General features: G+C 48.6%; 1 protein-coding gene across 1 annotated transcript; it reads right to left on the bottom strand.

The window, feature by feature from the left end:
• Positions 1-6,129: 6,129 nt before the first annotated feature.
• On the bottom strand, positions 6,130-53,175 carry GLB1L2 (galactosidase beta 1 like 2). Its single transcript, XM_081122803.1, has 19 exons — positions 53,001-53,175; positions 40,180-40,377; positions 38,552-38,620; positions 37,809-37,904; positions 35,290-35,398; positions 25,143-25,235; positions 22,323-22,404; positions 17,275-17,345; positions 14,178-14,262; positions 12,794-12,931; positions 12,168-12,248; positions 11,679-11,785; positions 10,986-11,126; positions 10,679-10,750; positions 10,323-10,401; positions 8,406-8,493; positions 7,999-8,110; positions 7,434-7,550; positions 6,130-7,141 (listed from the first exon to the last, which is right to left on the bottom strand). Exons 1-19 carry the CDS (start codon positions 53,084-53,086, stop codon positions 7,055-7,057), a joined length of 1,911 nt encoding a protein of 636 aa, XP_080978929.1. The 5' UTR covers positions 53,087-53,175; the 3' UTR covers positions 6,130-7,054.
• Between the last annotated feature and the right edge of the window lie 7,332 nt (positions 53,176-60,507).

Below are 60,507 nucleotides of genomic sequence, written 5' to 3'. Positions count from 1 at the left end.
CCGACCCCTACACTGGGTGGTCAGAAAGGCCCCCCGTGAAGTGCCATCTGGGCAGAATAGCTGCATGCAGACATGCCATTATATGGGCCAGAGAATTCTGGAGAAGAGAACTCTCTCCCTGGTAGGAGAGTGCTTAGCATGTTTAAAAAACAGCAAAAAAGCCAGTGGCTGAAACTGGGAAAGGTGGGAGGGGTCAGTGTGGGAGATGGGATGGACATGGGAGGAGGGGGAGGCACAGAATATGTTGGTTGGTCCTAGAAACCAGGGTAAAGTTTTTGGCTTCTATGTGAGTGAAAAGGGAACCCTTTGGAGGGTTAGGAGCAGAGCACAGGCACGGTCTAACTGGTCTTTTAGGAGAATCCTTCCACTTCCTGCGCTGAATGGTAAGCAGAGGTGAGGGCAGGCTCCTGGAGGCGATCTGGCAATAGGCCAGGCACAAGATGATGGTGAGGTGGAGGAAAGTGCAAGCTTTGGGGCACAGAGAAGTGGTTGGGTTCTGGATGTATTTAAGAGGGACAGCCAATTCGGGGAGAGAGCTAGAGGGACAGCTGCCAAGGTCCCTGGGCTGAGTCCCTCTCCCACATTCCCACAGACACCGTCTTTCCTGAGTCAAGCACTCCCCTCCACAGGCATCAACCCAGGCCAGTGAACTAGCCCCACCCTCCCCACTCCCAGGGGCTGCATCGTCGAACTCCTGCCCTGTGGAAGCCTGCTAGCTGTGGCCAGCCTGGGCTCATGGTGCACTTTCTTGGAAGGCTCTCAAGGAGGCCCAGAAACAGTGGCAGAGACAACAGGGAGACACTAAGTTGTGTAGCTCTAGGATGGGGTTCATTTTCCCCTTGCATGCCTCACCAGTGCAGAACCCTCCCTCCACATGGCCAAATGGTCATCTGTTTTAGCCCAATGAACTCTGTAGGCTTCACCCTGATGACTCTCTGAGACCTCATCCCATCACAAAGGTCCACAGGCCCCCAGCGAGTGGTGATGGCCTTTGTGAGCCCTGAGAATTTTGCTGAGTGGCCTCAGACCCAGCACTGGTGCTGTGTTTGACTCTGTTATCAACTTGATAAACACTTCCTGCCCCTACCGAGAACCTACCTCACACAACTCACGTACCACCAAAGGTTCTTTCAGTGTCTGAGCCTAACAGGCAACTGGCAGGTGGAGGCATTTTGATGACCTAATCCCAGGCTTGGTGCTTGTGGAATTTGGCGCTGGTACACAGTTTGGACCCTCCCATGCACACCCTGGCCCAGCAAAGGCAACCAAAACTGTGGATTGCTTTGTAGCTTTAAACACGTAGCCCAGGACCAGTCACAGGCAGTGTCTGACTGACTGCACTTGAGGCCCCAGAACCAACACACCTGGTGGCAGGCTTCAGACCACATCAGAGCAGAACCAAATGACCTCCATAAGCAGAACACCCAAAGGGAGATCTCAGCAGGCACCAGATCCTGCTGGGGTGAATTCTGCTCCATGTGGTCGGCACCAGCACAGCAGCTCATACACTGTAGTTGGGGTCAATCCTCACAGCCAGCCCCATTCATGGCTAGGCTAACAGAAATCAAAACAAAACAACAACAGGAGGCTCACCTAATCCACACAAGGGACATTCTTGGAGTACTCGCTCAGGTGATCAGGGAGACTGTGCCACTGAGCCCCACAAGACACCTACTACATAAGGCCACCCTACCAAGACTGGTAGATACAGCAGATCTACCTGATACACAGAAACAGAGAGAGGCAGCTAAAATAGAGAGACAAAGAAACATGCCCCAGATGAAAGAACAGGAGAAATCCCCAGAAAAAGAACAAAATAAAATGGAGGCAAACAATCTACTAGATACAGAGTTCAAAACGTGGTTATAAAGGATGCTCAAGGAACTCGGGAAGAATGGATGAACTCAGTGAGAACTTACACAAAGGGATAGTACGCATAAAAGGGGACATAGAAACCATAAATAAAAACCAGTCAAAAAGAAGAACAGAATATCTGAAATGAAGATTACACTACAAGGAATCAACAGCAGGTTAGATGAAGCAGAGGACCAAGTCAGCAGTTTGGAAGACAAGGCAGCAAAAATACACAATCAGAGCAGCAACAAGAAAAAAAGAATTTTTTGAAATGAGAAAAGTTTAAGGGACCTTCGGGACAACATCAAACATAACAGCATCCTCATCACAGAAGTACAAGAAGGAGAAGAGGGAAAGCAAAGAATTGAGAACCTATTTGAAGAAATAATGACTGAAAATTTCCCTAACCTGGTGATGAAAAAAGACACACAAGTCTGAAAAGCACAGAGTCCCAAAAAAAGATGAACCCAAAGAGGCCCACACCAAGATACATCATAATTAAAATACCAAAGGTTAAAGACAAACAGAATCTTAAAAGTAGCACAAGAAAGTTACCTACAAGGAAGCTCCTATAAGACTTCCAGCTGATTTCTCAACAGAAGCGTTTCAGGCCAGAAGGAATTGGCAGGGATTATTCAAAGTGATGAAAAAGCAAGGACCTACAACCAAGATTACTCTACCCAGCAATGCTATCCTTTAAAATGGAAGGAGCAATAAATACTCTCTCAAATAAGAAAAATCTAAAGAAATTCATTGCCACCAAACTAGTATTATAAGAAATGTTAAAGGGTCTTCTTTAAGAAGAAGTGAGGAACATAATTATAAAGAATAAAATGTCACCCGGCGAGACGTGGCTCAGTGGTTGAGCATCGACTTAGGATCCAGGTGATTGAGGTTCGATTCCTGGTCACGGCACATGCCCGGGTTGTGGGCTTGATCAATGACTCTTTCATCATTGATGTTTCTATCTCTCTCTCTCCCTCTCCTTTTCTCTCTCTGAAGTCAATAAAGATATATTTTTAAAAAAAGAAAAAGAAAATGTCAATAAATACAAACCTACCAATAATCACTTTAAATGTAAATGGATTAAATTCTCCAATCAAAAGATATAGGGTAGCTGAATGGATAAGAAAGCAAGACCCATACTGTCTATAAGAGGCCCACCTCAGATGAAAGGCACATACAGACTAAAAGTAAAGGAATAGAAAAAAGTATTTCATGGAAGTGGAAATGAAAGAGAGGCTGGGGTAGCAATACTAACATCAAACAAAATAGACTTTAAAGCAAAGGGTATAGTAAGAGACAAAGAAGGACACTTCATTATGATAAAGGGATCCATCCAACAAGAGGGTGTAACCCGTGTAAACATAGGAGCACCCAACATAGGGGCACCTGAATATATAAAGCAAATCTTGATGGATGTAAAGGGAGACGCCAACAGTAATACAGTCACAGTAGGAGATTTTAACACCCCATTGACATCAATGATAGATCTTCCAGACAGAAAATCAACAAGGAACAGCGGCCTTAAATGACACACTAGACCAGATAGATTTCATTGATAATTTTCAGAGAATTTCACCCCAAAGAAGCAGAATATACATTCTTTTCAAGAGCATATGGAACATTTTCCCAGATAGACCACACATTAGGCCACAAAACAAGTCTCAAAAAATTGAAGAAGATTGAAATCATAAAAAGCATCTTCTCTGACCACAATGGTATGAAACTAGAAATCAATTATAAGAAAAAACTGAAAAACACACAAACACATGGAAGATAAATAACATGTTACTAAACAATGAGATCAAGGAAGAAATTAAAAGATACCTTGAGGCAAACAGAAATGAAAACACAACACAAAATCTACAGGATGCAGTGAAAGCACTCCTAAACGGGAAATACATAGCATTACAGCCCTACCTCAAGAAACAAGAAAATCCCAAATAAACAATCTAACCCTATACCTAAACAAACTAGAAAAAGAACAAAAAAGCCCAAAGTGAGTAGAAGGAGGGAAATAATAAAGATGAGAGCGGAAATAAACAAAATAGAGCCCAAACAATACAAAAGAGCAATGAAACCAAGAGCTGATTCTTTGAAAAGACTGGTAAACCTTTGACTAGACTTGCCAAGAAAAAAAGAGAAAGGACCCAAATAAAAGCAGAAATGAAAGAGGATATTGGGAGGAACACTCTGTAAAAGTATATGGTTGTCTCACCACTATGCTATACACCTGAAACTAATACAAAATAATATTAAATGTAAACTGTAACTGAAAATTTAAAAAGAGAAGTAACAACTGACACCACAGAAATACAAAGGATTATAAGAAAATATGGCAAAAAACTTTATGCCAACAAATTGCACAATATGGAAGAAATGGATAAATTCCTAGGAACATACAATCTCCCAAAACTGAACCAAGAAGAAATGAAAAATCTGAACAGACTGATTACGTCTAATGAAATAGAAGCAGGAATAAAAAACTCCCAACAAACAAGTCCTGGGCTATATGGCTTCACAGGTGAATTGTACCGAACATTCAAAGAACTAACAGCGATCCTTCTCAAACTATTCAAAAAAATCCAAGAGGGAAGACTCCCAATCTCATTTTATGAGACCAGCATTACCCCAATTCTAACAAAGAAAGAAAATTACAGAACAATATCCCTGATGTACATAGATGCAAAAATCCCCAATAAAATATTAGCAAATTGGATCCAGCAATACATTAAAAAGATCATACACCATGACCAAGGGATGAAAGCTTGGTACAATATCCACAAATCAATTAACATGATACACCACAGTAACAAAGTGAAGGGGAAGAGGGAGCCAAGAGAAGTTTCTGATGAGTTGGATATGGGATATGAAAGAGGAGCTAGAAGCCATCTGAGACACACAATAGAGTTGCCATTTCCCAACATGGGGCAGAGGGAAGGGGGCTGACATGGGAGTAATTGGAGTTTGAGGTCACACACCTCAGGTGCAGGAGAGAAGGTGAGTGGATGGTGGCCAGTGCACCTGGAGCTCAGGTGAAGATGAACACTGGAGCATGTGTCAGGCTGTCTACAAGCCCCGGTGCATGGAGCCACCACAGTGAGTGTGGACGGAGGGAGGAGCCCAGGGAGTGGGGCTGGAGCCCGCCAGCATTTAGAGGTTGGGGCTATGAGGAGTCTTCAAGAGACTGAGGCCATCCATTCGGGAAGATCTGGACAAACTGTGAGCAAGCTCTGGAGGATGATCTCTGACAAGAGGCTTTGACGGAGAAGCTGCAGGGCTGATTGGCAGGTCAGGAACAGTAAGCTGGTGCAGGAGGCCTCACCCTAAGAGAGGGCCAGTGTACCCCTGTGCAGATTTGCTTGAGAGAGTAATTTGTGGGGATTCTTCACTTCATGAAAGGATTCACTGAAAGGTTCCTTTAAATTCTAGTTTCCTTTTACATTTTCCAGCAGAAGCCAACTTACATGCAGCTCTGCAGAAGCAGGCGCTGGTGTGAGGAGAGGGTGGGGATGCTGCTCCCCAGCACTGGCCGTGCCCAAGCAGTCTCAGTCTCAGTCTCAATCACAACTTAGCTCCGTGCTCTCTCTTCCAAAGAGCTCAGGACAGCTGGTGAGTTTGGCCAAAACTGGGACTTTGTCCCTTCTGACTGCCCAGCCATTGTCCATGCTTTTCACATTAATAAGTCCCATTTCTCTGCTCCCAGCGGGACCCTGGGGCCAGCCCTGTGACTGTCTGCCCTTGACCTGGCTCAGCTTTCGTGCCAGGGGCTGCGTATCACAGCTGCCCCAGCACAGGACTCGAGCCTGTGAGGCCAAGGGAGCCTCAGCAGGATTCCCCACCTATCTGTATGGGCTCCTGGTATGGGCCCTGTCCTGGGGAGGTGTTTGCTACTTGACTTGACTATTATTGAAGATAGTTTGTGCAGTAAAATCCAGGTGTCGCTTGTGAAAAAAACTCACCCACTGTAGCTCACATGTGGAACTCTCCACTGTACAGCCGACTCTCGCCCTCTGCCACCTGCACCAGAAGGGATCCGTATTGGACGTGGCTCCAAGGGCCCTTCCAGTCCACACTGACATTCAGGGGATGGCGACTGGGAGAGACATGGTGAGGAGTCAGCCAGAGACAGAGGCTGGGAGGGGTGTGGTGAGGAGTCAGCATCTGGATCCTGATCGCCAGCCGGGCTAAATGTGTGCCTGACCTCACACTGCTGCTGCCTCCGGCCAACGGCAGCACAGGCGTTATCAGAGAAACGCCACCGGAGGGTTTGATTCAACTCTATTGCTTTATTGCAACTCAGGACAGCGAACTTGAGCCAAACCCTCGGCCCAGTCCCAGAACAAGTGCTTCAGTTCTGGACAGACAACTGCAAAGGAAGCTGCCTCTCCCTGAAGCTAGTTACAGGAGCCGAAGGAGGGGGCTGTGCTGGCAGCCAGGTCTGCACTGGGCCTGCAGGACCGTGGCACCCAACACTCCAGAGGCGGCCCCTCCATGCCACTGCAGCTGGGCCTCCTGCCCTCTCCCTCCTGACCCTCCCAGAGGCTGTGGTTCCTGCTGGGACCCACATCTCCTCCTCTTCTCACTGAGTAAAATGGGAAATGCTCCCTAATTCAGGAAAAGGAGGGGCTGGGTACGTCCGTTTCTTGTAAGCTAGGCTTGCCATCCTCTAGGATGCATTTGGATGGGAATGAAAAATAGTCTCTCACTGTCTCTCACATGGAGTTTCCTCCAGAATCCCAGAGAAGGCTCAGGGAGGGCAGCAAAGAAACTGGGGTGAGAGCCTCCCTTCACTATCCTCTACAAACGGCGATAAAGCCACTGTTTCAGAAACATTAAAGGGCCCCGAGGGATCGGCCAGGCCAGGTGAGGACATTCGTAGGAGCACACCTGTGTGCAGCAGCCATGCCCAGCTAGTCAGGACTTCTCCTGAGACCCATGTGTCACCACACAGACATCTGACTAGACAGCCCAGACAGACGTCCCTCTGTCCTCTCCCAGGGGAGCGGAGAGGAGGAAAGGTGCCATCAACAGATCCCAGTCAAGAACCCACTCAGGTGAGAAGGGGTCTCTCCCTCACCAGCCCCTAGGCTGCTCCTAAAGGGAGCTCTCCCGATAGGCGTGTGCAAGGGCCTCCCGTCAGCAGTGAGGGGCACTTCTGCTCCTGCCACCAGAAGGCCCGGGAGGGCGGCGCTGCTCAGTTCAGGTACTGGTTCCTTCCGAGACGGGGTATCTCGGTGAACTGTATCACCGGCCCTGCCATCTTCTCCTCGAAGACAATGACCTGGAGAGAGAAGCCTGGGGTATGACACAGTCCAGGTTCATCTTGAAGCCAGAGAGGGAGCCTTAGGGAAGGGGCTGGGAACTGGGCTACAAGGGACAAAGACCCACAACGCACCAGCACCGAGGACCCTGGAAGGGAAGGTCAGAGCTTCCGCCCCTTTCCTGCCCTAACCAGCCATAACAGACTGTGACAAGGGCCTCCCTCCTGCCCACCGGGGAGCATCATGATACCAGGGAGGGAAGGAATGAGACGGGGTCCTGGGAAGAAGGGAAGGGGCAGCAAGTGCTCCCACCTGGTTGATGCCTTGGTCCAACCAGACACCTGGGAGGTAGAGCGTCTTCTGGGGTCCAATGTTCCAGTAGCGTCCAAGATTTTGGCCGTTGATGAATACAACCCCCTTCTCCCAGCCCTTTAAGCAGAGCAGGGTAATTGAGTCGCCATGAGAGCCAGCAAATGTGAAGTCCCCCATGAAGCAGAGATGGGCACAAGCTCAGAGTTCTTCTCTCAGCTTCCAAAAGACCAGTGTGAATGAGCATTTGACAGCAATGAGATACCAACTGGAGTGTTCTGTCTCTTTCCCAAAAGCTCTAACTTCCCAGGCAGGGTACCCAAGGTCACACTGGACGTAGGAACCTAGACCCTGAGAAGCACCACTAGATGGTCCTTCTGCTTTGAGCCCACTTGCTCCAAGCCAGGGAGGTGCCAGGAACCCTTGCAGAGAGCAACACAAAGACAGGGACCGTCTAGGCACAGGTGATGGAGGGCTCCAGCAAGGCTTAGGAGAGCCTCATGGGGAGCAGCCCCTCCTCAGGGCATTTGAGGATGGACAAGAACCTAGGCAGGGAGGGGCTACGAACCTCCAGTTTCATAAAAGTGTCCAAAGGGGGGAGGTCAACAGGCAAGGCACCCAAGAAAAAAGCAGGGAACGTAGGTGCTTCAGGAACAAGGTTCCATGCGCTGGAGTTGAACCTACAGACAGAATAGAAGCAAGGAAGGGAAGAGGGCACTTTCTCAGACCTGGACACCGCCTAGCAGTCCATCATCTAGTTGCAAAGGCACCTGTCAGCAGGGCCTAGGAATGGCAGCATGGGGGTGCCATGGAAAACCCCTAGTCTCCAGTGCCGACCCCATCACCACTTGGGCAAGTCGCTGTGGGCCCTGGTCTGTTCACACAAGTGAGGGGGGCAAGGACGGAGCAGCTCTCGGGGCCTGCCTGCTCTCTCTGCACCCAGGAGTGCACACACTGCCCTCGGTAGGAACCCACCTCTGAAAGAAGCTCTTTCTCATATCCAGGCTGTAGATTCTAAAGTTTTTCAGGGGAGAATTATTCAGATAGATATTTCCAATTATACCTGTGGGAAGGAAGCAAGGAAACATGAACAAGGCTAAAGGCAGGGGTCCCCTGACCTGGCTGCTGCCAGGCACATCCTTGGACAGTGCATACTTCCTATGGGGCTCATCCCATGGCCTCAAAGCTTCCCCATAAATCCTAAGGGGGTAGAATGAGTGTGCACCAGGCCCCAGGATCTGCATGGAAGAACACATCAGACAATGACAGAGCTGAGAATGGCAAGGGTGAGAACAGTCTATGGCCTCTCTGAGGGGAAGCTCCCTTTTAGGGTCTGAGAATCCCTGTACAGTAAGATAGGGCCTAACGGGCATAGGACTGAGAGGTCACAGCAGTTCCAGCCTAGCTTCAAGGTCAGTTTTGGTGGAGTCCCAGATTAAACAGGCCTAAAAACTCAGCCAGAAATCTTCTACATGAACTAGGATTAAAGATACACGTTTTAAGTATTTAAATTATGAACAGATGGCACTATGACTCTGGTGTCTAAGTCTGGGAAACTGCACACACTTGCACTGCGATTAAGTGTTGCCTGGGGGAAGGGGTCAGCTCTGTGGGTCCCAGTGCTGACCCCTGGTCCTCTTGACCATGCAGCTGCTGAGTTGCTGGAGTGGGAATTTAGATTGGCTGGGGAATGAGAACAGCCTTCAGGGACTGCAGACTCTCTAGAACTGAAGGTCCAGGTGTGTGTGTGCGGGGGGGGGGGGGCATACATTTCTGGAGCAGAGGTCTGTGAGTTATAAACACTGAACTGCTCCAGAGAATGGGAATTCCACAGGGAGAGTTCAGGGCACACCTGGTTCGGGGCCTGAGAGACAAAGACCGGGAAAGGGTCAGGCTGGCAGTCCCATCCCGCAAAGGAAGTGAAGACCAGCCTGGAGAGGGATCTCCTTGGGAAGAAGCTGAGAGCCAGGGAAGAATGCTGGGGAAAAGGGGAGGTGAGCCTGGACAGTGACAGAAGCTACTCTGAGGCCCTTCTGGAGAGGGCTGATCCCCAGGATCAGGAAGCCGCTGGTGCTGGACCACATGGCTTCCCTGGCAGAAAGGGATATGAAAGTTTCCTCATTATAAAGGCAAACTCCTATGAGAGAGTTGGGAGGTCACCAATGTCCCTCCCCACAAGATATGTATTGTCCGAGTTCTTATTTCATAACTTACATGAAAACCAACATTTTAATACAGATAAGAAGGAAGAGGCAAATTTAAGCAGACAAGGCTTAGAAAACCAGGAAAAACTAAATGAATTGGCAGAGTGTTCCTCGAGGGGCCTGCCATCAAGAGGATTGTTCACTGTGTATCCTGTGTTCTCCCACCACAAACGAGATCAGTGACTTTCCAACGTATATCAAGAAAAGAAATGCAATGTGGACACCCAAGAAGGTAGGAGTCTTTATGCCTTTTTTTGGATTTCTGGGTATCGCCTTGCTTGCCCCTCACACCACCCCCACCTACTAAGTAGACAGTGGCCTGCTAAAGCACCCTGAAGCCCAGGTAGATCTGGAGAAGCCAGCTCAATGTTCACTGTGCATTCACCATGGGCGTGTAGACAACACATATAGAGAATGCTATCAGAGAAGAGGTCAGAACCCAAGTGGGCCTTTCAGACCCACTTCCACCTCCCTTCAATGGGCCTCCATGACCCACCTCACTGCAATGGGCCTCCATGTCCCACCTCCCTTCAATGGGCCTCCATGACCCACCTCACTGCAATGGGCCTCCATGTCCCACCTCACTGCAATCAGCCTCATGGCCTGCTGATGAGCTTGGATGGAGAAAGGATAGCCAGGCATATGCTGAGTGTCAGCAGCTCTTCTCTCAGCATGTGCTGTGACCCACCTTTGCGCTGGTCATCAATATTATCCCCGTAGTTGACTCGCCCGCAATTCTCCACCAAGATCCTCAGCATGGTGTAACCCTGCCAGGAACACAGTAGTCGGTGATGGCTGCCTGACCACCCAGCCGTAAGTTCACAGCTCTACCCTGGAGTTTCCCTGTAGAACTGCAATTCTTCCCTAAGCTCCGGGGATGGGTGTAAAAGCACCTCTGCTGATCAGAAAACAATGCTCTGCCCTCCTCTCCACGTATAGTGCTGGTTAAGGAGCCTCCTGTGTTCTAGGTCTTCTTCGATTCCCACCAAACCTGTTCAGGAAGTGACTGGCACTACCCACCACCCAGCTCCCCAGGAAACCAACCTGGATCAAGGGGATAACAATCTTCTTCCTTTTATAGTCCAAGAAGCCAAAAAATACTGTGTTCACAAATACCTGCCGGATGAACAGACAGAAAGCATCCATGGGTTGACAGGAGGGGGAGTAAGCGGACTCTGCTAAGCAAAGGAAGAGGTCACACTGTGTGCGTGTGCACTGAAAAGGACTGCACGCTGATGGTGATGGCCTGTGTCTACACACTGTAACAGCTGGGTATGTGAGCGCTACGGGGAGGTACACTCTGCGGCTTGATCACTAGAAGGTCATAGGAATTAAGAGGAGACACTCCTACCTGACCCCGGTCACGCACAAGACCACTGAGGACACCAGGTGAGTCAATGGTTGTCTCATACAGAGTGTACCCAAAGGCCTGGCCATTTCCATTGTTCACTGGCAGGTTTTCCATGTTGATGGGCTTTTCAGAATTGGTTGGCTGTATAGAGAAAAGACAAGAGGAGGCCCAGGGCTGGTCAGAGGGGAGAAAAGGCAACATCCTCATCTTGATCCACTGGGGAGTACAGGGTAGTGGACAAACCTGACCTCTGAGCCTCTGTCATCTTCTCCTGCTTTGGTTTCTCACGGCTCTCCAGAGTCACAGGGAAGGGGTATGTGAATGGGGAAGGTGTGAAAATAACAGAACAGAGCTCTGTGACGCAGTGGCCCTGTAGCTTTTTAATCCATCACTTTGGATCACAGCACCCTCTGCATCAGCCGCAGGAGGTGCACCCTCTTCTAGGAGGAGGTGGAGCGTTCCTGCCTCCCCGCCCTCCCCTCCCGCTGCGCTGCAGAATCGGAATCCCTAGTGCCTTGCCCAGCTTTTCTTCGAGTTCTCTCTGTTCTTTCCCACTTCCTACTCTAGGATGAGCCTGTTCTCTTTTCTCTGAGTTCCAAAGTTGGAGAGTGGACCTCAAAGTTTTCAAAAGCCGGTTTTCTCTTCCTCCTCGACTGCTGGGAGGGGGCCCCTGGCCTTGGTGGCCGCACTCACCTCCTCCAGGTACTGGAGGGCATCCCACAGCGACAGGTACAAAGCTGGACTCAGTGACTCGTACGCAGTCTTGGGGAGAATTGCAGGTGGGGGAGGAAGAGCACCACCTGCAACATGACAGCAGGGCCGTCCCAAAGGACCAAACAGCCACTGCCTCCTCCAGCCCCACCCCCGCCACTGGCTCCCGTCCAAGGCCCAATGTGCTCCTCTATCCTAGTGCCACCCGGGACACAGCCCCACACCCCACTGGGAGGGAATGCCAGGGGAGCACAGGGGCCTTGCTCAAATCCTCAGGAGTCATAACACCTATAAAAAGATGAACCTGGCAAGGCACAAACCACGATGAACAGCCTCTCAAGCTTGCCTGCCCTGCCTGAAGGCGTTATTGCACCGCTGGGGTGAGAGGGGCAGTAAGGAAGTAACGCTGGAGGGGGATTTAGAGCAAAAGTGAGGGCCCAAGCTGGTGCTCAGGTGCTGCTCACCAGGTACCTGAGATGGAGCCAAAGAACTCTCGGAGCTTCGTGTACTTCGCTGTGTAATCCCCGGCCTCTGTCAGCACTGCGTCATAGTCTGCAAGACACCAGGGCACCCTCACCAGTCACTCATGTCCTGGTGTGGGTGGCAGCAGAGAAAAGGGAGAAGCTGGGTCGAGCAGCATGGTCCTCGCCCAGCCATCTGGGAGGCAGAACACTTGGTACGGCTGTCAGAAGACTAACACCACCAAATACTATAAAATGCCACCAACTCTGCCCACGACCACAGCATAACCTTAAATTTCCAGGAGCCTTTCCCGCCTCCTGGAGGGCAGGGGTCACACCACCTCCGAGGCCTAAGCAGGGAAAAGAGGCTGCTCTTGTCTCAGGACTGTCCAGGTGGAACCTCCTCACTTCCTCCAGCTCATGCCCAGAGGCTCACAGGCCTGTCAGCTGGCCTCAGTCCCCCACCGCTCTGGAATTTTAAAAGTGACAATCTGGACACCTCCACTTTCCCCGCCCAGACACTCCAGAGGCAAATACATTGAAGGTGCCAGAGGGGCCCCCAAAGGGCTCTCCATGAAAGCCCAGCCTCATAAATGTTGGAGTGCTCCGGGAGGGTCAGTGTTGCAGAATACTTGCCATAGCTGGTAACGTCGGACTTATATTCCTGAAAATGCATGGCTCCATTCATGAAGCCAAAGTTGGTGCCCCCGTGGAACATGTAGAGGTTGATGGAAGAGCCGGCATCGACGATGGCAGATACTGTATTTAAAACCTCTACAGGAGGGAGACAGGGGAATGTGCAGAGTGAGACAATCCACAGTCCCGAGGGCACTCTCACCTTTCCTAGTCCCTCCTCAAACTCAAGTCTGCAGCTCTGTCCTCCAGCTTTTACTAAAACCCAGTCACAGAGGAGGAGAAATCACCAGAATCCCAGCCCCAGAGCTCGGACCTCCAGGTGTTTTTAAAATCACAGCCAAAACTCCACGGACTACGACTTGGACCCTGCTGCCCAGGGCGGCCTTGTGCCTCCAACTGCCACTCCCACTCCCTGAGCCGCAAGGAGGTGGGACTCGTAATTAGAGATACAGTGCCGACTACCTCCCTTCCTACCTCTGTTAAAGACTGAACCAATGACATGAAAAGACAGTATCGAAGGAGAAATACAAGTGGTTAATAAATATAAATATATTTTTATATATGCCTCAGTATTGGTCAAAGAAATGTGAAATAACAATGGCCTGTCAGACTGGGAAATATGAACCATTATTTCAGTGCTCAGTGTTGACGAGCCTGTTGCAAACGGGTATCCCCCCCCCCCTTCAATAATGGAGAGCTCAGAACTGCTCCAGTCCCGGGAAGCAGTTCAGTAAATACATGTTAAAATTGCATTCACGTAGCAACTGTATTACTAGGAACTTCTCACTGGGAAAAATATGCCAGGTGTTCAAGAATGCTCACTGAAACTGCGCAGTAGCAGGACACAGGAAACAGCCTCAGTGTAGACCAGTGGGAGGCGGAGTCAAGGAACTGGTTCAGACAGCAAAAGAATGCGCTTTTGGCATTCTTTAAACAGTGACGGAGTTTATATCTAACAGGACAGAAAGCTCACCATTGTGTCACTCACTGGCACACGCAGGTGACGCGTTCTGCCCAGAGAACGGATGTGACGGCATTTGGCCACATCTGTAAGTGCACAAAGGGCTGCAAACGGAGGAAGAGCCAGAACTTTCTGCAGGGACATCACCATGTTTTCTCTGGGCTCTAGGACTTGAATTTCTTCTTTATACATTTTCTATATTTGTTGAATGTTTGCAATAGGCATGTGCTACTTATCTAATTACAAAAACACAATAAAGCAATTTAAAAATCCTACTGTTCTCTTCAAATGTCAAGACAAACGGTTCTGGAATATCAAGAGCTATTACATGCAAATAACCACAATCAATTAGCAGGTCATCAGAACTTATTCCTACTTCTTAGGTCAGCATGCATGTTGGATGTAGGGACTGCAAGCACTTACCAGAAGAATCCAGGATGTTGTGTGGGCCCCCCCAGCAGTCAAACCATCCCGTCCAGTACTCCATCACCATCTTGGGCTGAACACCCTGGGCATCATAAAATAAGAAGTTAGCTGGTCAAGAGAGGCAGACAGAGGGGAGCCCCTCCTTGAGGGCAATGCCAACCCCTCTGTCCTGCCAAGTCATCCCCTCCCCAGAGCCCACTGAAAGCGAGCACAGCTGAAGACAAAGGCACCTGCACCGGCTCGGCCTCCAGATGTGGCCTCCACGGTGCAGGTGGAGAGTGGAGCAAGCTCCCCAGGTGAGGTAGTAGCCCCACTGCACGCGGTTCTGCTGAGAAAACATGGGCTCTGTTAAAAGTTAAGCTCCATCAGAATTCAGCAGCTGCCTCAGGTATCTTCTCCTACATCGACATGCTTTCTGGATCAGGCCAAGCTTTGCCTGTCCTCTCCCAGGAGGGGTGGGCATCAAGACAACCCCTTCTGAGTGCACTGGGCAGATGCAGAGCCCTCTGTTGCTGCCCCCTTCTAGCTGGGAGAGTCAGAGGCTTAGAGCGGGCCCTCTCCACGATCCCGTTACGTTTCAATAGAAGTTTACAAGATCGGAGCTGAAAGCAGGACCTTACGGTGCAGTTTCGCAGAGCAGGCTCTGCAGCCACCGTGGCTGCTTCACAGCTGGGGGGGGGGGGATCTTCAGTAGGTCTGAGGCGTTACTTCAGATGCTGACTTTAGCACAGGGTTGTCCCAGGGATACAGACCTTGTCCCAGGACCGTGCTCTAGGCTGTACATTTGCAGCAGCACCGGGGGGGAGCGGGGTGGGGGCTATGCTGGTATTTCAGGTTCCACTCAGAGCCTTCCTCATTTACCAACTTCCTCCTCTGTCAGTGACAGCAATATGTTTAGAGGCAGCTGAATACAAAATCCGACCCCAGGTGGTGCAGATTTATGGGCCATTGAGCAAAAGGCACCAACCATGCCGGGGGAAAGGCCAAAGTAGTGCAGTTAACTGTTCTGGCAAGACTGGTGACCGGGTTTTCTTTAGAGCTGTCTACTTCCCGAAAGGGCACATGTTGTACGACGTTTAAGTTACTACGGAGGAGAAGCAGATTCCAGGTCCCGCACATCGTAATCTCCAGTGCCAGGAGGGGGCTCTGACTCGAGGGTGCTGGGTGCTCCCAATGGGCAGGTCAAGCTGGAGCCATTCACCCACTCAGCCTGCGCTGCACACCCAAACCTGCCCCTATTCCCGGATGTTGGATCCATCCTATAAATATGTCTCCTTAACTGTAACATGGTAAAGATGGTTGCCAGCTCACAGGGGTCCTGGGAAAACCCACTGAGATCATGCACACAGAGCCCCTGGTACACAGTGCCTGACACCTAGGGGGTACTTAAGAAGCATTCACCTCCATGGTCTCCATCAGGGAACATGGGCATGCAAGACCAGCGAGTGCTGCTGGCACCCTGAAGGGAAGCGGAGCTGGGTCTGCCCTGAGGGACCTTCAAAGGAGGCTTTGACCTAAACAAGGACACACCCATCCCTTCCTCCAGGGAAACGGAAATCACTGAACTGCGGACAGAAGGCCTGAGCAGCACCTCTCTGCCCACAGGATGGGCCAGCCGAGGCACACAGGTGAGGCCTTCTCCAAGGGTAACAGAAGGGATCAGCATGAAGCCCTGCTGCTCAGTGCTTTCCAAACATGACCCAGTGTGACCTCAAACAGCCCTGTGAGTGGGTACCATCATCATTCCTGCTTCTCCAGAGGACATGGAAGCCCAGAGGGACCTCACAGCACATGGATAGCCCATGGGCAGCTCGTGGCTCCCTGGGCTGCTCCGGACAGCACTTACTACAATCCTACTTAGCTCCTGCGCAGCTATTTAACATGCCTCTTCCCAGCAGGTGATGGCGCCAGGAAGGCAGGCCCTGTTGTCTTAGTGACCGCAGGGCAATGGCCCAGACCCACTCCAGTCACAGAGCAGGACCAGTAAATACCAGAAGAGGGAGAGGAGAGGCAGGAGGGACATGAAGAAAGCAGGGGAGGGAGGGAAGGAAGGAGGGAAGGACGGAAGGAGAAAAGGCTGGACATGGGCCACAGTATCCATGTTTCTCCCCTGACCTGCCTAACAACTGCCTGGGGCCGGAACTCAGCTGTCCCATCTTTCCCAAGGCAACTCCCCTGCCCATTCTGCTGGGCCCCTAAACTCCAGGAACAGCTGTGTCCCTCATCCTACATGATTCCACACTGTGTGGTGACTTCATATGGTTGTGTCCCTGCCTCTGCCCTAAGAGACAAGCTGGGGTGCAAGCAGCCCCCGCATCTCCACCTTGCGGCTGTTCACAGGGACGCAACCGCTCCGCTCCGGCTGGGGCCATGCGCGTGGCCGGCAGCTGGGGTCACTTTCACCCTCAGGCATGTGGAGTGAGAGGCAAGGCCTTTCAGTTCTGCGAATGGGCCACAGCTATCTCCTCAGGAGAGACACACAGACTGGAGATAAGAGGAATCTATCAGAACAGGATGTAACTGTAAATTCCATCCATCTGCTGGATGCTGATACATCCAGAAACTCCTCTCTCCTGACCTGGAGTGGGCCAGGCTTCCTGTCTTGCTGGTGACAATGATCTTCCTCAGCCAGAGGGGCATTGCAGGTTAAGGTCAGGTGTGTACAATGCGGGGCATTCCCCCCATCCCAGGGCCCAGTCTGAGCAGTCGGGACCTAGCTGCATCCACAGAATTCCAGCCAAGAGGCCTGGGCCAGCACACCCAGCCTAGAGCTTCAAAACAACCCCCCTTCTCCACAGGAGGAACCACACTCATGGGTCGGCCCACACAGCAACGCCTCAGAGCTGCTCCCCTTGCCCGGGGCGGGGCCGTAAGACACGGGGGGCTGGGGTTTGTGGAGTGAAAGAGGGGCTACGAGCTGAAAACCTGATAGAGCCAGAGTCCCTCTCCCCAGGGGCACCCTGGTGCCATGGCAGGCAGGCAGGCAGGCAGTCCAAGGAACAGCAGACTTCCTGCAAGAGGCTCCATTTAACTCCTCTCGAGAATCCCTACACTCATACTGAGCAGGGAGGACAGCTTTCCCAGGGCCACTCACCTGGACACTCAGGAGAAAGGGGGTTAATAACTGAACGTCCTGCTGTGACTGTAAGTTGATGGTGGCCAGCACTGCGAATGGACAGGAGAGAAGAGAAACTAAGTATTGTCTTAAAGCCAGACAGACTTTCTGAATCACCCCAGACCTTTCTTAACTCACCAGCAAAATAAATGAACTAATCTTGACATTGTTTCCCACCTGCAATTAGAGTTTAGTTCCTCTGACATCAGATGTACTCTGTTCATCTGGACAATTACCACTCGGCACAGACCTCCTGACCACCCCCACTGCAGAACCTGGCTCTAAGGCTCCCTGACCACTGCTGTCTGCCACGCAGTAGGCCTCACATGTGCTGGCCGTGGCTTGAGGTCCAGTGGTCCTGGAGAAGCATGAGAGATGGAGCCAGCCTGCCAGCTAGCCACCTTCACACTGTTGGGCACGAGCCCCTGATTACCAGAGACTAAAAACAAACAAGAGCTAGGGCTCCTGAGGTTAAATAACTCGCCTCAAGGTCAGAGGACTGGTGAGCAGCAGAGCAGAACTGCACTCCAGGCCCATCTGACATTGACCCATTGTCCTGCAACGTCACTGTCCTCCCGAGACCCCTGGGGAAGACGCCACATCCAGCCACTCCTCCCCTAAAGTGGAAACTCCCTGAAGACAGGATGCCTGCCTGAAAGTGACCAGGCAAACACCTGAGACATCAGCAGGATTAGCTTGGCTAACTGAACACAGCATCTACTCCTACCCTCCTGGAAGGCCATAAGGAACAGGACCTGGAGAGGAAATGCTTTCAAGAAATGCTTTCAAGCAGAAATGCTTTCAAGCAGAGATGCTTTGAAGAAAATCTTGGGAGACTGAAAAGGGAGTGTTGAGAAATGGCCTAGGAAAGTGGGAGTTATGATGGGCCCATCACCTCACATCCAAGGCACTGTGCATGGGAAGACATCCCAGCCCTGCCCTGCGCACCCCTCAGGCCTCTTGCCCCCCCTCCCCCCCCCCCCCGTGGCCATCCCTCCGGGAAAGCTGAGTCTCCAGGCTTGGAGGGACCGGCCCAGTGGATTGTGGGTGAGAGACGTGCAGGGGGAACGAGCAAGGGGAGCCTGCCCACTCCTCCCCCGCTCCCCGAGTATCTGAGTGCCACACCAACACATTCTCCTCTGGAGACATTTAGTAGAGCCAAGGACATTATCTCCAAACACCGACGTCTGGGTTTCCCATTGAAACGGCCTCCGCAGCCTAGTCACCCCGCAGAGCGGCACCCCATCCCGCCTCCCCCAGTACTCAGCTCCTATGTGGCCGGTGAGTATCCTCCTCAAACTGCTCAGTCAAGAGCCAGGCAGCTGAGTAAATCCCCTCACATGGAAGACTGGAGCAGAGCAGGTAACTGCTAAAAAAAGTAAAATATCTCCAGAGAGAAAAGAAAGATAGTATCCATTTAAAAAGTATTCCATGAAAAAAGAAGCATAATCAAGAAAAACAGTATTCAGGAAATAACAGGGCGGGCGGATTGAAAGCTGGGGAAGTCACCCAGAAAGTTGAATAAAGGGGCAAAGATAAAAAAGTGAAAAGACAAGCAACTCAGAGTTGACACAAGAATCCAATCACAAATAACAAGAATGACCAAAGATCAGAAAAAAGAGGGGAAAGCATACATAAATGCAACTGAATGTCCCACCACCAACGGCCGTAACTGTCCCAATTCAAATGATCGACAGAAGTGCCGTGAAAAGGGCAAAGTCTCACATCAAGAAAACCCTGGTGAAATACCAGACTATCAAGGCCAGAAGGAAAAATTCTCAAATTTTCCAGAAACAGGAAGGGAAAAAACAAACATACGGAAGGATCAGAAAGCAGAAGGTGCTGGTTCTTCAGCAGCAACAGTGGCTGCTACACTGTAACGAGCAACGCCTGCAGTTCCCAGACAGGGTTCCACAGGGGACCGGGCCAGGCTCCGTGAGCTGTGCACAGGCCTCCACGCGAGCCAGGGACAGTGCGAGTAGACCTGATACAGAGTCTGATACATACAGGCATTTGAAAAACATCTGTGGCAGAAGTGTGGGAGGTGTGTGGTAGAGCATTCAAGAGAAAGGGGCAAGGGTAGAAAGAAAAGAATGGAAAAGGAAATAAAAACAATGGGATAATTACATTGAAAGTGACAACCAAGCACACTGAGAGTCGGTCACCAGCACTGTGCAGGCCTGGACATGCGGATAGGCCTGTCTAGGACACCACCTGGGGTCGTGTGTGCTGACAATCGATGCCACAGGAGCCGGAGGCGGCTGCCCGGCCAGGAAAGCCACACAGCCGAGGCGGCAGAGGGAACCAGAACCCCAGCCAGAGCAAGCAGTCAGTAGGTAGCCTTTCAAATCGATATACACACAGTTCTGTGGGTATATCATTTGTAATTATGAAGGAAAAATGCCAGAAGAAAAGTTAAACAGCTCGAAATGGTCATTTTTGGGGGGGTGCGAGGATGGAGGCTACACAGTACTTCCTGACAAGCATTTTTATGACTTGACTCCTATACCTTGTCAATGTGTAACTTTAATTACATTTTTAATTAACTGGGGGGGTGGGAAACAAAACCCTTCCAGGCAGCAGCAGCAGACAGCCATTGGTCTGAGGCCTGGGGGTGGCAGGGTGGGAGGTCCAGCATCCACGCAAGGCTTTCCTCCGCAGAACCCCGTGCTGAGATCCGCAGCAGCCTCAAAGGGTCTTGCCTCCCAGCCAGCACTGTCCACAGCTCACTCTCAGACCACCCCAGGCCCCACCATCACTGGGAGATAGAGGCCTTGAAAGCAGCTGCGGGGAGACAGCACCACCGTGTGGAAACAACAGGAATGGCAGCTGGTCTTCACCAGGAGGCAGGGTCTGGGTGCTTGAAGAACTCACCCTGCCAGGGGACCAGAGCCTCCTCCTGCCCATTCATCCAACAGTCACTCCCTGTGCGCCAGCTGCACAGCAGGTGCTGTCCTAGGGCTATAGAGAAGCAAATTCCTCTTTCCAGGTGCTCAAGACAGTGGAGGGCCACGCAGACTGGGAAGGTGAAGGCTGTGGGTGCAGCAGCAGGAGGTGCAGTCGCAGGAGCCCCAGCAAAGGCCAGCAGCAGGCAGGACACCCTGTCAGTGCACTAACGTGTCCAAACTAGACTGAAAGGGCCCAGGCCCAGGGCAGCTCACTGCAGTGACAGAACAGGTACATGAAACAAAGAAACTACCTGGAATGCTAGAAGGTGAAGTAGAGCAGAGCAGAGCTCCAGGGAGAGCTACAACCTCAAGTGGGGGCGTGAAGGAAGCCTTGCCTTGAGGTGACCGTGGAGAAAAGCCGGGAGGTAATGGAGTGACCGTGCCCTGCCCAGCTGGCAGAGGCTGGGGGTGTCCAACATGTCTGAGGAGCAGGAAGGCAGATAGGAGGGAGTGACGGGATGGGGCAGGGTGGGCCAGGGGAAAGCAGGAGACAGCCGGCCAGGAAACAGGCATGTGGGAGGCCTGTCTAGGTCATTCTCAGAATTTACACTTCACTCTGCATGAGACAGGCTGCACCTGGAGTTCAGGTGGGTGTGAGGTGATTAGAATGACATTTTCAAGGCTGCTATGTTGAGAAAAGTTGTGAGGGAGTCAACAGTGAGAAAAGGGAGATTAGTCCCAATGCCGTTGCAAGAATGCAAGTGAGAAATCATGGTCATAGCTGAGGTGGTAGACCTTATTTGGATTCCAGATGAATGTTGAAGCTGAAGCTAAAGATAAGAGGGATGTGCTAATGGCTGTGTCCGGCCTATGGAAGGAGAGGAGTTCAGCGTGACTACAAGGTTTAGGGCCAGTGCCACTGGGGAAAACGGAGTTGCAACTGACTGAGAAGAGGACAGCAGGTGGGCGGGTTCAGGAGGGAGACAGACTCGTTCAGCTCCCTGATGGTTCCACTGAGACTGGAGCCTCCCAGGGGGCCTGTCCAGGGGACACAGGTGAGGCAGGAGTGTAGGGAAGGTCCCTGATGGAGACGACATCTCAGATTTATCAACAGGTAGATTATAGTTAAAGCTACCTGGATGTCGTCACCAGATGTCACCAGAGAGAGAATTCAATCCATGAAGAATCTGAACATCAGGCTCAGGGAGAGGTGACCAGAATAAAACAAGAAGAAGGAGCTGCCCTTGAGGCTGGAGAAAAACTGGGCAATGGTGCCTGGACACCAAACGAGGAGGAGGTTTCAAGGAAAGAGATCAATGGGTGTAACGAACTAAACCAGAGCGTCACGAGGCTACGAGGGCTCACCATTTAAATGTATGACACGGAGGCCACCAGGACCCTGAGAGAGCATCGTCAGTGAGACGGTGAGCGGTAATGTGCCCACTGTGTTATAACAGCCATCGATCGGGAGAAGCGGGACAGGGGGCCAGTGAGAATGGATGTAGAGAGATTTGTCAAAAGGGGAGCAGAGAAACAGAACAGCCTCTGGACAGGGAAATGAGTCAAGAGGTTTTTCTGTAGAAGGGAGAAATAACGTGTTATATACAAGTGGGGATGACCCAGGGCAGAGCGGGAGTTGCTGAGCAAGCCCTCGGGCAGGTGAGAGGCCGCACAGGGCAGAGCAGCTGGCCTGAGGCTGGAGCTGGGCGTGCCCCGCAGTGACGGGCCGAGGAGGGGAGCCCTGCTAGAGGGCACCCACTCGTCACTGCGGGCTGTTCAGGCCCTGGGGAGGGTCAGTCCTCTCTGCAGCTGGGTAGGACCGGCGTAGGCCGCCCGCACTGCACCCAGCGCTTCGGATGCTCAGCCTCTCTGCAGACATTCAGAGACCTCAGGTGCCCACCTCCCATGCCCCCTGTGTCTTACAGTCCGCAGAGTGCTGCCAGTTTAAGTGCACAACAGACAAGGAAGACCAAGTACAGAGCTGGTGACGGCAAGTCTGTCTCTGGCACGGACGCCAGCTTCTGGGCCCAGGACCACGCACACGGGAGGAGGAGGCATCAGAGCAGCTCGGCCTGCGGCCGAAGGTGCCAGGGGAGCCCGCACAGCCGGGCCAGGCGCCGCCTGCCTCCACACAGGTACCTCCATCGACGACCCCCTTGCTCAGGTCATCCTTGTTGTCTGAAGTCAAGAGCAGCTCCACGATCCCTCTGTCCTGCAAGGCCTATGGGGGACATGAGAGGAGTCCAAGTGTCACTTCTCGGGGCGCCTGCCAGGTCACAGGGAACGAGGCAGCAGTGAGGGGAAGAGAAGAGATTCAAGTGAAGCATGTTTCTCCGCGGAAAACAGAGCCCACCGTCTGTGGCGCCATGTTCAGCAAAGCCCATCAGACCGGAGTCCAGCGGCAGCAGGGGCTGGCAGCCCCTGGCTCTCCCGACCGGCTGCTGTGCTATCGCCCAGCAAGGGACCACAGGGACCCCAAAGTGGGTCCGGACTCAGGGGCAGCGCCCTCCTCCCCTTCACCCTCACGGGAAGCACGCGGCTCCCTCCCCCGCACGCAGCAGGCAGGCTCTGGTCGCCGGCCACGCACAGGCACGTGCCCCTGGTGTGCTGCACACACCCAGTAGAACAGTGAGGGTTCCTTGAAGGTTGTAAATGAAAGGATGAAAAAGCGGCAGGAGCACACGCTGTGCTGGGGACAACGGCCATCTTCCCACTCAGAACAGCTGCTAACGTGCGCGGCCGTTACAGGCAGGCCTCCGCGGAGCTCCACCCACACCGCTGTCCTGGTCGGTCTGCACAGCGGCGTCTGCACTGTCCAGGCGCAGAGCTCAGAGGAGCCGAGGAGAGCTGCTGGGACAGAGCTGATGAGCAAGCAGGGGTCTGTCTACCTTCAAAGGCTCCGCCCTGAGCTGTGGGCAACTTGGAATCAGACACCCCAGCAAGGGGGATTTTCTATGATCTCCCTGCAGATACTATGGCAACACTGCTATTTCAACCCAATTCTTTTGGAAACAGGGGAGGCAGAGGGATAAACCAGTGGATTAATGAAGCTCATGTCTCACCCCAGATGCTGGTAAGAAAGGAGCAGAGGCCCCTAATTCTCGGGACCACAGAAGCTGCAAGAGTTTAATCCATGAGGCAAGGTGAGGTTTTTATCAGAGTCTGACAACCCACCGCCTCACAGCTCCCCAACCAGCCACTCACTGATATTTAACAAACTCTGCTCAGGCTCCCACAGTAAACACACGGCATCACGGGCTTGGGAGCTGAGCACTTGGAAGGCGACTATCTTTATAGCTGCACCCTTCACCCGTGACCGCTCCTGGGCATCGAGGGACTGACTGCCCACTAAGAGAGGACTGCTGCTTCCTGAGCACCAGCCATCTGCCCTGCACAGTCAGGACCTTGTGCCTGTCACCCCACTGTGTTCCCACAGCAGCCTTACAGAATGGCATTGTCTCCACTGTGCACATGACACAGTAAGGCTCAGAAAGGTAGGGTGACTTGCCCAAGGTCATCTATGCTGATGGTGTCCACATGTCCACACACCCTGGGAAAGGTGCCTGGCAGCTCAGGAGAGGATCCTCCCAACAGCTCCGGGGTGACAGAGGCTGGGCACTGGTGTTTCTCTCCCCACCTGTCTCACCTGCAGATAGCTTTCCCAGACACCAGGAAAGCAGGGCTGAGCAGGAGAGGTCCCTGAAGGAGCTGCACTCTCCTCTCTTCTCTCCTCTCTTCTCCCTCGCTGGAGCTCTCTGACTCTGCACCTCAGTAATTCAGTAAACACGGGCTAGAGAAAACCCCAGCACCCAGAGACAGGCAGAGGGAGTGAGGGGAACCAGGAGGAGCTCTCCTGTCCTGCGCCAGCTGAGATCTTCCCAGCCAATTCAAAGACAAAGAGGAGGCTAGAGGTGTGGTCTAATCAAGGCTGTGGCTAGACTTGGCCATCAGGACTGAATTCTCCCCATTCCAGCTTCGGAAATGTCACTCCTCCTGGAGACAGCCTGGCTCCCTAGGCCAGGAGCGGTCTGCACGTGAAGAAGGGAGGGGGGAAGAGTGGACAAGCTGAGGTGCTCAAACCTCAGTCTACCCATCTGCAGGGACTGAAGTGATTTCCAGATGGAAGATGACTCTGCCTGTGACAGCAGAAGAGATGATTCCAGGACACCAGGAGCCAGAGCCAAAGCAGATTTAATTAGATGGATTCACAGAGGTCACTTAACATTTTCTCAACTCACACCAAGGCCACCCCTTCTAAGTACCCTAAAACCAATGCCAATGATCCTATCAGAGTCTTGTTTACTGACTACTGTATGCCTAAAACTACTCAGCCATGTGACTTCACATACATGCCCAATTCACAGGCAAACAATCGCATCAGTCCCACTCCATAGAGGAGAAAGTGGAGGTTTAGAAAAATGAAGGCACTTTTTTCAGGTCTCAGCTACTAAGTGGCGGAAACCAGATTAAAAACCAGCCTGTTCTTTCCCGTGGTCCTCCAGCCCTGCCCTGCCCCGATCTGCCGTATGCTAAACTGATGGCTCGCCACCTCCCCCACACTTGAAATCAGATGTCCGAGTGCCGCCCCAGGCATCTTAGGTTAGTATGGTATACAGCCTGGCCAGATGAAGCCTCTGTGCCATTGGAACTGGGGACCACTGGGCTGAGGGCAGCCTCTCGAGGAAGACGGTGCTAATCATCACCCCAGTCAAGCCCAGCCCTTTATTCTCAGCCCTGAAACACCATGACGCCCTGCCATCCCCAATTAAACTCAGTCAATACAGGGTAAGTGACAGCCCTACTGAGATAAAAGTACGGAGAAAGAATGTACTAATTAATAACTGGTACAGAGAGGCACGGTGTTAATATGAGAAAAGTATTAGACCCAGTTGCGACGCCACAGCCTATGATACATTCTAGAGGAAGGAACGTGACGGAATGAAGCACGCCCACACTTACTTTCTTGACGTAAGGCATGTAGGCGGGGTCTTTGTTATAGGACCCATATTCATTCTCCACCTGCAGAGCGATGATGGGTCCTCCATGCTTGTACTGGGGAGAAAGAAGCAATCAGAAGCTGTTTGTAGTGGGAACTGTATTATCTAGTTTCACTACACTGATCACCAATTACCAGCAAAACGTCCCATTGAACGCAGAAGTCTCAAAAGGTTTGGTGTGTAATTGAGAGTGATGTCAGTCAGACGCAGAGGGCAGCTCCAGGCCCATGCTCCCCTATGAAAACGTCATATAAACAACTGCATCCTGATCAAAACAACTTTACAGGACCTCTGGAAGCCAATCAAATGTTTAAGCAGACAAATAAATGCCTAACAAGAAAAAGGCATTCAATATATGCATAACCCATGGGCACAGACTAGTGTGGTGAGGGCCTGAGGGCTAGTAGGGGGCAGTGGGTGAAAACAGGGGACATCTACAGTACTTTCAACAATAAAGATAAATTTTTTTAAAAAAAGAAAACGGCATTCAAAATGCTATGAAATTGTACACGTTTTGCTTGCCCTTGTCCGACTCCGCCGTGAGGCTGCAAAGCAGAGACAGACAAACATCCTAATTCCCAGTTCACCCCCTCAGGATAGAAAACACAAAATGGCATTTGTTTGCAATGTCCTGGCTGCCTGGGGGCTGTCCAGGGACTAGCTTCTGTCTCATCTGACCTGGAGCCCGAACAGGGTATGTTGTCACAGTTTGGACCTCAGATGTGGTCTTTCTTTAGCAACTGTTTCTAGAGATTTATTTTGTTCCTTTGAATGAGCCATGTTTCCCTGTTCCTTGTTGCACATTTGGAGGGAACACCTTCACTATTTAATGGGTTCCTAAGCCTTGAAAAAGGCAGGATGAAGGCTTAAAATCTCCTCAGATATTTTCTGGGCATCTGTCCTGTCTGGACTCTGTGTGTGTATGTGTGTGTGTGTGTGTGTGTGTGAGAGAGAGAGAGAGAGAGAGAGAGAGACCAGCTGCCTTTACATATCTTATTTTCCCAGAGTCTCACCCCAGCTTCTTCTTGTGGCCTTAAATGTTCTATCATCCTCTTTTGCCTGCACACCCTTGCTCCCAGGCTTCCATGAGTCTGCAGTCTCCCGGAAGTTTTCACACGTTTTAACCCACCACTGTCTTCAAAGAAACACACCCACTGGACTTCATAGACAAAAATTTTTAAACAACTGTCATAATTATGCTCAATGAGCTAGAGAAAATAATGGACACAGAAATCAGAAGGGTATACGAACAAAATGAGAATTTTAATAATGTAACAAACTATGAAAAAAGAACTACACAGAAATTCTGAAGCTGAAAAATATAATATCCAAGTAAAAAATTCACCATAGGAATTCAACAGCAGATTCTAGCAGGCAGAAAAACGAATGGGCAAACTTGAAGACGAGTCATTTTAAACAGAGTCTGAGAAGCAAAAAGAAAAAAATGAAGAAAAGTGAACAAAGCCTAAGGTACTTAGGCAACATCAGTAAGCAGACAGACATGCTCGTTAGCTTCTCCCCCAAAGGAGACGATACAAAAGGGTATGGAGATTATTTGAAGAAATAATAGCTGAAAATTTCCCAAACCTGAGGAGACAAAGATATACAAATCCAAGAAGCTTCAATATACTCCAAGTAGCATTAACCCAACAACCCACAGTGGGACACATCACAATCAAACTGTCAAAGATAAAGACAAAGAGAGACTCTTGAAAGGAATGAAAGAAAAGCAACCTAACATGTACAAGGATCCCCAACAAAACTATCAGTGGATATCTCATCGGAAACCTTGCGGGACAGAGGCAGTGGAATGATATATTCAAAATTCTCAAGGGAAAAGAAACAACAATGAGAATTCTATATTCAACAAAACTATCCTTCAAAATGAGGAAGAAATTAAGACATTCTCAAACAAATAAAAGTGGAGGGATTTTATTACCACTAGACTTGCCTTAACAAGAAATGCTACATGAAGTCTCTCAAATTGAAATGAAAGGGTGTTAGATAGTAACTTGAAGCCATATGAAAATATAAAATTCTCTGGTAAAGTTAAATATGTGAAAAAAATGTAAAAACCAGTATTATAATAATTTTAGTATATAACTCCAACTTTTATTTTTTACAGGGTTTTAAAGACAAATGCATAAAAATAATTATGAATCTATTATAATGGGTACACAACATAAAAAGATGTAATTTGTAACATCAATAACAAAGGGGCAGAGCTGTAAAGGAGTACAGTTTTTGTATGTGATTAAAGTTAAATTGTTTAAACACAGGACAGAATATCGTAACTTTTGGACAGTATATGTAATACCAGTGGGAACCACAATTAAGATATCAATTAGAATATGCCCGGCCGGGTGTGGCTCAGTGGTTAAGCGTCGACCTAGGATCCAGGCGATCAGGGTTCAATTCCCGGTCAGGGCACATGCCCGGGTTGCGGGCTCGATCAATGACTCTCTCTTCATTGATGTTTCTATCTCTCTCTTTCCCTCTCCTTTCCTCTCTGAAATCAATAAAGATATATTTTTTTTTTAAAAAAAAGATATCTATAGAATATACACAAAAGGAACTAAAAGGGTAATCAAAACTTATCAATATAAAAAATTAACTAAATACAAAAAAAAAAACAAAAAACAGCCATGGAGGAGATGAGGGAGAAAAAGCTATAAGACACACAGAAAACAAATAACAAGATGTCAAAAGTAAGTGCTTTCCTATCAGAAATTACTTTAAATGTAAATGGATTAACTTCCCTGACCAAAAGACATTGATTTGCAGAATGAATTAAAAAATCAGTATCCAACTGTACACTGTCTACAAGACACTCACCTTAGATCTAAGGACACACATAAATGGAAAGTTAAAGAATGGAAAAAAGATATTCTGTACAAAAAGTAACCAAAAGAGAGCACGGAGACTTAAAATCAGAAACTGTTAGAAGAGACAAGAATGGGTATTATATATTATAAATACATACATACATATTTATGTAGTTATATAACATATAAATGATAAAAAAGTCTATTTAGAAGATATAATAATTATAAACATGTACGCACCAAACACCAGAGCTCCAAAATATATGAAACAAATATTAATAGAATTGAACAGGAAAAAAGACAGCACTATAATAATAGTATGACTTCAACACCCCATTTTCAATAATAGAACAACAAGACAAAAGATTAATAACGAAATATAGGACTTGAACAACACCGGAGATCAACTGGACCTAAAATATATATATAGAACACTCCACCCAACAATCACACAAAACACATTTTTCTCAAGTACACATGGAATATTCTCCAAGATAGATCATACCTTAGGACACAAAACAAATTTTAATAAATTTTAAAATATTGAAATCATAAAAAGTATCTTTTCCGATTACAATAGAATGAAACTAGATCCCAACAGCAGAAAGAAAACTAGAAGATTCACAAATATGTGGAAATTAAACAACACACTCTTAAACACCAGTGGCTCAAAGGAGAAATCAAAGGGAAATTAGAAATTACCTTGAAGAAAATGAAAACACAAATAACAAACACGGGATGCACAGAAAGCAGTGCCTAGAAGGAAATTTAAACTGTGAACACATTAAAAAAGAATAGTCTCACGTCAACAACCTAACGTTTCACCCTAAGGAACTAGAAAAAGAGAAACAAACTAAACTCAAAGGTAGCAAAAAAGTATAAAAAAATAATAATAAAGATGAGAGTAGAGATTAAAATAGAGAACAGAGTCAATAAAACCAAGAGCTGGTTCTTTGAAAAGATCAACAAAATTGACAAACCTTTAGTTAGATTAAGAAAAGATTCAAATAACTAAAAATCAGAAACAAAATAGATGTTGCTACCAATTTTATAAGGATAAAAAGGATTGTAAAAGAAGAATATGAACAATGATAGGCCAACACATTGGATAACCTAGATGAAATACACAAATTCTAGAAATACAAAAAATGCCAAAACTGAATCATGAATAAAAAACCTTAACAGATCTATCATGATTGAAGAGATTTACAGCAATCCTTCTCAAGCTCTTCCAAAAAAATTTTAAAAATAGGGAACATCCCAAATTCATCTGATGAGGGCAGTATTACCAAAATCAGAAAAAGACTACAAGAAAAGAAATAAACTACAGACAAATATTCCTGAATATTGATACAAAACTCTTCAACAAAATACTAGCAAACCAGCCCAGCCAGCATGGCTCAGTGGTTGAGCATCAACCAATGACCCGAGAGATCGCAGTTTGATTCCTGGTCAGGGCACATGCCCGGGTTGCAGGCTCAATCCCCAGTTGGGGGTGTGTAGGAGGCAGCCGATCAATGACTCTCTCATCATTGATGTTTCTATCTCTCTCCCTCTCCCTTCCTCTCTCTGAAATCAATGAAGATATTAAAAAATATATATACTAGCAAACCAAATTCAACAGCATATTAAAAAGATTATACACCATGAACAAGTAGAATTTATTCCTGAATGCAAGGATGGTTGAATAAAAATCAATGTAACACACTGTATTAACAAAATGAAGGGGAGAAAAAACACACGATCACCTCAATGCAGAAAAAGCATTTGACCAAATTCCACATACTTTCATAATAAAAAACACGCAACAAATTAAAAATACACAAAAACTATCTCAACATAATAAAGGCTACATATGAAAAGCCCACAGTCAAACTCATATTTAATGGTAAAAGATTGAAAGCTTTCCCTCTAAAGCTAAGAACAAGACAAGGATTCCTGCTTTCACCACTTCTATTTAACATAGTATTGAAAGTCTGACCCAGAACAGTTAGGCAATAAATAAATAAATGCATCCAAATTGGAAAGGAGGAAGTAAAATTATCTCTCTTTGAAGACATGATCATATATGTAGAAAACTATAAAGAGTCCACAAGAATAAAACTATTAGCAAAACAAATTCAGCAAACTTGCAGTATACAAAACCCACACATGAAATATGAAATTCTGTTTCTTTTTTTTATATATATCTTTACTGATTTCAAAGAGAGGAAAGCAGAGGGAGAGAGAGAAATAGAAACATCAATGATGAGAGAGTCACTGATCGAGCCCACAACCCAGGCATGTGCCCTGACCGGGAATCGAACCCTGATCGCCTGGATCCTAGGTCGACGCTCAACTGCTGAGCAGGGCGAAATTCTGTTTCTATACACTACCATTGAATAATTCTATTTACAACGGCATCAAAAAGATTAAAACACTTAGGGATAAATTTAATCAAGGAGGCAAAATACTTGTACACTGAAAACAAAACATTGCTGAAATTGAAGAAGACACCAGTAAATGAAAAGACACCCTGTGTTCATAAATTGGAAGACTTAATATTGTTAGGATGTCAATACAATCCAAAGTGACCTACAGATTCAATGCAGTCGTTATCAAAATCCCAATGATGTTTTTGCAGAAATATAAAAATCTATCCTAAAATCCATGTGGACTCTCAAGGGACTCTAAATAGCTGAAACAATGTAGAAAAAAAATGAAACATAGTCTTACACTTCCTAATCTCAAAACTTACTACAAAGCTATGGTAATCAAAAGGGTGTGAGTACTGGCATAAAGACAGATATATAAACCAGTGGAATAGAACAGAGGCCAAAAATAAACTCTCCCATGTATGGTCAAATGATTTTCGACAAGGGTGAAAAGATCACTCAACTTTTCAACAAATGGTTGTTAGGAAAACTGGATATCCACATACAAAAAAATCAAGTTGAACCCTTACCTTATACCATATACAAAAATTAACTCAAAATAGATCATAACCTAAACGTAAGAGCTAACACTATAAAACTCTTAGAAGAAAACACAGGAGAGAAGCTTTGTGACACTGGATTTGGCAATGATTTCTTGGACATGGAACAAAGGCAAGAAAAGGAAAATAGATATGTTAGACTTAATAAAAATGTAGAACTGTGCATTAAAGGACACAACAAGAGTAAAAAGGCAACCTCCGTAATGGGGGAAAATATTTGCACATCACCTAGCTGATAAAAGACTGATATCCATCACATACAAAGAATTCCTATAATTCGCCGGCCGGGAGTAGTTCAGTGGTTGAGCATGGACCTAGGATCCAGGAGATCCTGGTTCAATTCCCCGTCAGGGCACAGGCCCGGGTTGCAAGCTCCATCCCCAGTGGGGGGGGCGTGCAGGAGGCAGCCGATCAATGATGACTTTCATCATTGATGTTTCTCTCTCTCTCTCTCTCCCTCTCCCTTCCTCTCTCTGAAATCAATAAAGATATATTAAAAACAACAACAACAACACACGAATTTCTATAATTCAACAAAAAACTCAATTAAAAAATGGGCAAAGAACCCAGCCAGCAAGGCTCAGTCACGGTTCGATTCCCAGTCAGGGAAAGGGCATGCAGGAGGCAACTGATCAATGACTCTCTCTCTCATCACTGATGTTTCTCTCTCCCTCTCCCTTCCTCTGTCTGAAATAAATAAAAGCATATTTAAAAAAATAAAATTAAAATTAAAAATGGGCAAAAAGCCCTGACCAGGTAGTTCACTGGCCAATATGCAAACGTTGGGGGTTCGATCACAAGTCAGTGTGCATAAAAGAATCAACCAACAGCCCAGAAATAAATCAATGCCTTTACAGTCTATTAATATTTGACAAAAGAGGCAAAAACATATAATGGGGTAAAGATAGTCTATTCAATAAATGGTGTTGGGAAAATTGGGCAGATAGATGGAAAAAATAAACTAAACCACATTCTTACCCACACAGAAGAGTAACCTCAAAATGGACTAAAGGCTTAAATATTAGACTCAAAAACCATAAAAATCCTAGAAGAAAACATAGACAGTAAAATCTCAGACATTTCTCATGGCAATATTTTTTCTAATATATCTCCTCAGGCAAGGGAAACAAAAGAAAAACAATGAAAAAATGGGACTACATCAAACTAAAAAAGTTTTTGCACAGCAAAGGAAACCATCAATAAAATGGAAAGACAACCCACTGAATGGGAGAATATATTTGCTGATACATCTGATAAGGGCTTAATATCCAAAATTTATAAAGAACTTATAAAACTCAACACCAAAAAAACAAAACAATCCCAATAATAAAATGGGCAAAGGACCTTCTGCAAAGAGGACATACAGATGGCCAAGAAACTTATGAAAAATGCTCAATATCGCTAATCATCAGAGACATGCAAATTAAAACCACAATGAGAAAACACCTCACTGATACAGTGGCAATCATCAATAAATCAACACACAAGTACTGCGAGGGTGTGGAGGAAAGGGAACCCTTGTACACTGCTGGGGGGAATGCAGACTGGTGCAGCCGCTGAGGAAAGCAGTGTGGAGGTTCCTCAAAAAAAATTAAAAATGGAGCTGCCTTATGACCCAGTGATTCCACTTCTGAGAATTCCTCTGAAGGAATCTGAAACACTGACTGGAAAGAATATATGGCCCTCTATGTTCATTGCGGCATTATTACAATAGCCAAGATGTGGAAGCAGCCCAGTGCCCATCAGTAGGTGATGAATAAAACAGCTGTGGGACATCTACATGGTGGAATACTACTTCGCCATAAAAAGAAGAAAATTTTACCCTTTGCAACAGCATGGATGGACCTGGAGAGCATTATGCTGAGTGAAATAAGCCAGCCAGAGAAAGACAAGTACCACGTGATGTCACTCATGTGGAATCTAATGAACAAACTGAACTAACAAGCAAAACAGAGACAGACTCCTAGATAGAGAGCAGGCAGGCAGGGCCGGGGGGGGGGGGGGGGGGGGGATGGGGCGATTGAGCAAAAAGAAAAAAAGGGAAAGAACTCAGGACATGGGCAACATCGTGGTGACTGTGGGGGGGGATGGAGGGGGGTGGAGGGGGGATAGATGGTGATGGGAAAAAATAAAACAAAGTAAAGAAAGAAAAGAATCAACCAATGAATGCATAAATAAGTGAAACAAATCTCTCTCTCCCAAATCAATTTAAAAAAAGAAATATCTTAATAAATGGGCAAAGAATCTGAATAGACATTTCTCTAAAGAAGATATACAAATGGCCAGTAAGAAGATGAAAAAATTCTCCACGTCACTAATCGTTACAGAATTAAAATCAAAACCACAATGAGGCCCCACCTTATGTCCATTAGGATGGCTTTTATCAAATAACCAGAAAACCAGTGAGAAATCGGATTCCCATGGGAATATAAAATGGTGCAGCTGTGGAAAACACATGGCAGTTCCTTAAAAACTTTAACACAGACTGACTATATAATCTGGAAATACCACTCCTGAACATATATCCAACAGAAGTGAGAACAGGAACTTGAACAGAGGTCTGCACACCAACGTTCATAGAGCATCGTCCACCACAGGCAAAAGCAACCTAAATGCCCACTCAAGAGTGGCTGAGAAACGAAGTGTGGTATATATGTCAATGGAAAATTATTCAGCCTTTTTAAAAAAAGAAAAGGAATTCTGACATATGCTACAACACAGATAAACCTTGAAGACACTAAGTAAAAGAAGTGCTAAGTAAAAGAAGCCAGTCACGAAAGGACAGCTACTCAATAATTCTACTTATATGAGGTCCCTAGAGTAGTCCAATTCATAGAGAAAGAAAGTAAAATGATGGCTGCCAGGGCCCAAGGAGAGGGGACAGAGGGTGTCAGTGTTTAATAGGGACAGACTTTCAGCTTGGGAAGATAAAGTTCTGTAAATAAGTGGTGGTGATGTTTGCACAGTAATGTGAATGTACTTAATGCCAATGAACTGTACACTTAAAAATGGTTAAAAATAGTAAATTTTATATTTTACCACAGTAAAATTATTATACTCAGAAAAAAATTAGATTTTGTATACCAGTTCCATATTTAAGAACGCTTCTGTCCATACTCTTGGCATGGCCTTCCCTACTGCCCCCACCTCCACCACCCAATGTGCTGAATCAGCTCAGCAATTCCAACCTCCTTGCAAAAACCTAGGCTAATAATTTCCTAGCTTCTTTCATTCTTAGGATTGCCAGATTTAGTAAATAAAAATACAATACACGCAGTTATACTTGAATTTACAATTATTTATATAAACAATAAATGGTTTTTTTTATCTTCACCTGAAGATATGTTTTTATTGATTCTAGAGAGAGAGGGAGAGAAACATCGATGTGAGCAAGAAACATCGATTGGTTGCCTCCCATAAGAGCCCCAACAGAGGAGATCAAACCCACAACCTAGGTGCATGCCCTGGCCAGGAATCAACCGGAACCTTTTGGTATACAGGACAGGGCTCCAACCAACTGGGCCACCCGGCCAGGGCTGAATATTTTTTAATGTATTTCCCATGCAACATTTGGAACGTATTCATACTAAAAAGAATTATTCGTTTATCTAAAATTCAAACTTAACTGGGTTCCTGTGTTTTCTTCACCTACCCTCCAAATGATCAAAGTTCCTCTGATCTACGTGGTGTTTCCTCCACACCACTGACTCGAGAGCTGCTTTTACTGACGCACTGATTCGTAGCTGTATTAGTCAGTATCACTCCTCCTGTTTTGCATAAGCAATTGGGTTAATTATTTCTATTCCTGCTTTCTTATTGCTTCGATTATTACATGTAATGTTAAGATACTTTCTCCCCCAAATCATTTTAACACGTTTTGAATAAACGTGTGCTATGCAGCACCTTTTTGGTAGCAGGATATACCTTTTATAATTACAAAGTGTCCTACTGTCTCACAGGCAAGGGCCCATCCATATGTGCTCCTCTCGACAGAACTGAGCCACTGTGCTGCTGGGACCCTGACGGGTTTTTCAGTTGCCAGGACATCTAGTGCGGCAGCTCTGGCACTGGGAGCAACGCGAGCCCTCACACCTGTCCCTGGTTCAGCACCTGCCGCCCCAGACACTGAAACAGGCGGGCCTAAAGGACAAGCACTGCAGGCCCCTCCAACTGCAGGTCTCAGGCAGTGGGAAGACATGTGCTCCTGTGTTGAAAGGAACCGTGAGCCCCTCTGTCTGAGAGCTAACCTGCGCTATTCACTGCCTGTAGGAAGGCAGGTGAAGATCAAAGCCGAGTCTGCTTGCTTTTACCTGGAGGGGCACCACCCTGGACATCAGGTGGTCAAAATAAAGGTCCACTGCTTCGGTGAAGCCCTTGTAAGTTGTTCTCAGCTTCATGCCAGAGTCTTGGAGCAGCCAGCTTGAATAAAAAAGGGGGTGGTGGGAATTAGTTCCACTGTTTGTGGGTGGCTCTGGGGAGGGTGATGGTGGAGAGAAAAGGAAGTCGCTTGAGTGTGCTCAGGATGAGGCTGGAGACACTCCCACCCCACTCCCTCCACCAGCTAGGGAGGCAGATTGTTCCAAGGGATTCAGGAGCACAGGTGGCCCAGCCCCAGCCCTGCACTCAGCCCTGCACCTCTGACGGGGGGACACCAGCCTGGAGGCAATTTATGTCCAGCTTCATGGCTACAAGTCTGGCTGCCAGTCAGTGAGAAAAGCTTTTCACTGGACTTGAGGCCCAGTCTTCAAGCATTTACACCACAATCTCTCTATAAAGGGTGAAGCCAAAGGTGTTAGGCTGGGACTGAAGAACAAAGGCAGCCTCCAGTGTCACCCAGAAAGCAAGCCAGAAACAGGCTGTGCAGGCTAATCCCCCTCCCTGCTCTGGTCCAGCTGCAGCTCATGCTGATCTGGCCCATCTGCTGATCTGGCTCATCTGCATCGTCTGCTTCAGCTATTCAGGGTTCAGCTCAGGGGAGGAGCAAGATTAACTCTTCCCACAACCTGTCTGTGTGGCCCCCATTCCCTAGGTGAACATGGGGCATGAGTTCCAGAGCTCATTTGAAATTCTGAGAAAACACTCATATTTCCTTACTAAAGGCACTTAGAAAGGTTGTGATTTAAAAGTCCTGAACAGGTCAGAAACTATCAATCTATGTTAGATCAAAATGCATGAGGGGAGAGCAGTCTCCTCTGCACTGACACCTCCGCTTTCCACCTCGCGTGGAGCAGGACCAGCTTCTCATCCCCGTGGGCGCTGCCCATTTCCCAGCGTTTCCCGCTCGGCCTGCCTGGCTCGGCCATGTGCTCATCCTCTATGCAACCGACCGGGCCTGAATGCACAGGAGCTGCACAAGGAGGTCCGGTGCTGGAGCTGCTGCTGCTTCTGAGCTGAGTAAGACGTCACCCTGTCCTCCTCCTGTGCCCACTCTGAGCCAGAGACTTCTCGCTGACACAGATTTCTCAACCCAGGTGTGTGGGGACACTCTGGCTGTGTGCACAGCCTTGCTGAGGCCACTCTTGAAGCTGAGTGGCACAGCGGCAGAGAGGTGATCCTGGGTAGTGAAGGAGATGGAGACAGAGCTTGCCTGTGCCCCTGGGGCAGAGCTGGGTAGTGCTGGAAACCAGAGAAAAACAAAACATAACTAGAGGGAGGCTGGTGGTTGCCCTGTGGGGAGAAGCTGGTCCCGCTGGAGTCAGCCAGGCAAACAGGACCAGCCTCCCTCCCCCTTGGGGTGGCACAGGTGAGGGAGGAGCAGACCTAACCATCTGGAACAAAGTAAGGATGGGGAAGGTTACCCCTAGTCTCACTGATGAGGATGAGTGAATGTGGTAGCAGGTGATTCTTGTCCAGATTTCTACTCCAGCCACACAGCACTCTAGGGCTTCAATGGACACTACACATCCCAAGATAACTCACTAGGCCCTGAAACTCAAAGATAAGAGACAAAACAAAAGCAATAATTTGTTTCTTTTATACTTTATGAAAATACTTGGACTTTAGCCCAGCTGGTGTGAACCAGGAATTCACGGTTCCTATTCCCAGTCAGGGCACATGCCTGGATTGTGGGCTCCATCCCCAGTAAGGGGCGCACAGAAGGCAGCCAATCAATGACTCTCTCATCATTGATGTTTCTATCTCTCCCTCTCCCTTCCTCTCTCTGAAATCAATACAAAAAAAATATTTTTTTTAAAAATGCTTTAAAAAAATACTTGGACTTTAATAAATAAATGCTGGTAACATCCCTAAGAAATAGGCAGGCAGGTTTGATTATCCGGACCGTTGTGGTTTTTTTAAAATATATCTTTATTGATTTCAGAGAGAGGAAAGGAGAGGGAGAGATAGAAACATCAATGATGAGAGAGTCACTGATCGGCTGCTTCCTGCACGCCCCCAACTGGGGACCGCAACCCAGACATGTGCCCTGACCGAGAATAAAACCCTGATGACCTGGATCCTAGGTCGATGCTCAACCGCTGAGCCACGCCCAGTGGGCAATTTTCCCGGTTTTCTAGACTGGAAAGTGATATCCAGAGCAGACAGCCAGCCAGACTGAGGGCCCAACTCACAGCCTGGTGACGTGCAAGGCCTGGGGACAGCTGCCCTCTGTTGTACTCACCACAGAAGAACCACATGGAATTAGACAAGGACAATGATGACATCATCTAAAATGACCCCCTTTGGGTGCTACTTATTCTGAAAAGGAACTTCCGTACAAAATGGACAAATACACTTTAAAAGCAAAACTAAATCTGTTTGTGATTCACATTTTACACAAGCGCACAGGACAACTCAAGCTGTGGCCAGAGGCCCACATAAGCCTGCTCACCTGGGCAAGCCGCCGAGGTCGATCTCACTGCAGATGTAGGGGCCAGGACGCAGGATCACCCACAGCCCAATCTCTGCAGCCAGCCGGACAAAGGCCCTGGGAAGATCAATGTCAGCAACTCTGAGGACATCGAGCACATGGTAGGACCAGCCCGCACACACCGCAGGCGGCAGAACTGCCCGGATGCTCTGCTCCCTGCCCTCCTCTCAACCAGAGACAGGGCTGAGTGAAGGGAAGGCAGAGCCCTGACCCCCAGCAGAGCAGGTAGTCCTACACCTCTGGTCATAGGCCTGAGGCCCTAGCAGCAGGGTTCTCACCAGCTCCTAGACCAGGACCCTCTGCACAGCCCACAAGGTCATGAGGGGAAAGGTGTGAGACAGGGGACGGGTCCTCACAATGACCCTGACCCCAACAACCTTGCTGCCTCAAGGGGCAGCCCCTATCCCAGCATGGGTGGCGAGACCCCACTGCAGAGCAGGGCTGACCCAGAAGGAGGCACCTCTGGGCTGCAGTGAGCAGGGCTGGGCTCCGAGGGGGCCTGGTCACCCAGAGTAACAGGTTCACAGCTGGAGAGCATCTGGTCCCGGTGCAGCCTGTCAATGTCCTGAGAACAGGCTCTGGGCCTCAGGCTCCCCCTGGCTCTCCAAGCAGAACTGAGATACACTACGGTCCCTGATCACCCCACCAGCCCCCTTCGTGGACCCCAGCCCCAGGCAGGTCACAGATGCAGCAGCAGCACGTACTCCAGGTCCAGGTTCTCGGAGAAGTCAAACGTGCCTCTCTGTGGCTCGTGGAGGTTCCACGGAACGTAGCTGGAACAGGAAAGATGACAGGCGTGACCTTTTCATTCATTCCACTTCCTCTCCAGATTCCCTTATTTATCCCTAAAACCCCTATGATGGTTGAAAGATATATTTTCTGGGCGCATTGTCTTAGTGATGTCAGAACTGAAACCAAGAACTCAGTGAAGAGAGGTAGGGGCCTTAGAGAACCCAGGGCCAGGCCCAGGGGATGCAGAGCTCACCTCCTTAGGGGAGGGAGGCCAACAAGATGTGAGACGGGGCTGATGCTGAGTGATGCTGAGACATGACCACAGGGTAGCTCAGGCTGTGCTCCCCCTTCCCACCCCCCCTTCCCTCTCTCTTCATTGAAGAAAAAGAAGTAACTTTACAGGAAAGATGGTTCAACGTAGAGGAAGAGAGAGAGCACCTCGGTTACCAGTCCTAGTCTTTACTAGAGTATCAGCTCCAAGCCCTCTAACAGGAGGGAGCTTCTAACCAAAGAGAAGGGGAGGAAGTGAAGTTAGTCCTTTAAGGGCCCAATCCGAGCGCAGAGTGTGGAGTTACACCTGGTGGCAGCAGTTAACAGCTGCTCCTCTCCCGGATTCCCACCCGCCCACGGCTCCCGCAGGGCCCTCAGCGAGTGCACAGTGGAGCGGAAGGGGGGCTGGCTTGTTCCACTTCAGACCCAGGAGTTCTGTGTTTCAGCAAGTAGACTACTCTGCTTTTATAAAGCAAAATGGTTGTCCTGCAACATTCCTACAAGCTTCAAGAGTGTTACAGCATGTGACTGTACCCCCAGGATCAGAACCCACATCTGCAAATAAATGGATCCTCTGAAGGATTCTAGAAAACCATACGCATTTATTTCAACTACCCTGTCATAGCTCAGAGTATTCCTATAACTCTTTAGAAACTGTCTTCAAAGCCAGTTCATAAACTACCCAAGAAAATCCATGTTCTTGCTTTGTAATCACATTTTTGCCTGAAAATAGAATACAGTCTGATAACCCACTTTATTTTCTAGACTTGAATCCAAATATCTGTTGGCAATTTTGAAAAATAAATCCATGAAAAGATCAAAATTTGTTCACCACTGAGCCTATTTTTTAACTAATTCACACATTCAGCATTTCATTGGGTGCCAACCCGTCCCAGTCACTGTGCGAGGAGCCAGAATGAAAACACAGCATTCTGAAGATACTTCTAAAAAGGAGTGCTGAAGATGCTAACGTCAGCTTCCCAAGGTAGCTATTTTGAGGAAGATTACACTCATCTGCTGTATAAGTTGGGGGTGGAGTGCTTGTTTTGAAAAATGACTGAGTAATTCAATCATCTCCAACACCTATCCTCTCCTCCTCTGCACACCATTGCTCTCTCTGGCCCCCAGACCTTACTTACCCCCATCCCTCATCCCCACTGATGGGGAGTGCTGCAGGGATTAGGAAAAGGGAAGCTGTCTTCCTGTCAGAGGCTGCCCGAGTTAGGGTCTGCCAGGGCTCACCCATCCTGGCGACCCCGGGCTCCCACGAGGATGCCCGGACGCAGACTCCAGAAGCCCCGCAGGGAACAGGCATGGGGGCAGCACTCACGTGGTGAGGGTGTTCAAGCCACAGGCTTTCATCTTCAGCAGGCGGTCCCTCCAGTATGCCCTGGGCACACGGAAATAGTGCACGGAGCCCCCAAAGATCCAGAAGGTGGAATCCTCCAGCATGAAGTTCTGGCCCTCGGTGTGCAGCCCGGACCGCCGCTGTCTTAGCCAGGGAGAGATCAGACTGTGCCAATCCAACCTGCAAAAAGGAAAGGTAGGGAGGCTGGAAGCTCACCTGCAGAGGGAACAGGAGGGCCGGAGAGATGGGCTTCTCCTCCGCCGCAGGCCCACAGTATTTCTCTCCAAGGAGGGCCTCTTTCCAGGGCTTCAGAAAAGGCTCCCACCCTCCACTAAGCCCACCCTTGGAATCCGTCTCTTTAGCCACTGACTCCCCTGGTCCAGCTGAGCGCTGCGCTCTGGGACAGGCAAACGCAAAGTCCCACACTGTGACTGTGCTAACAGGACAGGGAAAAGGCGCACAGCCAGGGGAAGGAAGTGCTACTGGCTTGACAGGCTGCCTTCAGGTGCTGGGGACTTGGGAGGACCTGGGGGCAGGTCTCCTAGGCCATTTGACTAAACATCAAAGCAGCAACTATTTCAAAGAGTACCAGCGAGCCACCTCCCAGTCACAGCTGCCAGCTTGAGGTGCAAATACCTGTAAAGAGGTATATGGGTTAGAAACAGCACCTATTCATGAACTGAATTTCTAGGTCTCAATTATTATCTAAAGAGCAAGTGTCCGAGTGGCCAAGAGGTCATGATAGAAAGCCCCACCAGGGGAGGTGGCTGGAAAGTTTCAGTCCCTGAAAAAGCACCTGACACCTCTGGGTTGGCAGAGGGGAGCCCATGATTCAGCGTCCTGGTCTCCCAAAGGCCATGAGAGGAGGCTAGCCGGAGAAGCCTGGGGGGTGGGGGCGCAGCCAGGACGTTTAGGAAACTTGGAGACAGAAAACAAGCAGAAGTAAGTCTAGTGCAAAAGCAAATTTTCCTTGGTGCCTTTTCTGTACCCACTTCTCACTACAGTTCCTGGCACTAGAGGGCGTCTTGCCCAGGGGGCTCCTGCATAAAAAAACACTCCCTAAGCTGCTCTGGTCTCCCATTCTTTCTGTAATGCTGTCCAGAGTGGCACCACTGGCATTGGTGTCTGGCTTAAGGCCCAGCTTAATCCATTCAATCAGTATTGGTATCACTGACTTGGGACTGTTGTCTCATAGAAGAAACTGACATGTGTGAACCAAAGTGGCTGAGAGCAGCAATCTTGATTCTGGATCCAGCACTCTCCTGTTGAAATGCAAGTGTCCTTCAAAGGGGCAGCTCCTTCACCAAGCTTTGCCCGCCGCATTGGCCAACAGCAGATGTCACGGGGAAACAGGGCACATGCATGTCACACACCCCATAGCTGACTGTCCAGTGTGCTCAAGGACTGTCCCATCATTCCTGCTCTCTCTCCATCTCTACCACCAGCACTGCCCCTTGCAGGGTCCTTTTCCTACCTATCAGCCAGCTTCCCCTCTACCCACAACGCGAAGTGTTTCAGTGCCGAACGTGAACTTGCACACCCCAGCCTGCAGAGTAGCCAGAGCCCTCCTATCAATGGCACCCTCATTTCTAAGAGCATTTAGTGAGAACCCGTGGCAACTTGCTCATGCTCCTCAGGAAGCTCACTCCCACCCTGCCCGAGTAGCTCCAAACCACACGCCAGGGTGCCTATAAGGAGCTCTGACACTGAGCCTTTTCCACCCCTGCACACTACAATGATTACAGTTCAGTGTCCGGACTGCTGCAGTAAAGCACACACAGGCACAACCAGGGCCAGCTCCGCACATGTGCAACCCACGCAGCCACTCAGGGCCCTGCTCTCAGCAGGCCCTTGCAAGCAGCAAGCCCGCCAGCAGATCTAACGCACAGTATGAGTACCAACAACAGAATTGCACTAGGATTACCTAATGCAGTAAATGTAACTACAAGGGCAATCACACAATCCACACACTTACCAAAGTAACACACTGTACACCTTTAAAAAATTATTTAAAAATGAAAAAACAAAAACAGCCCTACCCATGGCTTTAGACAATTTGCTGTCTCAATCCTAAAGTTCTTAATATTTTTTAAACAAGGGCTCCACATTTTCATTGTGCACGGGGCCCCACAAATCAGGTAGTGATGGGAGCAGACAATCGCTGAAACAGGTGATTGTTGAATGAAGACATTATCTAAATCATCCAGGTGGAGTCAGAGAAGACTTTATACAGAATACGACACTCTCACTGGGTCTTGAAGGCAGGGACTGTAAGAAAGCAGAGGAAACCTGGGGCAAAAGCAGAGAAAAGTGAAAGCGTCTGTCCTCACAGAGGGCAAGCAGACCGGCAAGAAGGTGCAGGTCACACAGCCAGCCCAGCGCTCCCGAGCACAGGCGCGGGCTCCCGTCACACCGCCTGCTGCTGGTCTGCGCTGAGGTCCGGACAGAAGCTGGGACACTTCTAGAGCAATGAGAGTCGTTTTATGTCTATTAAAGCTAATTATAAAAAGCTGAGTATATATTTTGCATATCTTTCCATTTCCTTTTTCTAGTAATTTGTTTTTATTGTTTTATAAAGTGACAGATTAGAATTCTTAAAAACAAAAGAAAACTGACTCTTCACTATCGACTGAGAAATGGGGCTCTAGACCAGAAACCACGTATCAGGTGTGAGCCAGGGAGGGCCTGTGGGGCCTGCAGATCTCGGTGTCCGGTCCGTGACCCCGACCGTCCTGCGAGTGTGCACGATGGTGACCTCATGTGATTCCGCACGATGTACCTGCGCACGCGGCTTAGCCTGATGTGCTGATGATTCAGCAGTGTCACTGCGCAGGCGACAGTGCACTGCCGCTGCGGTCACGTAACCAGCACTGTAGCCAACAAAGGAAGGAACTGTTCCTCCAACGTCGGTGCCGCGCCTTCTTCACGAACACCCCGTGCAGCCTCGCTCCCCCGACACCACGGTCCGGTGGTGGGCAGCTGTGATCCCAGAGCTAAGACCAACATACTGACCAGGTCCGTTTTCCAGGCTTGGGAACCAAATGCTCACAGCGCACGTGGGAGACCAGAGCCACATGAAATCGCGTCCTCAGCAGCCTTCCTAACATTAACTGACCTCACCTACACCAGAAGACGGGCTTGGGTTTAGCCACAATGCTTCTCAAAGGTGACGGCACATTTGAATCACCTGGGAAACTTTTAAAACCAACCAATGCCCAGCCCCACCTCAGTCCAATTAATTATCTCTGCGGGTAGAGCACAGCTATTAGTGTTTTTTAAAAGCTCCTCCAAAGATACTAACAGACAAGGCTGAGAGCCACCAGCCTAGGAGTTTTACAAGAGGGATGGGGCAAGTCTGGGAGCCTGCGTGGCCAGACACAGGAGAGGCGGCTCAGAAGGCAGGCTGGTCCTCAGACGTCACTGACCACGTGGGAATTTGGCCTGTGGCCACTCATGAGCAAGAAGAATTATTTTTACTTTCTCCTTCCTACTTTCCACAACCCCCAGGACCCCGAACTCATGCTACAGCCCGGGAGTAGCATGATGTCCAGTTCTGCTACATTCCAGCTAGAACAGTCCTTTGTGGATAACCTGGGAACCTAATCATTTTTTTCTTTCTCCAAAGAGAAAAGCTCCATGTTCCAAGTGACTTATAAATGATATTTCAGAACACAATTCTTCCGAAGGACCACCTTGGAGAAGTGAAAACAAAAGCAGTACGTGCAGGCGGCAGATCTGGACGTGGATCCTGGCTCCGTCTTCAGGAGCATTGTCACCCTGCGTTTCTGACACTAGCCCTGTGGGCATGAGTTTTCTTCCTCTGTAAAACAGGGCTAATGCCTGTCCCACCTACTCACACAGGCTACCGTGAGGGCCTGATATAAATAAAATACTGCAATGTGCTATAAGACTCTTGTCACTACTGGAAATAAATTTATTTTAGCATCCTTTGAGTATTAGAGAAAATAACTTGGGAAGGGGGGAGTGCTTATAGTCCTCATATGGATTAATCCCAAACTTTCCATTCTTTGCCACTGAATTAAGCATCTAATTATATTTTATGTACTAGCCTTCATGCCAAACAATCTTATTACAATTTCTAAAATCTTACAATGAAAAAACTATTCACTGGGGTCCTGTCAGACCAACCCAGCCCCTGAGCCAGAGGCCTGCAAACTCCAGCTGTGGACCAAAGCCACCTGCCTGCAGGTTAAGAATGGTTCTCACATTTTTAAGTGGTTGGAAAAAAAAATCAAAAGAAAGATATTTTGGGACACACATAAAAATTAGATGAGCTTCACATTTCTATGTCCATAAGTAGTTTTATTGGCACCTATCAGTAGGTTTACCTACTGTCTCTGGCTGCCTTGGGGCACAGTGACAGAGACTATATGGTCTGCAAAGCTGCTAACATTTACATCTGGCCCTTTACAGGGAAGCCTGCCAGAGAGGATGAGGCCCTAGATACTAAAAGGAGGCCTCAGGCCCTGTGGCCACTGTCTGGGCCTCTTTCTAGCCACCTCCTTGTTCTGGCTCTTCCCACAGGGCTCCTTCCCTTGGCTACAAGCTCTGGCTGTTCTGGCTGTCCCACATGTCACGCACAGTTTCTCCCTTTGGTCTGACCACAGCTGCTCCGAAGGACACACTCTGCCTCATGCCTCATGTGCTCACCAGGCGCACTGACCTCCGCAGGCGAGGAAGAACTGGATGGGCAGATTCTTTCCTTAGAAATAGGAACATATTCACATCTGGTGGTGAAAATTCTCTCATTCATTCTCCCTCCCTCTCCCTCCCTCCCTCTCATAATTTTGAAGGACAGTGAGGGTACAATTTAGCAATCATCCCACCAGGTAGCAATCCTTCCCCACCAGCCAGACCTTGAAAAGAACCACCGCAGGCTCTTCCGCAACTCCCATCACGGGCCCTGGCTTCTGTCTCCCCTGAGCTGTGGGAGCAGTAAGACTCTGCTGAGAGCCTCCCTCCCCACCCGTAGGTGCCAGCTGCAGGCAGGAAAGGTGACTCTGTGGCTCCCTCATTCCAAGAGTCCCTCTCGCTCCTTAATTTGTCCCCTAGTGGACAACTAGGCATCAGGAAACTTCCATCTAGGTTTATGTCTCCTGACCATCTGGGACTGGTTACAAATGCAGGAACCCAGGCCTTCCCTGAGACCTCCTGAATGAGAATCTGCATTCTAACCAGACGCCAAGGTTAAAACTTGAGAAGCACCCATCTCTCTTCTCATTTGACATACAGAAAAAATATCTTCCTGGATAGACCTTCTCTTTGCTAGTGTCTTTATATCCTGACATCTTTCAGATTTTTTAAAAAAATGTTTCCTCTCAGTGCTTATCAAGCAGCATGAAATTAACACTGCAAACAACAAAAGGTAGCTGTTATCAAATTCCACATTCTGGCCCTGGACGGGTTGCTCACAAGTTGGAGCATCACCCCTACACCAAAACGGTTGCAGCTTTGATTCCCAGTAAGGGCACATACCTAGGCTGTGGGTTCAGTCCCTGGCAGAGGCTCATATGGAAGCAACCAATCTATGTTTGTCTCACATAGATGTCTGTCTATCTCTTTCCCTTTCTCTCTCTAAAATTAATAAAAACATATCCTCGGGTGAGGATTTTAAAAAAAGAAAAAGTATTCCAAATTCTGGAGAATTCAACTGTTTCCTTTGTGAATTTTTCTGGTTACTAGATGAGTTTTAATACATTAATAAAAAGGATGAATTCACTGAGAAAATGAGGATGACAAATGTTAGATTTTGCAAGGAATTCGCTGTGAGAAATGAGATGATACACACTGGAGCTTTATAAAAAACAAAGCACTGTGCAAATGGGTATTAATACTGAGAATGATCATTAGTATTAATGATCAAAATAGTAATAATAACCGCCTGCCATCATTTCCTGGGTAATTAACTCCGTAACAAAACAGAGAAATATACAGTGTGGTTCAATCAGGTCCCTCTGGCTCACTACCAGGGACTAACCAAATCTTGGGGACCAGCTTTTTCACTGTTGCTTTTCTAGTGAGCAGGTCACTCACGATGAACTGTCTTCTGATGAGACAGGGCATCTGCCCTCTTTCTCACTGCCCTCTTTCTCTTTAACACTTTCTTTCTGAATCTCTGTTGCCTTTTGATCTTTGCTTCGATGCAAGATAAATAACTTCCCAGTCCTAGAATAAACTGAACAGCAGGCCCTGCTCGCTGATGGGACCGGCCCTCAGGGTCGCTCTGTTCAGAGCCATACTCTGTTCAGTCCCCAGTGAGGTTCCTGGAGGAAGGCACACCCGTCAGGACCTCTGATGGGGCCTCACACAATATAACGAGACCTCTACACTCCTGTGGCTACCATCCCTTTTGGAAAGTGCAAGCTGGTGACACCACAGGTTGTAATGGAGACATTGAACAGAGGACTTGGGTACTGAGATCCCTGAGGTGACGAACTGGTGAGAGAGGAGCAGAGGTGACGCCTTCTTACACTTCACACTCAGCATCGCCACACATCACAAGGACAAAGGGCGCAGGGCAGGCTCCACACAGGCTGGATATTACTGGACACAGTCAAAAGTGCTGTGTGGACGTTTCTGAATGGAAAAGGGCATGGGAGCAGGTGACAAGCTTACAACTTCTTTCATGTGGAACGGGCCCATGAGTTGCCTCTCAGCTTTCAGAGAGGGTCTTCCAGGGCAGCTAGGGTGGAAGAAGAGCCAGAGCCAGTCACCTAGTTGAATGATCTCCTTGAATGAGGTGGGCTCATCAGGACAGGTCTGCAGTGTCTCTTGCCATGCCAGAGGGCATTCCTGTATCACTGTAAATCCTGCAAATATTGATCAGTAACCAGAGTCGTGGTGGGACTGGGAAGCCGCACTTGGGGTCACAGCCATCTTCAGTCTTGTCACACACAGGCAGTCTGACCAGATTCGGACAGCCCAGTGTCCACACGACCTGACACGGCAGAGACAGCACCATCAACTTCTGGGCTATCATACAATTTTAGGTTGGCCAAGGGTGTGGACCAGCGGTGTGGATGAGGCAGGAATCTGCATAAATAGTCCTTCAGTTCCCAGAGCATAAGTCCTTGCTGGTCCTAAGGGGCAGTTACTTTGGCATATATATAATGTGCACATTCTTGCTAAGCTGGTGCGATAATTCACAAATCCAATTTTTAGGTGCACTGTGACCAGCTAGGGCCACCCTAAGCAAAGATTCAACTCAACACGTGTCCAGAGCATCATACGAAAGAGGCTGACCAAGAAAACACTCACCTCTTCATTCATCTAAGTGGTCACGCCAGAGACCAGGAGATGGTAGGGATGTTAAACTGCCCAAAAGACACCACAAAGAGAAAGTTCCTCACTTGGGTCTGAAATATAAATTTCTGTGCATCAGATGTGGTTATGATTCTGATATGGTTATGGGCTTCCACGAGACCCAGTTTCCTTGGATACTCCTGCTGAGGGATGTTTCAGTCTCACCAGCCTATAGCCCTATACACTCCTCCCTCAGCAGGGGAGTATGAAAGCCTAAGAAAGGAACCATCCACTCTTGGGCCCTGGCCGGTGCCTCTATACCTTGGCTCCAGGAGAGTACCCCTTGGATCAATCCATGAGCCACACAAACTCCAGCTCCAGGAAATGGATCTCTGTCCCCGTGTCTGGCCCAGCTTCCTGGATGTGCTCCTTGGTATGGGCCCAGTGCTTTGGGCTCCTGTTCTGCTGGGAGAGGCTTTCAGTATCTCCACAGGGCTGGGGCCTTCTATTCCAAAGCTGAAACGCTCATTTTGCAGAGATGCATTTGCAGGTCCATGGCACTCCTGAAATCCTCGCACCACTGTGCTTCCCTCTGCAAAGATTTCCAGGTGAGCCAGGAACTGGCCTAGCACTCAGGCTCCTGCAGGTAAGGCCAAGTACTGCCTACATGACCCAGGGTCAGAACATTTTCTAAATACTGCAGGAAGTTTATATGTGAATAAGCACTTACTAGACCAAAACCGTGAGACTCAATTGTAAAAATATACAAACTCCTCATTAGTAATCAACCACATAACAGCAATGAAAAGTGTCCTGATCCTAAGTGCCACTGATTTTCACTTGGAGAAAATTTTCCTCTGATAGTATCATAAATAGAAAAGGTATTATATTTCACCTAGAGAGGGATGGAAAGTCTGTTAGATAACCCAACGGGCCCTACTGGAAGCAAGACTCTGATCTTAGAGATGCTTGTGGAATCAGGACGAAATGATTTCATGAAACAGCGGACAACATAAACATGTTAAATATACTTTTAAATCCTCCACACTGGACTTATCTACACAGATATATGAGAAAGGGTCTAGTTCTTACAGGACACAAAGAATCTATACACATACAGATCAGACAGAATGTCACCCTCAGACAACGAAGCTCACAACCTCCTTCACGCTGATGCAACAGGAATAAAACGTGTAATTTTACTCACTTGTTTTAACTTATTTTAAATGTCTATCAAGATTTAAAATGAATATCCCGTACAGTCATCAATTCTACATACAGAAATACATCCAACAGAGAGTCACTGCAACTTTGTTTGCAGCAGCTAAAAGATGGACAAGAACAGTTTTAAGTGACGTGCCAAATGGGGTCCCATATGTAACTGCCTCCTTGTATACACACAGAATTGCCCTGAGAGAAACCATTATCAGTAATCACCTCAGGTGGGGGGGAGAGGGTGCCTTGGGGTCAGGAGTGGGGGGCTTATTTTCCAGCGTATTATCTGAATAGTTCATCCGTTTCGTATATTACCTACTCACAAAATCAACTTTGCGGGAAAAACACGTGTTCCTGAAAGGAACAATCCCAGCGTCTTGCTGGGTGTGGGGGTACAGAAGCAGTGAGTATCACCTAGCCTGAAAAATACCCCTACCCTTCTATCCTGGAGAAGCCCCACACAGCAGGACCTCTTTTTCAATATGGCCTTTAATATCCAGAGCAACTGATTTAAGCAAAAGATGACACTGAGCGGAGAGGAAGCAGCAAACATCCTCACACCAAAGGAGCTCTGCTGCGTGATGGGGGCGGGAGCGGGCTGGACTCCAGAGTCCTTTTCAGGTACTAAATGTTCTAAAAAGATTTCTTTCTAAGCTCCAGCATCTCCTGGCTGTTCATGAGAAGAGCATTTAAGGCAATATAGTGGAATTCTGAGTCATTTCACCAAAGATTAAGTGTTTATTTCAATTGCTATCTCCTTGTCCTCAGGTGGAGAGAACTCTCTGGCCAGCTTTCTGATACTTCTGCTGTCAAGGCTGTAGCTCTTTTTCCCAAATCTCCTGGGTATCCCAGCCCCTATCATCACAAATACATTAATAACGTCCATGTTCTGCTCCAGGACACCCTGGGCCCTCCAGTCGCTGGTTAGCGTGGCACTGTAAGACTCCCAGAGCCAGGCGGCTCAGACATCCTGCCTCTCCCTGCCTAAGCCACGCCCAGCTGGCCATGCTCCCCGTGCCAGACAGGACTACCTGCTGAAGGACACCTCCCCGATGCTGAAAACTCACCACTGTACGATGCAAGGAACACCATTCAAAGCGTTCAGACATTCCAGGGAATATGACTCGGGCCAAGCCCAGCAGAGTCCTAGAACAGGCAAAGCTCATAAAATCACTGACCTCACAGAAGCCCAGGAAGTGGGGCACAATTTGTCCACGTATCCTGGGAAGACAGGACTAGCCACGATTTGGACCAAAAAAAGTGAGCTTGTCACATTGCTAAGTTATCCACCTTCACGAAGGAGAAGTTTGACAGGCTCTACTCCTGGAATCCAGATAAGACCAGTGCAGGAGCAGAGAGTGAGACAGATGAGTGAAGACGTGAACTTGTCCTTGATGGGGCATGAAGCGGGCTACCTACCTGCCGGCCTTCCTTTCTCCTGACTTTTGCCAGCTAAAACCTCAGATATGAGAGATGCAGAGTTAATTCAATTACTGCTCAGTGATGCATTTATATTAAGGAAAAAATCATGAGTGGGAGTCATGCCTTGATACTATCAAGCAAGCATTCTTGTGGAGTGGGAGGAGGAAAGACAATGAGAGGTAACTGACCCAAAGACACAGTTCACATTAATACATTCATCACTGACCTCGAAGGAAAACACTGAGTGGAAGAAGCCCAACCAAATGAGAGCACAGACTTAGGATCACATTTCTATCAAACACTAAAAATTTCAAACTTACACATGGTGGCAGGAAGCAACACACCAGTGTGCTTAGGGATCGGGGAGCAGAGGCATAGGAGAGAAATGCAAAGGGGCACAAGGAAATCTCTGGGGCTGGTGGATATATCTTCACTATCTTAATTATGGTGGTAATTTCATAGGTGGGTATGTATGTCAAAACTTATCTAACTGTACATGTTAAACGTGCACTTTATCCCATGACAATTATGCTGCAATAAAGGTAGTATTTTCTAAAAGACCGTTGTTCAAGCTAAGAAACTGAAGGTTGAAATCTTCCTCAAAAGTCATCTTGGTCCTATTTCTTGGACGGGATGTAATCAAACAGCTCTGACTGACCATGAACCAACCCAAGGTAAAATTCACGGGGGGGAAAAAGCTGCAGCCAAGCAGCCCCCTCCTCCACCCAAATACCTGCCTTCAGAGGTACAGCTCAGCTCCAAAGCTGCCAGCTGAGTAGCCAGATCACACATGACCTATATTCCACAGGCCACAACCACATTCCCAAAGACAGCTGGGAGAGGCCTCACCTCCCACGGAGTTAATGACCCACTCAAAGCTAGAGTTAAAGCAGGAAGAGGGTGGGGCAATGAGCATGTTCTCCTCTGGCCTCCAAAGATAATCCTTGGTGGCTAGCCCACGCCAGACAGGAAGAACTGGGCAGAAAGTGCCCACGAGGGTGATACAATCAAAAAATGCCCAAAAGACACATATTCTAAACCCTAAGAGATGGCCCGGAACTTGGTTCAGAGCTTCTCTGGCCTCTGTCTTGCCTGCTAAGAAGAGATAACAGGAAAACCATTGACTGTCCTAAGCACTTCAAACAATGTCCATGAATTTAACTGACAGCTATTCATTCTCCACTGCCATCCTAGCAACTCTGTAAGACCCCACCTGACTCCTACTGCGGTCACCCCACCCAGGTAGGAACACGGCTGATTCACCTGTGAGAAGTTCAGGCTTCTTCCCAGCCACTCCGCTGTCTGACAGCTCCTCTTCCGTCCCGCCAGACACCAACAAACACGCAGCCTCCTTCCCGCACCTTTTCCCATGACTATTAGGGTGTACTTACTCGGCCCGTTTCAAGCCCTTCTGTGCTGGCCCTCATAATGACCTGTCTGGGTTCCCAGCATGGACTGCTATATCCTTGACCTCCAACAATGGGCAAACCACATGGTACTTGAGTGAACACCTCTGGCCTTTCTCTCTGGGGTGTGGGCTCCTTGAAACCCTGCTATATGCCAAAGGCTTCTGCTTCTGCCTCTGCTTTGAGTAATTCTTCTGAGGTTTGCATCAGTCTTGCATGGGGAGAAGGACTGAACATCCCACAAGAGCCAGGGCCAGTCTCCAAAGGGGAAAGGATTAGAAATCATAGACAGGTGAAAGAAGAGTCTCGAAAACAACTGGGGAAACAAAATGCTTAAGTTTTCTGGGGCCCAGAGTGAGAAGGGAACCCTTTTCCTCTCCAAAACAATATGTGATATCCTCACTATCTCCAAAACAATGAAGACATGTTAAGTCTTGAAAAGGTATAAATGGAAGGAGTCTTTGAATGTGTTGCTGTGGCAGCCAAAAACGTTCAGATATTTAACTCCATCAAAAACATCCTTCTATCTCCCAGGGTAAGTTCAGAGAAACTAAGAAGGGTGACAGGAAAGAAGGGAAGATCAAGCAGAGGGGTAGGGTAGTGCCCCTGCCCGGTTCCAGGGGCTCAGCCCCCAGCCTCTCCAACGCTAACTTCCAGTGCCGCGCACCTGTTACCGACGGTCGGCTTTCCCAGCAACACTGGAAGTTTTGAATATGGAAAGTGCCAAGCACGGACCTGAAGGACATGCTCAGGGCAGCAGAATCCTACGAACACACACAGGCTGGAGAAGTTCTGGGCTGGGGCACCTACCCAGGCTGGACAAAGCGTTCTGTCCCTAAACGCAATCACTTGCCACAGACGTTTTGTAAGGGGAGCTGGTGGCTGGTGACTGGTGTGAAAGTGGAGCGCAGAGTCACATCGATCCTAGAAGGGGGCAAATAAATCCCACGACGGCGCTGCCCAGGCTAGATGGGCCACAGCTGTGAGCACCGGCGCTCTGGCCTCTGCTGAACAGAGAGGCTCCCGGCGGAGTCCGCAGGAGTGTGGGGACCTGCGAGAGCAGAAGGGGCTCCCCAAGGAGGCCTAGAGGGAGGCAGCGATGGGGGACGCAAGAGAGGGATCTGAAGGCTAGTTCTGCCGACCTTCAACCTTCGCTGAGGCCGGGAGCATCCAGGAGAAGAGGAGGACCGGGCATCACAGGCGCGGAGCGGGAGTGGGGACGCTCTGGGCTCAGACGCGGGGGACCGGGAGGGCAGCGCCGAGTGTCGCCGAGACACCGGGACCTGGGTGGGGCAGGACCAGAGCTCCGGGGGCGCAGCGGGACGCCGGGATGTTGGGGAGCTCCGCAAAGAAAAGTCGGGCAGGCTGTTCCCGGTGGAAACTCGGGATTCGCGGGTCGGGTCGCGCGGTCACGCGAACTCCGGGGGCTGCCCCGAGACCTTACGGTGCGGAGGGCGGGGTGTCCGCGGCAGGCAGGTGCCGCGAGGGTCCCCTCACCTGCGGAGCACCAGGACACTCAGGAGCACCAGCAGCAGGAGTCCGAGCGCGCGGCAGGGCCTCCGGGAGACGCGCCACGCGGTCATCGCGAGTCCGCGCCGCGCGTGGAAACCGGTTCGCGCTCCGCCAGCACTCAGCCGCGCCGGGACGGCGCGGGGGCGGAGCCGCTCGCTGGTCGCCTGGGCAACCGCGCCGCGGCGCCCGCGCTAACTGGCCGCGGCCCCGGCCCCGCCCGCGCACGGCGGGCTCCGCAGCGCAGGGGCGGGGCGGGGCGGGGCGGGGCCGGGCGGGGCCCCCCTCCCAAGCCCCGGGCCCCGCCGGGCGCCGCCGCGGCTTCCCGGGCTCTCCCTCCCGCCGCGCGGGGCTCTCGGAGTTCCCGCGGCTCTTTTCCCGCACGAGACTTGCAGACAGGTGCGGGGATACTGAGCGCGCCTCCCAGACCTCGGACGCCGTTGGGGCGCCGGGCAGAGTCACCCCCAGCCCGCCAGAGCGGGGACTCAGGGCGCCCGCGAAGCCCGCGCCGCCTTTCAAAACGGTTCCGACCGCGAAGAGAAAGAAGCGTAACGACGCGTGAGAAGCCTGAACACCGCCCAGCCGCCCTGGACGGTCGCGGCTTGGCGGGGCTCTGGGCGTCACTGCGCGCGGGGGAGCCCCGCGGGACGCGCGGAGACAGCCTCCGCCTTTGCTTCCCACGAGTCTCTCCCGTCCTGACTCCCGGCACTTCCACGTTTTTATTTTTAAAAACTTCAGGTAAAACCCTCACATTTTAGAAAAAGACAAGTAATATTCTCTTAGCCTGGAACAGGATTATGTCACAAAAGACGTGTAATATTTGGGCAAAACTTAAGTTTCCAACGCTTACAAACCCCACGCACCCGGGAACAGAGGTCAGGGGTCACTGAAGGAGAGCCCGCGGCGCCCCGGGCCCAGCGCGCAGGGCAGGGGGCTCCCCGCAGGCGCCCCGCCCCGCCCGCTGGTGGGCGCGTGCTCGTCCCGGGGGCCCAGCTCAGGGCGCCTGCCCGGCTTTCCCGCCCGGCGCCTGCCCGAGGCTCCCGCCCACCTTCCTCACACCCCCGTCTCCCTAAAAGTCCATGAAAATGTGCCCCAGCGAGGCTGGAAACAGAAATCCCTGCGCGGTGCAGTGTGGAACCTGCAAGGCCGCTGGTAACAGTCAGACTGCGCTCCTCAGCGCCCAGGCGCGTTCAGTGCGAAGGGTCCTTTTCCAGCACCAAGCAAACGCTGAGCCGAGCAGCGGAGGTTAAACCACGGAGAGGGGAGGGCGCGGGGCGGGCGCGGGGCGGGCGCGGGGCGGGCGCGGGGCGGGCGCGGGGCGGGCGCGGGGCGGGCGCGGGGCGGGGTCTCAGGCGGCCAGAGCTGTCCTAGCGGCAGCGCAGGAGCCGGTGGCGCCCTCTCCACGCTAAGATCTTCGGGACCTTTTCTCCATGTTGTAGACATATAATTGCTTGATAGCTGTTAAGACTATGATGAAAATATTTTGGTATAATTTGGATAAAAGCTAGCCCGTGAGATACATGGAGAAAGTGCCAAAGGTTAGGCCCCTTTTTGCCTGTGGAGGCCCTTCCAGACACCCCCCACACTCACCCTCACTCCTGGGGGCGTTGCTGAGTAGGGGTACAATCTATTAAACGTCAGGGTATCCTCAAGTTATTGAAACAGTACTAGCATCTTAATATTTTTAAAGTATTAGCAAAAACTTGTTAACGCTGGCTATGAAACCCTGAAATGCTTGCCCATTCCCATGTTTTTATTTACAGGAGAAAAATATAAATAACTCGGTGCTAAAAAAAAATTTTAAAAATGTTGTAGTCTGCGGGAATAGCACCAGGTGTCTGACAGGTGGGGTCAGACAGGACCTGGGTTCAGCAACCTCCGTTGGTGAGTTCTGGCTAGGAAAGAATTCAGAGCCAAGACACCAACTATAAGAGAACATTTATTTATAAAATCACAGAGGTGAAGGAAGGGCCCTTGGAGATTGGTAGTAAGAAAGGTAATGGTAACATGCCTGGGGCGGGAAAGGGAAATGGGAAAGGAAAGGGAAAGGCGCTGTCCTGCTCCCAGGAGGGAGAACACACTGTGTCCTCTGTCCTAAGGGTTTTAAGGGTGTAGATTTCAGGGGAGGTCCCAGGGCAAGATCTCAGCTGAATATTCAGTAGGTTTCTGGGTGTGTCCTTTCAGAGTGGGGTCTCCAAAGATTGATGGGTGGGTGCCAGGGCAGGGGGTGAGTATCCAATGCAGCTGGTCCTGACATTAGCCCTGGGGTCACTTGTCTAGTTTCGCTGCTTTTCTGGAACTGAAATACAACTGAAGCCTGGATGTTATCTCTAGGGAGGAAAGGTCAGGGGGTCCAAACCTCATGACCAGTGATATGCTAGAGGAGGAAAGGTCACTCTGAGGGGCAAGTTCCCACCCTACAATTGTCCTTTGCTAGGCACCCAGCACTTCCTGCCATGGTGACCTTGCTTGGCTCTTGTCTGCCTATCACATAAATAAAACAGAACATTACCCCTTAACTTTCTAGGATGTGCAGAACTAGAGACACATCCTATTTGCTGTTTAAGAGCAATTTTACTTTATCTGGGCTTGATACCAAGGAGAGTGCTACAAAGATGGCATTAATCTGAGATGAGTTTTGCTGAGGGGCCAAGAATTTTAGTTTTTACAATATTAGCAAGATACTCCTTCAAGATACTCCTTTCCAAAATGTTTAATGATGTGAACCCAAAGAAGAAAATGAAATATTCAAATCCCTGGGAACAAAAGCTACAGTTAAACAAACTGACCTGACAGGGATATAAACAAAGTGGTCTGGGGGGTGGGGGTAATGGCAATGAGCCCCTGATACACAGGGATCATGGCTTCACAGGCCACCTTTCTGGTGTCAAGGGCTCTGGTGGAGAAAATATAAGGAATGCTGTTGAAACAGAAAGTGAAGTCATGCCCTGAATAGTGTGGCTCAGTTGTCTGGAGCATCGTCCCAACACCAAGGGGTGGACAGGTTCAATCCCGTTAGGGCACATGCGGAGGCACCCAATGGGTGTTACTCTCTCACATCGATGTTTCTCTCTCCCTCGCTATCTCTCTCTCTCACTCTCCCTTTTTCTCTCTGAAAATCAATAAAATTAATTTTTTTTAAAAAAGAAAGAAAATGAAGTCATGTTGTTGTCCTCAGCCCACCACACCAAGACCCAGAGAGCATGGGTCCTTCCTTGAGGACTCACCTATCCTACATAATCAGTGGGAAGTAGAAACACACACTAAAAAGCAGGGAGGACAGTAAAAGCTGCAATCATTCAGAATCAGTACAGGGGAGACACTGAAGGAAAATAATGGTATTAAACTAACCCCACTGGCTGGCTTCCTTTTTGTTTTTAATAGGTACCAAATAGGTTTATTCATTCACATATCTCATTTTTTAGTGCACTGTACTAATGCCCTAAATATAGTGTATCTGAATTTTAGGAAACATTTGACAAAATTTCTCTTAAAGTCATGAGGATAAGAGGCAAAATGTGGCTTCTGTGACAGCACAGTCACTTGGGCCCCTGAACCAGGATATAACAACCTCCTCCTTACCATCCCCTGGTAAACAGACACACCTTGGCCAGCCCTCTCTGCTCACCCTCGCCAGCTCCTTTCCTTGGGGTTACAAGAGAAGTCCGGTTATGACAAGTTGTTATAGCCTTAAGCAAAGAAATTAAGAATAATGACGGCAATTTCAACCCCAGACAGAAAGCAAAGTAGAAAGTATCAGGACAATTTGACCTTGAAAAAATAAAAAGGAAAACAGATTCACATTACGACTAGTAGTGTTAAAATATTTTCATGGCCAAAAGCTGTTTTAAATCAAAGGTTAATTAGCTATTGCTAGCAAAAAAAATTAAAAAAAAAAAAAATGATGCTGTTAATGCAATCTGAACCACCAGCAGCAGGGCTACGTGGGCAAAAAAGGGGGTTGCACAGAAAGTAACCTCACAAAGGAGATCTGATCATAAATCACTAACAGGTCATGGTGGGTAGTCACACCACAGGCATATAACTTTCCAGGAATAGGGTTACCTTGGACTTAAGCAAGCCCTGTCCATTGTTTCTGTGCATCTAGGTTAATACGCCTTTGAAATAAGCTGTAACCACCCTCAAGAGAGCACATAATCTTGTTAACTACCCTATAATCCAATCCTCACCTTGCCTTCTCCCACTTTCACGTAATCTTACTTACATTTCCTCCTTAATTTCACATGCATAAAAGAAGCTTTCCCTGGACTGTATGGCTCTATTCGTTGAGCTTCACCCGGTGCGCTAAAAGGTAGACAGTTCAATTCCAGGTCAGGACACATGCCCAGGTTGCAGGTTCATTCCCTGATTGGGGTGTATATGGAAGGCAACTGATTGATGTTTCTCTCACACATTGATCTCTCTCTCCTTTCCTCTCTCTCTAATATCAATTAAAAAAAATTTTTTTAAGCTTAAAATGCCCATACTACCCAAAGCAATCTATAGATATAATGCAATCCCTATCAAAATACCTATGGCATTTTTTTTACAGAACTAGGACAACTAATTCTAAAATTTACATGGAATCACAGAAGACCCTGAATAGCCAGAGCAGTCTTGAGAAAGAAAAACAAAGTTAGAGGTACCCCACTACCTACTATCAAACTATTATACCACAAGGCTATAGTAATCAAAACACCATGGTACTAGCATAAACACAGACACATAGATCAATGGAACAGAATAGAGTCCAGAAGTAAACTCTATATGGTCAGTTAATATATGACAAAGGATGCAAGACTATAATGGGGTAAAGGCAGTCTACTATTCAATACATAGTGTTGAAAAACTAAACAAATGTGTGCAAAAAAATGAAACTAGACCTTTTTCTTGTACCATATACAAGAATAAAGTCAAAATAGATTAAAGACATAGATGTAAGAGTTGAAAATCATAAAACTCCTAGAAGAAAACGTAAGTAGTAAGTATATCTGACATTTCCCTTAGCAATAGTTTTTCTGATATATCTCCTCGGCAAGAGAAACAAAATAAGAAATAAAAAAATAGGACTACATCAAACTAAAAAGTTTCTGCACAGCAAAGGAAAACATCAACAAAATGAAAAGACAACCTATTGATTGGGAGAAGATATTTGCCAATGGCACATCTGATAAGGGGTTAATATCCAAAATATATAAAGAACTCATACAACTTAACACCAAAAAAAAACCCAAACAATTCAATTAAAAAATGGGCAGAGAATCTAAATAGACATTTTTCCAGAGGACATACAGATGGCCAATAGACATATGAAAAGATGCTCAGTGTCACTAATCATCAGAGAGATGCAAATTAAAACCACAATTAGACAGTTCAAGAGAGGGAAGATGGCAAGGGCTCTGACAAGAAGATCGCCCTTGCTTCCAGCCATGGACTGGATTTACAGCTAAAATACTGCAAAGCCAGCTTGGAAAAACAAGAAAAATATACCTGAGTGGACATATTTTGAGTAAGGAGCACTGACGAAACATCATAGAGCCTGGTAAGGGGGATGTAGAAAGAGGGAGTGCCCCTGAAGCCAGTGCTGGGCTGTGAGGCCTAAGGGTAAGAGGCTGCAAAGCCCCCTCCCCATGGGAGTGTAGACTGGCATCCAAAAGCTGGGATCTCAAACCCAGAGCAAGGGAGAGGGAAGGAGAGCCTGTGCATGGTGGGCAGAGGGAACCAGGGACACAGTGTGCCTGCGAGGAGAGGACTGTGCCTTCCCAGTGAAATAACATGCCTAATGGCAGAAGACAGGGCAGGAGACCCCCCTCCCCCCCAGGTCTGACTGCAGGAATGGCTGTCCTACAGTGTGTGGCTTCCAGATAGGAAGGGAACAGAGGGCTGCATTCAGCAGTAACTACAGGGACTCTCTGCTTTCCAGTAAGGCATTGTGAAGAAACCTAGAGAGCATTTGAACTCTGTGGCACAGGGAAGGGGAAGGGAGCCGTCCCGCCACCAGAGAGATGGACCAGAGCTGCAGGTGGGACTTCCACCTCCAGAGAGAGGACCTGAGCCACCAGTAGGGAAGATTGGGTCTCCAGCCCCGAGAGCTGCCGGTGAGGTGGATCAGAGATTTTTTACCTGCTCTGAGGGGAGCCAGGATAGTGTACAAGGAGCTGCCCCAGCTTTACTGAGATCAGCTGTGCAGGAGACCTGCGTGGGGCTGACTTTGTGACCCCTTCTGCTTGGTTCCAAGGCGTGGGGGCACTGGGACCTCACACGGAGGGTTCTCTGCCTATTTGTTGCTTTGTACATTTTTGATTGCTGAATGGGCATCCACCTTCCTGGCTTGCATTAGAAAGATAAGACTAGCAAAAGCTGGGATTTATGTCTGCATTGTGGAGAGTTTGAAATGTGTATCCTGTGAGATCAGCCAACCAGATATGGGAAAGGAGGGGCCAAGCATGCCTACTTCTTCCTCAGGCTAGGAGCACCACCCCCAACAGGAAAGGGGATGGTTCAGGTCACTGAAGCCCCAGATATCCCCCACTGGGCACAGACCTGAGGAGGAAGGGAGAACAACTCACAGGAGGACGTTACAAGAGTAAGACTCTCAGGGACTATTGTTTGGGAACTGGAGGAAAAGCTTAAAACCCCTGCTGGGGCTGGGCAGGCAATGTGCTCACCAGAATCTATTTTAATCAAACCCACTGAGCCCAGGTCACTGAAACTGCCCATAGAAAAAAGGCAACAAACTGAATTCAATCTGAACCTGCAGCAGGCCATTGCGTGGGGAACAAGAATTGGAGGCTACAGTAGAGACTGAGGAGCTGGCTGTGGAGCAGAAACTGACTTCCCCACAGTGAGTGCCTGACAGCAAAACCTCTAAGTAAGGGGAGCAATATCCCGAGTTACACTAGCCGGCCTGCACCCTAAAGACTCTTTGGAAGATTCTGGAGTAAGACCAGGCAACCACAAGGGGGAGGCAAAACAGCTGACAAGAGGAGGTGGTCCAGAGACCCTCAGACCCGCCAACTACCTAAGGACACCAGAGCCAAACCTAGACAGCTCCTGACACTGGCTGATACACAAGTACCTCCCAGGAGAACGGAAATCAGCACACAAAACAGTGAGCTTCAGACAACATAAGCTGCCCAGACAAAACTCACTTGATTGACTTTTTTTTTCTTTTTAAATTTTTAAAGTTTTTAAATTTTTTTTTTTAATTTTTTTGTCTGCTTTGCTTGTTTTTTGCTTTGTTTTGTTTTCCTTTTTGTTGTTCTATTATCAAGATTTTCTGGATATCATCTGCTTTATTGCTGGAATATTATCATTATAACCAATAAGTTTTCTGCTTTTCTCTATTGTTTTCCCCATATCTCTTATGGGACTCCCTCCCTGCCCAGGCTTTATCTCTCTCTCTCTCCTTGTTCCATTTTTACTTCTTTTCTTTTCCTCTCCTTTTATTCTCTGTCTTCCTGTTTGTTTCTGTTTGTCTCTTTATTTTTATTTT

The sequence above is a fragment of the Miniopterus schreibersii genome, assembly GCF_964146895.1.
Source record: "Miniopterus schreibersii genome assembly, chromosome: 20".
Taxonomy (NCBI): Eukaryota; Metazoa; Chordata; class Mammalia; order Chiroptera; family Miniopteridae; genus Miniopterus; species Miniopterus schreibersii.
This window is presented reverse-complemented; position numbering and strand designations above follow the sequence as displayed.

What these genes read in the sequence shown, in the direction of transcription:
- GLB1L2 (XM_081122803.1), bottom strand. Translation starts at nt 53,086, where the DNA reads ATGACCGCGTGGCGCGTCTCCCGGAGGCCCTGCCGCGCGCTCGGACTC. An exon ending in ACATGCCTTACGTCAAGAAA is followed by an intron (nt 22,405 to 25,142) that starts GTAAGTGTGGGC and finishes TGTCCCCCATAG; the next exon opens with GCCTTGCAGGACAGAGGGAT. An exon ending in GTTCTTTGGCTCCATCTCAG is followed by an intron (nt 11,786 to 12,167) that starts GTACCTGGTGAG and finishes GTCATGTTGCAG; the next exon opens with GTGGTGCTCTTCCTCCCCCA.